Raw genomic sequence first — 57,204 nt, 5'->3', positions numbered from 1 at the left:
CTGTAGTGATAGTAGATACTGCTATCGAGTTGGTAGATACTACTATATAGAGTTAGAAGATACTAAAACAGTCAGTATATACCACTACAATCAGCCAATACTGCTACAGTCAGTACATACTACTACGGTGAGTAGCTACTGGAGTCAGTAGATACTACTATAGAGTGAGTAGATACTCGATTTAAAGCTTTCGTGACTGCAATGATTCATCTTCTTTGGTTCTTTCGGTAAAGTCACGTGACTTTACCGAAAGAACCAAAGAAGATGAGTAGATACTGTTGTAGAGTTAATAGTTACTACTATAGTCAGTGGATACTACTATAGAGTCAGCAGATACTACTATACAGTTAGTCGTTACTACTATAGAGTCGGTAGACACTACTGTAGGCCCAGTAAATACCACTACGGTCAGTAGTTACTGCTACAATCAGCAAATACTACTACACAGTCAGTGGCTACTACTGGCTCAGTAGATACTACTGTACAGTCAGTAGATACAACTACAGAGTCAATAGATACTACTTACTCTGTTGTATGTATGGTGTGTACGTATAGATACCTAGAGGAAGGGCCTTTGCTATTGATGCCCCCAGGGTCTGGAATGCTATTGCCAATAAACTGCAACTTGAATCACTACCTATGAGACCTTCACTCAAAACTGCTCTAGAGGAGTTGTACAACCCTAGCTGCCACTGCTATTCAGTGGCCTAAAATATGGCTCTAGATTTTGGTGTTATAATTTATTTACGTAGTTTATTGTTAAAAATTCGGACACAGTCCCTATGATCACTGTTACATTGCATTCATGGCTTTTATTTTGGTGATTTCGAAAAGTTTTTTTTGTTTTGGCCATGTTTTTGTTTATTGTAGTACGGAGTTAGACTGATGGCCTAAATCTTAGTTGTCTTGTGGTTGTTGTTGTTGTTATTTGACTTGCATCCCACTGGGATTTTTGCACACAGCGTTGGTGTACGGTGCTATTTCAGGAATATTTTGATATTTTTTTCCTGTATTTTCTGTTTGCACAGTCACATAATCACTTTAAGATGTTTTCTTGTTCATATTTTTTGTTTGTTGCGGTTGCACCCGATTCAAGAGCCGAATGGCTCACAGGGCTATACCAAATAAATGAACTATGAACTAACTATACCTACGCGGGGGTAAATATATATTTTTTTGGGGGGGGGGGGGGGGGTGATCCACAATTTTCGGAAACCTTTAGATCAACTTTACCCCACACTTTCTATGACTTTTTGGACTTTTGCAAGCCTCTTATAATTTTGTCGGTGGTGACATGGACAAATGGCCCACCGGGCTTTCACAATACCTTAGTATCTGTGTGTGTATTTGGAAGGTTTTTAAGAGTAGTTCTAAACTATGTTTTGACCCGGGGCAACGCCGGGTACTTACCGCTAGTTTCTAATAAAAATGTAACGGTCAAGGTGCTTCCCTGCAACGACCTGCTCCTGCCACTGCTGGCGGAAGGGTCTCCAGTAGAGGGAGGGGGGGGTTATAGAGATCCCTTCTCGCGGGGAACTTTGGCCTACTCCTCCGCTAACCGCGGTTGTGCTGATGCCGGGTGCGCAGAGGCGGCGCGTGGCGGTTTAAGACGTGCCCGTGCAGTTCCGTTGTTTCGACTGCCGCGTCGGGAAAACGAACCAGTTTACCCCTCGATACGAGCGGTGTGCTGATAATGAACCGTAGCATCGAATGTAAAGTAGAAGTGACGTTGAGCAAAACGACAATTAGTGCCCCACGTGGAGCTGATGTGTGTGTGTGTAGTCCCGTCGTCCTTCCCAGCACCTCCGAGGAGCACGGTTGGCAACGCATGGTGCGAAAGAAGCTGAACGTGCAAGGGTGCGCGGTGGGGAGGCGGTGGTGGTGGTGTTAGTGGTGTTGGTGGTGGTGTTGGTGGTGGTGTTGGTGGTGGTGTTGGTGGTGGTGGTGTTGGTGGTGGTGTTGGTGGTGGTGTTGGTGGTGGTGGTGGTGTTGGTGGTGGTGTTGGTGGTGTTGGTGGTGGTGTTGGTGGAGGTGGTGGTGGTGGTGGAGGTGGTGGTGGTGGAGGTGGTGGTGGTGTTGGTGGTGTTGGTGGTGGTGGTGGTGTGCGCGGTGTTGGTGGTGTTGGTGGTGGTGTTGGTGGTGGTGGTGTGGGTGGTGGTGTTGGTGGTGTTGGTGGTGGAGTTGGTGGTGGTGTTGGTGGTGGTGGTGTTGGTGGTGGTGTTGGTGGTGGTGGTGTTGGTGGTGGTGGTGTTGGTGGTGTTGTTGGTGGTGGTGTTTCGCATGAATTGCATCTGCCCTCAAAGCAGCTTTTTAATGAATGAAGCGCTGCTGCCTGCCTTGTGCAGCAGCATCTCCCCCCTCCAGCTAAGCTGCTCTTAATCCCTTTATCTGTGCCAAACAGCTGGCCACTGACTTCCCAAAGAGATAAATAAATAAGTACATAAATAAACTACGTTTAAATCAATAGCAAACTTACGGTTGTGTAATTTCAGCAGTCTGTGTATAAATATACATATCTGGCCGAATAGCATGGTAGATCGAGGATTCAGCGTACAATCAACAAACACGCTCAACACGTGACTCAATAACACTGCCCTGAAGATAAAATATACACATGATAAGCTACGTATCAGGCCATGGCACGTGTTCGTGTCATTGGTGTGTGCCGTTCCCCGACCATTCGGCCTTGAAGAAGGTTGGGGAGAAAAGTCTCAGCTCAGTTCCGTCATGAACCTGCTGGGTCTCTCACGATGGCGAGGCACCGTGAGGGGGTTGCCACTATAATGTAAGGGGCCAGAGGCTTCTTCTCCTTCGTAGGGCCGACGTTGGTGTAGATCAGGGGTCACTAAACTACGGCCTGCGGGCCGAATTCAGCCAGCGACGTCAGTCCGTCAGGCCCGCCGACGGTACTTGAATCTGGTTGATAAAACGTATTGGAACACGAGACGTTGTGATACAATTTAAATATTATGTTTAGAATACTGGGAGATCTTCACGCGTGCGGAGACCTCCTGACTGCTATGTTCCTCAAATGTACTGTTTTAAATTGTAAATTATTGTATCTAGATGTTCTTGTTTATTGTGACGTTTGCTTATTTCGCGCCATCCCAAGTGGTAGCTCCACCTACGCTCTGACGTTGCCGTGGTTTCCATGGCAACGTCATGGCAACACGTTACCATGGTTTCCATTGCAACACACACAAACACGCATCTTTCCCGCCCCCAGATTTTCCGGCTGTCAACAAAGGTTCCGACGCTCCAGAAATATTTATTTATTATGCGGCCCACGCTCGTCATTCTTTCAGTTATCCGGCCCAGTGTTAAAAAAGTTTGGTGACCCCTGGTGTAGATCAACAAACTATAATTTTATACCGAGGTGGTCGAGCCGGGTAATTGGGTCAGGGAGCAGCGGAGTGGTGAATCATCGCTGTGATGACAACGATGCCTCCTCCTCCTTCTCCGTGTTTGTGAATCGGGGCACTCAGTTCCACGTTCCGTGGTTATTCTGTTCTGGGTGGTGACCGCAGTCGCCGCACACTGCCGGAGAGGTTACTTGAGGCCCGAGTAATCGACTTTAAAAAGATGTAGTCGATTACAATTTTTTGGCGATTAATCACCTTCATGGACTCATCGTCCCAGCTCTAAATTGTAATATGCAATCCACTGCTGGATGAAGGCCTCTCCTAAGCCGCCGTCATTTCTCGTGATACTCCTGCGGTGTATAACAATTAACATCTTTGCATCTCCACAGTATTTTACTTTGAGCTTCAACTCGGCAGACTCCCATGTTCCCGGGGGGAGTGGAGGGAGCCAAAAACACATCACGCGTAGAAATCCGTGCATTCCTAACCCTGGAAGAAAACAAAATCTGATGAGCAGATAGGAAGGACCATGGTCCCCTGCACCTGTGAATGCGTTTAGAGTATTTAGAGAAACGTGCGTTTAGAGTATTTGGCTGCTATACAACGCCACATGATAAGCCACTTCATTGAGCAATCATTTTTTTGGCCAGGTCGCTTCTGAAAAAGAGCTATACAGCTCAGTGGGCCTTGCCTGGTAAAATAAAAATTGTAGTAAAATGTCATACTAAAGTACAGTATATGGAATCCTGCCATGGTGTCATGGTTAGCACACCGGACCTGCAATCTAGAGGTCATCGGTGGCCCAGTGTTGGGTTCCAAGTGGGATTACCGCTTTGCGACGATACTACGATAGATCGCGCGATATAAGATCCGCAATCGTCATCGTGGATACAATTAAAATGGTTTAGTTTTCGTTCGGGATTAAAACTTCATGGCAGGATTGAGAAAAGGCTGTATTTTCCGTACACTCTTACTTGCGAGCTCATGTAGCTGTGGCGAACGTTCTAAAGCAGCGTTTGCGTATTAATGTAGTTCACCCGTGTCATCCTGAAAGGGGTTCAAATCCGCGAGTCCCCGAATGGGAAAAAAAAACCCCTTTGGTAGAAAGCCCAATAACCTGAGAGAGAGAGAGCCCCATATGAACCGAGAGAAACCCGAGAAAACCGAGGCGCAGATATAGTTAACTGTCATGGAGGCAAGGGCTCGTCTCATTGAATTTGTGTGGCAGAGCAATAGGCGAATGTGACTTAACCACTTGGTGAATGCGCCCAGAGTTCAATGATAAATCGTCTTGGATAGGTGTGATTTAATCTTGATTTGAAGCTTTCGTGACTGCAGGAATCCATACTCTTTGGTTCTTTCACGTAGTGGGTACAAAATAAAATAAATGACGACGTTTCGGGCGCGACACAAGCGTCCGCCATCAGGTGAGAATGCTTTCTCACCTCATGGCGGACGCTTGTGAGAATGCTTTCTCAGAGAAAGCTTTCTCACCTCATGGCGGACGCTTGTGAGAATGCTTTCTCAGAGAATGCTTTCTCACCTGATGATGGACGCTTGTGTTGCGCCCGAAACGTCGTGATTTATTTTATTTTATACCTACCACGTGACTTTACGAAAAGAGCCGAAGAGTATCGGTGCGTATTCTTGGTTCTTTCGGTAAAGTCACCACCACGTAGAAGGGAAACAATAAAGTGATAAAAATATAAAACAATACAATTCTCACGACGTTTCGACCGCAACACAAACAATCATCATCAGGTGTAAAACCCACAGCAAGAAAATGTTCTTGTTGTTTTATATTTTTATTACTTTATTGTTTCCCTTCTACGTGGTGACTTTACCGAAAGTACCAAGAAGATTAATCCCTGCAGTCACGAAAGCTTTAATCGAAACACATTTACATTTACGCGATCTAACCCAAAAAACGCGCCAGTCACGTGGTCCCCCCGCTCGGATTAGTCCATTTTGTTCTCGGCGCGGGGGGGGTGGGATGGGATCCACGCCAGGGCCTCTACCGAGTCGCCTCTAGCGTGGTGGGGGGGGGGGGGTGGCGGTGGAGACGTTTGCCTCGTTTCTCCTTCACGACGTTTGAATTACAATAACAAATAATAATGTCTTACTGTCATTGTTATTAACGTCTCGCATCCGCCTCTGTCAGACCTCGGCGATGTCGACGGCGTCGGTGATGGGGTCCGGCTCTTCGTCGTCCGGCTCTTCGTCGTCCTGCTCTTCGGACAGAGCCTCGGGCTCATCTAGCGGGGCGGCCGGGAGAGGCTCGCCTCGAGGCGGCCGGCGCAAGCGGCCGGCGCAAGCGGCCATCCGTGACGGCCTCGTGAACTCGTACGAAGACAAGGTCAAAGACTTCTTGTGGTGGGTTGGGTTTGACGCGTGCGGGCGGCGTGGCGGTTTGTCGACTGTTCCTTCGCGTACGCGACAGAACCCCAATCTACTCGTGGATGAAGGCCTCCAAATTACGCGGTGTCGATACTCTTTGGTTCTGTTTACCTACGTGACTTTACCCAATAGAACCAAAGAGTATGGATCCTTGCAGTCACGAAAGCTTTAAATCTAGAATACGCAGTGTCGCTCCATGCGAATTGCTTGTCCATACTTCACCACGCTGGTCAGTGCGTGTTTGGGAAGTACTTGGGGGGGGGGTGGCTGGGCAGGACTGGTTCAAGTATCGCTTGCCACCGATGTAAGCCGTCGCCGGGATTCTATCCCAGGTACAGGGAGTAGCTACCCGTGGATTGAGTGGTTACGGCGCTCCGTGACCCCGTTTTTCCCCCCCCCCCCCGAGTTTGATTCCAGGCAACGGCCTAAACCTCAGTGCCGAGAGAGAGAGAGAGAGATGCCCCGAACCGGTTCTGGAACTTGGCTTCTGTACAAAGCCGCAAATGAAGTAGCAGCAGCAGCAGTGCGCTGGAGGATGATCGAACAAACATCGTCGCCTTTTGATTTAAATCTTTCGTGACTGCAGTAATTCATATTCTTAGTTCTTTCGGTAAAGTCACGTTGAAGGGAAACAACAAAATAATAAAAAATATATAAAACAATAAAAATTCTCACGACGTTTCGACCATAACACAAACGGTTGTCTTCAGGTGTGTTGGTTTGCATAAATGTATTTTTAAACGGTGCATTTATTTATTTATAAAAACGTTAGCGCCACGCGCAGCGATTTGGCAGTTTATTTAGGACTAGTCCATCTATATTCTGAAAAGAGGAGGGGGGAGACGAATTTTTTTTTATGTATGCTGTCTGAAAGCCACTGTAAGCGTGAACAATCAATTAAGACCTGAAATGGTTTATCAAATCTTTCCAATGATTGCTAAGATAGAATCCATCTTCTCGGTTGAAATTGTCTCTGTGCTTGTATATGTGGATAGCCTCATGAACGAATCTCTCATGGTAGCCAGATGGCTTACAAAGAACCTCTGTCTTGGAAAAGTCAATGGAATGTGAGCCTACTGAATTATAACAATGATCTGCCACGGCCGAGGTGTTGGTCCTACCGTGTTTAAGGTCTGCTTTGTGTTCACGAATGCGGTCCGAGACATGGCGTTTGGTTTCTCCAATGTAACTACTACCACAGAGGCAACTTAGTTTGTAGACACCAGGGTATTGTATGTCCGGAATCACATCTTTTACAGACGGAACCATATCACGGATTTTATGTAATGTGTTAAAACGGACCTGGATCTTGTGTTTATTCAAGATTTTGGAGATCTTTTTTGTGATCCCCGCAATGTAGGGTAAAGTGATGGTTTTGAAAGGCTCCTCAAGAGGGTCCTTCTTCATGGTTTGAGTGATAGGTTTGCGGATTGTATAGTCTTTGTAAGCCATCTGGCTACCATGAGAGATTCATTCATGAGGCTATCCACATATACAAGCACAGAGACAATTTCAACCGAGAAGATGGATTCTATCTTAGCAATCATTGGAAAGATTTGATAAACCATTTCAGGTCTTAATTGATTGTTCACGCTTACAGTGGCTTTCAGACAGCATACATACAAAAAAAATTCGTCTCCCCCCTCCTCTTTTCAGAATATAGATGGACTAGTCCTAAATAAACTGCCAAATCGCTGCGCGTGGCGCTAACGTTTTTTATAAATAAATAAATGCACCGTTTAAAAATACATTTATGCAAACCAACACACCTGAAGACGACCGTTTGTGTTATGGTCGAAACGTCGTGAGAATTTTTATTGTTTTATATATTTTTTATTATTTTGTTGTTTCCCTTCAACGTGACTTTACCGAAAGAACTAAGAATATCGTCGTCTTTGTCAACTCGCTTGGTGTTTTTCTTCTCACACAGCTTAAAGGTCGTGATCTAAGCGTGGCTTCTCCCACTCCAGCGCTGTCCTCCAGACAGTCTCGTCCCTTCACCTGATGAAGGCCGCTTGTGTTGTGGCCGAAACATCGTGATTTTTTGTTATTTTATTTTCACCTACGTGACTTCTCCCAAAAGAACCAAAGAGTATAAACATCGTCGTGGACGGGCAGGCGGCAGGGTGCGAGTGTGGGGAGGCACTCGGCCACCAGTTGATCATTGGCATGGCTTTTGGTCATTTAAAGACCCTTGTACGAATATCGGTGAGACACTTTACTTAAAAAAAGTATTTACGTCATTGGTTTAATGCAGTATTGATTGCGCTTAGTTTGTGTTTGTGTTCGGTGGGTGAATGCCAATAACGACGTTTATTGTTTACGTTTATCCGGGGATGCTTAATTGAGTTTCAAGGATGTTTTAGATGTTTATGCAAACGGTACTAACATCGCAATTGGACTCGTTCCGTCACTCCAGTCTACTTCTACAGTGAAATTATTCGACAAATTTTGCAGAAGTTATGCTAGCCATTGTCCCGCGTTTGCATTGTTTTTAAAAATAATTGTTGGCGCTTTACAGGGCAGACTGGACTTAGTTGTACTAAAAATGTATTATTTTTAACAGTTTTTTTTGGGTCCTATAATAACGACAACAAAGTATTCGTGTTTCCAAGGAACATTTTATCGGGGACATCTGAGCTCGGTAACGTTCTAATACACCATTACTATAATTGCCATAGCTGTGTAATTGCTTTAGTGGATGCTCTGTTAGTCCTAAAAGCTAAAGCTGATTGATGTCTCAGTGTGCTGAAGTTTCTCTTTAAAGCTTTCGTGACTGCAAGGATTCATCTTCTTTGGTTCTTTCGGTAAAGTCACCACCACGTAGAATGAGAATAAAGTAATAAAATAACACAATAAAATTCTCACGACGTTTCGGCCATTCTACGTGGTGGTGACCTTACCGAAAGAACCAAAGAAGATGAATCCTTGCAGTCACGAAAGCTTTAAATCGAAATTTAACCGCCTCTACGGGGAGGGATTTCACACAACCTTAAGCACCTGAAGACGGCCGCTTGCGTTGTGGCCGAAACGTCGCGATAATTTTATTGTGTTATTTTATTATTTTATTCTCATTCTACGTGGTGGTGACTTTACCGAAAGAACTAAAGAAGATGTGCTGAAGTTGCCACAGCTATCTGTCTGTCCTCGAGAAGTCGTTCTTAACCTTAACTGCAACCTTGCACCAAATTGGTTCTCAATTGTATTTTTATGACGTGAATAAAACATCGACTTGATAAAGCAAAGTAGTTGTATCATTAGACCTCCTTTGCCAGTACCAAAATATAATAATAGGGTTTTTTCCCCTTTTTTCTGGCAACAAAACTGAAACCTTTTTACAAGGATTCATGTTACTGCATTAACCACAATACCTGCAGTCAAAATGCAAACAAAACACATACTATGATAATATATGATGCATTGCCCTTGAAACTGATTGGTCCACGCCAAGGGACGGCTTTCTTTTGAGCCTCGACCCAATTGGTGTTCGACCAGATGACGCCACGAGGCTTGCAGCTCAAAGACAATGCACTGTCAAAAGTAATGAGGGCTCGGGGTGAGCATCTACATCATTAGACCTCCTTTGCCAGTAACAAAATATAATAATATGGGTTTTTCCCCTTTTTTCTGACAACAAAATTGAAACCTTTTTAACAAGGATTCATGTTACTGCATTAACCACAATACCTGCAGTCAAAATGCAATACAATAAACATACTATGTTTGCATTTTGACTGCAGGTATTGTGGTTAATTCAGACACATACTATGTTTGCATTTTGACTGCAGGTATTGTGGTTAATGCAGTAGACATGAATCCTCGTAAAAAAAGGTTTCAATTTTGTCGCCAGAAAAAAGGGGAAAAAACCCTATTATTATAAAGTAGTTGTAATTACGTGCCCGCGCTGACGTACGCGTTTCAACGATTTACCTTTAAAAACAATGTGGCCATGCCTCGCACCCCCAGAACGGTAATCTCGCACCCCCAGGAGGTGCCCGGGTTAAGAAGAACCACTGCCCTAGAGCATCTTCTGTGTGGAGTACTTTATTGGCAAATCGTAGCTATAGAATCCTTAATTGTCCGACTGCGTCAGCTGTCTTAGTCTGTTCGTAATGCTCTTCATCTGTTAAAGCCTAAGTGAGCGAAAAGACTGCGTAGTATATATGATGCTGTGTAAACATCAAATATTTTTTTCGTATAAAAGAAGGATCTTGCATGAGGATGTTTGACCAAATCCATGCTGTAGGTTTTTTTTGGGTTAGATCGCGTAAATGTGAATGTTTTTTTATTTAAAGCTTCCGTGACTGCAGGGATTCATATTCTTGGTTCTTTCGGTAACGTCACTGCCACGTAGAAGGGAAACAATAAAATAATAAAAATATAAAACGACACAATTCTCACGACGTTTCGACTGCAACGCAAGCAACCTGATGATCGCTTGTGTTGCAGTCTGATTGCTTGTGTTGCTAACCTGATGATTGCTTGTGCCGTTGCATTTTCAGCCCCATCTGTTTCGACACGATGGAAGAGGCGTACATCACCAAGTGTGGCCACAGCTTCTGGTACGTGCTTCTGCTTGGCGGAGAATTGCTTACGTTCACTTGTTGGGGGGGCCGCACGCTCGAGGTTGAATCGTACGCGGCAGGCGGCAACGATCGCTTCAGTGGCCGTGCATGCACGTTGATGAATAAAGGATGTCGTGCGGTGCACCGCGTGGCACTGGATAGTTGTTCTTGCGAGGAAAGACACGGCATCGCGCAATGTTACATTACATTTAGGCGCCTCATGCATACTTGGTACGCTGTGCATGGTCCGTGTGGGATGCGGTAGTGTAGTGGTTAGCGGTAGTGTAGTGGTTACCGGTAGTGTAGTGGTTAGCGGTGGTGTAGTGGTTAGCGGTGGTGTAGTGGTTAGCGGTAGCGTAGTGGTTAGCGGTGGTGTAGTGGTTAGCGGTAGTGTAGTGGTTAGCAGTAGTGTGGTGGTTAGCGGTAGTGTAGTGGTTAGCGGTAGTGTAGTGGTTAGCGGTAGCGTAGTGGTTAGCGGTAGTGTAGTGGTTAGCGGTAGCGTAGTGGTTAGCGGTAGTGTAGTGGTTAGCGGTAGTGTAGTGGTTAGCGGTAGTGTAGTGGTTAGCGGCAGCGTAGTGGTTAGCGGTAGTGTAGTGGTTAGCGGTGGTGTAGTGGTTAGCGGTAGTGTAGTGGTTAGCGGTAGCGTAGTGGTTAGCGGTGGTGTAGTGGTTAGCGGTAGTGTAGTGGTTAGCAGTAGTGTGGTGGTTAGCGGTAGCGTAGTGGTTAGCGGCAGTGTAGTGGTTAGCGGCAGTGTAGTGGTTAGCGGCAGTGTGGTGGTTAGCGGCAGTGTGGTGGTTAGCGGTAGTGTAGTGGTTAGCGTACTGTGCTACGGACCTTGCGACCAGAGTTTGATTCGCGCTCGTGGCTAACACCCGTGACGAATATCTGAACCGAGACCTGGGCCACCCACCCCATCGTGTACAACAGTACCGGCCTTCATAGGTCCTTGCTAACAACGCTTACCCCAACAGCCCTTGAAGGCTTAATCGGCGGTCTTTGAATTTGTATTCTTAAGACTGTTTCGAGGATAGAAATGGCTGGAGGGCTCAGGTTGCTAAGGTCGGGTCAGAGTTCCAAGCCAGCACTGCTGAGATATCCTGGGTTTGTAACTGGGCATCCATCCATGTTTTAACCTTGGTCTCCCATCTAGCTGGTTAATGGTCAAATCCTGATTGCCAGTGACAGCACTATATACATTCTTCATATTAAATTAGCTTTTTAACCAAATTCTGCTTAACACGTCGGCTTTCACGACCAATATGATCCATTATAGAGGTTTTTGAGGTAGAGCGCGTATAAATATATAAATGTTGTGTCGCTAAAACCCGCCACCACCCGACACAGCCAACTAGTAAGGGTTGTCACCTAAACAGAACGTGGCCAATTCGTCACTAGTACAGCACTAGTGTGTAGTGTATAGTGTAGTGTATAGTGTAGTGTATAGTGTAGTGTATAGTGTAGTGTGTAGTAGTGTATAGTGTAGTGTATAGTGTAGTGTGTAGTGTATAGTGTAGTGTGTAGTGTAGTGTATAATGTAGTGTATAGTGTAGTGTATAGTGTAGTGTATAGTAGTGTATAGTGTAGTGTATAGTAGTGTATAGTGTAGTGTATAGTGTAGTGGATAGTGTAGTGGGTAGTTTAGTGTGTAGTGTAGTGTATAGTGTAGTGTATAGTGTAGTGTATAGTGTAGTGTGTAGTGTAGTGTATAGTGTAGTGTATAGTAGTGTAGTGTATAGTGTAGTGTGTAGTGTATAGTGTAGTGTATAGTAGTGTATAGTGTAGTGTATAGTGTAGTGTATAGTGTAGTGTGTAGTGTATAGTGTAGTGTATAGTGTAGTGTATAGTGTAGTGTATTGTATAGTGTATAGTGTAGTGTATAGTGTAGTGTGTAGTAGTGTATAGTGTAGTGTATAGTGTAGTGTAGTGTATAGTAGTGTATAGTGTAGTGTATAGTAGTGTAGTGTATAGTGTAGTGTATAGTGTAGTGTATAGTGTAGTGTATAGTGTAGTGTGTAGTGTATAGTGTAGTGTATAGTAGTGTATAGTTTAGTGTATAGTGTAGTGTAGTGTGTAGTGTATAGTGTAGTGTATAGTGTAGTGTATAGTGTAGTGTATTGTATAGTATATAGTGTAGTGTATAGTGTAGTGTGTAGTAGTGTATAGTGTAGTGTGTAGTGTAGTGTATAGTGTAGTGTATAGTGTAGTGTATAGTGTAGTGTATAGTAGTGTATAGTGTAGTGTATAGTGTAGTGTATAGTGTAGTGTATAGTAGTGTATAGTGTAGTGTATAGTGTAGTGTATAGTGTAGTGTATAGTGTAGTGTATAGTGTAGTGTGTAGTAGTGTAGCGTGTAGTGTAGTGTATAGTGTAGTGTGTAGTGTAGTGTATAGTGTAGTGTATAGTGTAGTGTATAGTGTAGTGTGTAGTAGTGTATAGTGTAGTGTGTAGTGTATAGTGTAGTGTATAGTGTAGTGTATAGTGTAGTGTATAATGTAGTATACTAGTACAGCACACCGGTGTGTTGGATAGCCAAGCCACAACATTAACAATCTGAGTACGACGTTTCGCCAGTAATCACAACTAGCTTCATCAGGCGACAGACAGATTTGTGGAGAAGTCTTACTGTCTCGTTACCTTATATAGAGGCGTAGATGTGGTGACCACGCTTCTGCGCTCTTGCACAATGATGGGGGAGGGGGGATCACTGAGGCAACGTACATGATGCATGTGCATTATGCAGGCCCTTTGAACCAGTCCTTCCTGTCCATTGTGTTTATTACCAACGGTAATCCCTATTGGAGTACGCTGCCCTTTGTAGGCATGCATTTAACTAATGTATTATTTGATGATTCTCTTCCACGCAGCACTCAGGCGGTAGCTATCACAACGGTTAAAGTTATTTTGATTTCTTTCAATTTCGATAGATTCTCTAATTAGTCTTGGCCAGTAGTCGCTCGTTTTGCACAACACTTCAATATTATTGGCAGGCGTGTTCTGCTACTGCTGACAGTTGCATTTGGGAGAATTTAATATTCCTCTGATGTTCTTTTAGTCTTGTGCTGATCATTCGTCCTGTTTGCCTAACATAACATTTACCACACGTGCAGTTAATCCTGTACACACCTTCTTTGGATAGCTTCGGTAATACATCTCTTTCAATGCTCTTGCTATTGAAACTGCACCAAGTAATGAAAACGATTAAAATACCGCACATTGCGGGAGTAACTGATAAACTAGCCAGATGTTTGGAAAAACAAAACATCCGAGTCAGATTTGGCACGGTACATAAAATACAGAAATTTATTTCTGCTACAAAAGATGTATTTACCGAAGCTATCAACAGCTGGTGTGTACAAGATTAAGTGCACGTGTCGTAAATGTGCAAAGTGATGTTGCTTTGGTGTCCACTGCAAAATAGAGCGGCTCACAATTTTCAGTGTAATTAATGATTAATCAAGCCTTGCGAACACCGTTGTGAGTTTGTTTACGAAAATGCAGCGTTATCAGTGCATTATAAGATGAAGCCAAGCGTTCTGTTAATAAGGAACTACCCTGGGTGTTTTATTTCTATGTTTATAGCAAAAGTCTGAGTCCTAAAATGCCTTTGCTGAAATTGTGCCCGTTAACTCTTACTGATAAGCTTTCTTTTCAAAGTACTTCAAAGTTTACTTCTTGCTGAGCAGTAGTACACACACACACACTCATTTTATTTGGAATGGACCCCATTATTTAGATGGAGTGCATTTGCCACATATGACAACCCAGCAACATTTGCCTTGCAAGCCCTAACTGCTGATGAGACCTCAAACGTGTAAACTGGTCCATAGTTGGTTGAACATGCGTCTGGAAAGCCAGTGGGCATATAGAATATATACACGTGTGGAAACAGAATGTAGTTATGTGTGCATAGTTCTCTACATTTCAAGAGAAATGTATAGCGATGTATCATGATTCCTCGGCGCATTGTTATTTAATATTGAACTTTGCTTGGTTTGCAGGCAGGCACCTTTAAACACTTAGCATTCGCGTGATCGTAGTAACGTCCACTTTTAAAAATTGTAATTTTTACGTTAATGAATTGACAGCTGTGGCATTTTTGCAGGCTACATCATAGGCAATTGAATACGTAAGCCATACACATCGAAGCCAGATGCTTTTTTTTACTCCCATTTTTAAAAGAGCCCCAGTATTCGGTGACCTCAATGCCCGACGTATTTTTTTCCAGTTTTGTTGGGAGAAAGCAGATAGGGTTTGCAGGAAAACCACCTCCTATTAAAACTCACGAATTCACAGCCCTTTTCAATTCACTGCTGGATGGAGGCCTCGCCATGTGTTGTCGGTCGTGGGGGGTTTGTTTTACTGTACGTTGCCACTCCGGTCAGAGTGCTTATTGAAGTTAGTTCTCAGGTCCCCAGGACCGGTTTGGATATGACGTGCCACTGATGTTAGCCGTGGCCTAGAATCCAACTCGGGCTGCCGGGTTCACCGCATAGTTGCCTAACCACTGCTTCCCACGCTCCTTCCCCGTGTTGCCTGCCAACAATTGCGGTTGTGCTGGCTTCGAGTGGCGCGGCACGGTTTGCGTTTCGCACGTCCGATAATTGCCGGGAAACTTGTTTTTTTTGTTCAAGCCGAATAGAACGCACTGCAGCCCCTTTAATTTGGCTTTTGTGCCAGAGTCTCGCCCGGTCAGAGCTAACGCAATGCGGATGCTGAAGTAGTTTGTTATTGCGTTCCATTTTTTGCTCCGCCGTCTGATGAATGCACGACAATATTCGGTGATGGTTAAACTTTCCGAAAATGCTAATAACGATGATTGCCAATTTCCTCGCCGTTGCATTTTGTCTGTTTCAGTGGCAAATGCATCCGTCGGAGTCTGGAGGAGACGAATCGTTGCCCAAATTGCAGATACCTCATTGAGCATCCAACCCACATATTTCCCAACTTCCTCTGTGAGTTGTTTTCACTTATCTTCCTTCCACCTGCATTTTTGTTGCATATATTTGTTTCACCACAATGCAACACACGCCTTCAATTAACGATGCTCGCATTAAATTTTGATTTAAAGCTTTCGTGACTGCAGTTATTCATATTCTTAGCTCTTTCGGTAAAGTCACGTTGAAGGGAAACAATAAAATAATAAAATATATATTAAACAATAAAAATTCTCACGACGTTTCGACCATAACACAAACGGCCGTCATCAGGTGTGTCGGTTTGCATGACACACCTGATGACAACCGTTTGTGTTATGGTCGAAACGTCGTGAGAATTTTTATTGTTATATATATTTTATTATTTTATTGTTTCCTTTCAACGTGACTTTACCGAAAGAAAGATGCTCGCATCATTGAATATTTAACGGCTTTTTGTTCCACGCGCGTTTTGTCCGCAGTGAATGAGCTGATCCTGAAGCAGCGTCAGCGGCTTAAGGAGAAGAGAATTAAGATGGAACAACCGGTAAGTGTCCCATGTGCACGTCTTGCCTTGGCCGGAGATGTGCAGGGAAAAAACATAACCGGCACATTTTGTTGCATTAACTTTAAATTAAATTATCCCCAAGTTTTATTCTGTGCAATGGGCAGGATGTCCTTGGGACAACTAATCTGATCGGAACTCTCACAGAATAAGTGCAGCCCTTTGTCCTAGACCAGGGGTCACCAAACTTTTTTCACAGCGGGCCGGATAACTGATAGAATGACGATCGCGGGCCGCATAAACATTCCGTTCAATACTTGGGGGGCGGGAAAGATGCGTGTTTGTGTGTGTGTTGCCATGGAAACCATGGTAACGTGTTGCCATGGAAACCATGGTAACGTGTTGCCATGACGTTGCCATGGAAACCACGGTAACGTCAGAGCGTAGGCGGAGCTACCACTTGGGATGGCGCGAAATAAGCAAACGTTACAATAAACAAGAACATCTAGATACAATAATTTACAATTTAATATAGTACATTTAAGGCACATAGCAGTAAGGAGGTCTCCGCACGCGTGAAGATCTTCCAGTATTCTAAACATAATATTTAAATTGTATCCGTACGTTTTTTCAACCAGATTCAAGTACCGTCGGCGGGCCTGATGGACTGACGTCGCGGGCTGAATCCGGCCCGCGGGCCGTAGTTTGGTGACCCCTGTCCTAGACGGTTATTTTATTATTATTATTGCAACTTGCTTATCCGTGAAAGCTTGACCGAGTCACACATTTTTTTCCAGGAGGGTCCCAACAAGTCTTTTTGTTTGTAGTGGCGGGTCTCAGGGTCTGCTGCGTGTAATATTAATTTGTTTGTAGTCACGGGTCTCAGGGTCTGCTGCGTGTAATATTAATTTGTTTGTAGTCACGGGTCTCAGGGTTTGCTGCGTGTAATATTAATTTGTTTGTAGTCACGGGTCTCAGGGTTTGCTGCGTGTAATATGAATTTGTTTGTAGTGGCGAGTTTCAGGGTTGGCTGCGTGTAATATTAATTTGTTTGTAGTCACGGGTCTCAGGGTCTGCTGCGTGTAATATTAATTTGTTTGTAGTGGCGGGTCTCAGGGTTGGCTGCGTGTAATATTAATTTGTTTTTAGTCACACGGGTCTCAGGGTTGGCTGCGTGTAATATTAATTTGTTTGTAGTCACGGGTGTCAGGGTCTGCTGCGTGTAATATTAATTTGTTTGTAGTGGCGGGTCTCAGGGTTGGCTGCGTGTAATATTAATTTGTTTGTAGTCACGCGGGTCTCAGGGTTGGCTGCGTGTAATATTAATTTGTTTGTAGTCACCGGTCTCAGGGTTGGCTGCGTGTGATATTAATTTATTTGTAGTCACGGGTCTCAGGGTTTGCTGCGTGTAATATTCATTTGTTTGTAGTCACGGGTCCCATGGTTTGCTGCATGTAATATTCATTTGTTTGTAGTGGCGGGTCTCAGGGTCTGCTGCGTGTAATATTAATTTGTTTGTAGTCACGTGCCTCAGGGTTTGCTGCGTGTAATATTAATTTGTTTGTAGGCACGTGCCTCAGGGTCTGCTGTGTGTAATATTAATTTGTTTGTAGTCACGGGTCTCAGGGTTTGCTGCGTGTAATATTAATTTGTTTGTAGTGGCGGGTCTCAGGGTTTGCTGCGTGTAATATTAATTTGTTTGTAGTCACGGGTCTCAGGGTTGGCTGCGTGTAATATTAATTTGTTTGTAGTGGCGGGTCTCAGGGTTTGCTGCGTGTAATATTAATTTGTTTGTAGTCACGGGTCTCAGGGTTTGCTGCGTGTAATATTAATTTGTTTGTAGTCACGGGTCTCAGGGTCTGCTGCGTGTAATATTAATTTGTTTGTAGTGGCGGGTCTCAGGGTTGGCTGCGTGTAATATTAATTTGTTTGTAGTGGCGGGTCTCAGGGTTTGCTGCGTGTAATATTAATTTGTTTGTAGTCACGGGTCTCAGGGTTTGCTGCGTGTAATATTAATTTGTTTGTAGTCACGGATCTCAGGGTCTGCTGCGTGTAATATTAATTTGTTTGTAGTGGCGGGTCTCAGGGTTTGCTGCGTGTAATATTAATTTGTATGTAGTCACGCGGGTCTCAGGGTTGGCTGCGTGTAATATTAATTTGTTTGTAGTCACGGATCTCAGGGTTGGCTGCGTGTGATATTAATTTATTTGTAGTCACGGGTCTCAGGGTTTGCTGCGTGTAATATTCATTTGTTTGTAGTGGCGGGTCTCAGGGTCTGCTGCGTGTAATATTAATTTGTTTGTAGTCACGTGCCTCAGGGTTTGCTGCGTGTAATATTAATTTGTTTGTAGGCACGTGCCTCAGGGTCTGCTGTGTGTAATATTAATTTGTTTGTAGTCACGGGTCTCAGGGTTTGCTGCGTGTAATATTAATTTGTTTGTAGTGGCGGGTCTCAGGGTTTGCTGCGTGTAATATTAATTTGTTTGTAGTCACGGGTCTCAGGGTTTGCTGCGTGTAATATTAATTTGTTTGTAGTAGCGGGTCTCAGGGTCTGCTGCGTGTAATATTAATTTGTTTGTAGTCACGTGGGTCTCAGGGTCTGCTGCGTGTAATATTAATTTGTTTGTAGTCACGGGTCTCAGGGTCTGCTGCGTGTAATATTAATTTGTTTGTAGTGGCGGGTCTCAGGGTCTGCTGCGTGTAATATTAATTTGTTTGTGGTCACGCGGGTCTCAGGGTTGGCTGCGTGTAATATTAATTTGTTTGTAGTCACGGGTCTCAGGGTTGGCTGCGTGTGATATTAATTTATTTGTAGTCACGGGTCTCAGGGTTTGCTGCGTGTAATATTCATTTGTTTTTAGTGGCGGGTCTCAGGGTCTGCTGCGTGTAATATTAATTTATTTGTAGTCACGGGTCTCAGGGTTTGCTGCGTGTAATATTCATTTGTTTGTAGTGGCGGGTCTCAGGGTCTGCTGCGTGTAATATTAATTTGTTTGTAGTCACGTGCCTCAGGGTTTGCTGCGTGTAATATTAATTTGTTTGTAGGCACGTGCCTCAGGGTCTGCTGTGTGTAATATTAATTTGTTTGTAGTCACGGGTCTCAGGGTTTGCTGCGTGTAATATTAATTTGTTTGTAGTGGCGGGTCTCAGGGTTTGCTGCGTGTAATATTAATTTGTTTGTAGTCACGGGTCTCAGGGTTTGCTGCTTGTAATATTAATTTGTTTGTAGTAGCGGGTCTCAGGGTCTGCTGCGTGTAATATTAATTTGTTTGTAGTCACGTGGGTCTCAGGGTCTGCTGCGTGTAATATTAATTTGTTTGTAGTCACGGGTCTCAGGGTCTGCTGCGTGTAATATTAATTTGTTTGTAGTGGCGGGTCTCAGGGTCTGCTGCGTGTAATATTAATTTGTTTGTGGTCACGCGGGTCTCAGGGTTGGCTGCGTGTAATATTAATTTGTTTGTAGTCACGGGTCTCAGGGTTGGCTGCGTGTGATATTAATTTATTTGTAGTCACGGGTCTCAGGGTTTGCTGCGTGTAATATTCATTTGTTTGTAGTCACGGGTCTCAGGGTTTGATGCGTGTAATATTCATTTGTTTTTAGTGGCGGGTCTCAGGGTCTGCTGCGTGTAATATTAATTTGTTTGTAGTCACGTGCCTCAGGGTTTGCTGCGTGTAATATTAATTTGTTTGTAGTCACGTGCCTCAGGGTCTGCTGTGTGTAATATTAATTTGTTTGTAGTCACGGGTCTCAGGGTTTGCTGCGTGTAATATTAATTTGTTTGCAGTGGCGGGTTTCAGGGTTGGCTGTGTGTAATATTAATTTGTTTGTAGTCACGGGTCTCAGGGTCTGCTGCATGTAATATTAATTTGTTTGTAGTGGCGGGTTTCAGGGTTGGCTGTGTGTAATATTAATTGGTTTGTTGTGGCGGGTCTCAGGGTTTGCTCTGTGTAATATTCATTTGTTTGTAGTCACGCGAGTCTCAGGGTTGGCTGCGTGTAATATTAATTTGTTTGTAGTCATGCGGGTCTCAGGGTCTGCTGCGTGTAATATTAATTTGTTTGTAGTGGCGGGTTTCAGGGTTGGCTGTGTGTAATATTAATTTGTTTGTAGTCACGGGTCTCAGGGTCTGCTGCATGTAATATTAATTTGTTTGTAGTGGCGGGTTTCAGGGTTGGCTGTGTGTAATATTAATTGGTTTGTTGTGGCGGGTCTCAGGGTTTGCTCTGTGTAATATTCATTTGTTTGTAGTCACGCGAGTCTCAGGGTTGGCTGCGTGTAATATTAATTTGTTTGTAGTCATGCGGGTCTCAGGGTCTGCTGCGTGTAATATTAATTTGTTTGTAGTCGCCGGCTCAGGGTCTGCTGCGTGTAATATTAATTTGTTTGTAGTCACGGGTCTCAGGGTCTGCTGCGTGTAATATTAATTTGTTTGTAGTGGCGGGTCTCAGGGTTTGCTGCGTGTAATATTAATTTGTTTGTAGTCACGCGGGTCTCAGGGTTGGCTGCGTGTAATATTAATTTGTTTGTAGTCACGGGTCTCAGGGTTGGCTGCGTGTAATATTCATTTGTTTGTAGTCACGGGTCTCATGGTTTGCTGCGTGTAATATTCATTTGTTTGTAGTGGCGGGTCTCAGGGTTTGCTGCGTGTAATATTAATTTGTTTGTAGTCACGTGCCTCAGGGTTTGCTGCGTGTAATATTAATTTGATTGTAGGCACGTGCCTCAGGGTCTGCTGTGTGTAATATTAATTTGTTTGTAGTCACGGGTCTCAGGGTTTGCTGCGTGTAATATTAATTTGTTTGTAGTGGCGGGTCTCAGGGTTTGCTGCGTGTAATATTAATTTGTTTGTAGTCACGGGTCTCAGGGTTGGCTGCGTGTAATATTAATTTGTTTGTAGTGGCGGGTCTCAGGGTTTGCTGCGTGTAATATTAATTTGTTTGTAGTCACGGGTCTCAGGGTTTGCTGCGTGTAATATTAATTTGTTTGTAGTCACGGGTCTCAGGGTCTGCTGCGTGTAATATTAATTTGTTTGTAGTGGCGGGTCTCAGGGTTGGCTGCGTGTAATATTAATTTGTTTGTAGTCACGCGGGTCTCAGGGTTGGCTGCGTGTAATATTAATTTGTTTGTAGTCACGCGGGTCTCAGGGTCTGCTGCGTGTAATATTAATTTGTTTGCAGTCATGGGTCTCAGGGTCTGCTGCGTGTAATATTAATTTGTTTGTATTCACGCGGGTCTCAGGGTTTGCTGCGTGTAATATTAATTTGTTTGTAGTGGCGGGTCTCAGGGTCTGCTGCATGTAATATTAATTTGTTTGTAGTCACGCGGGTCTCAGGGTCTGCTGCATGTAATATGAATTTGTTTGTAGTCACGTGCCTCAGGGTTTGCTGCGTGTAATATTAATTTGTTTGTAGTCACGTGCCTCAGGGTCTGCTGTGTGTAATATTAATTTGTTTGTAGTCACGGGTCTCAGGGTTTGCTGCGTGTAATATTAATTTGTTTGCAGTGGCGGGTTTCAGGGTTGGCTGTGTGTAATATTAATTTGTTTGTAGTCACGGGTCTCAGGGTCTGCTGCATGTAATATTAATTTGTTTGTAGTGGCGGGTTTCAGGGTTGGCTGTGTGTAATATTAATTGGTTTGTTGTGGCGGGTCTCAGGGTTTGCTCTGTGTAATATTCATTTGTTTGTAGTCACGCGAGTCTCAGGGTTGGCTGCGTGTAATATTAATTTGTTTGTAGTCATGCGGGTCTCAGGGTCTGCTGCGTGTAATATTAATTTGTTTGTAGTCGCCGGCTCAGGGTCTGCTGCGTGTAATATTAATTTGTTTGTAGTCACGGGTCTCAGGGTCTGCTGCGTGTAATATTAATTTGTTTGTAGTGGCGGGTCTCAGGGTTTGCTGCGTGTAATATTAATTTGTTTGTAGTCACGCGGGTCTCAGGGTTGGCTGCGTGTAATATTAATTTGTTTGTAGTCACGGGTCTCAGGGTTGGCTGCGTGTAATATTCATTTGTTTGTAGTCACGGGTCTCATGGTTTGCTGCGTGTAATATTCATTTGTTTGTAGTGGCGGGTCTCAGGGTTTGCTGCGTGTAATATTAATTTGTTTGTAGTCACGTGCCTCAGGGTTTGCTGCGTGTAATATTAATTTGATTGTAGGCACGTGCCTCAGGGTCTGCTGTGTGTAATATTAATTTGTTTGTAGTCACGGGTCTCAGGGTTTGCTGCGTGTAATATTAATTTGTTTGTAGTGGCGGGTCTCAGGGTTTGCTGCGTGTAATATTAATTTGTTTGTAGTCACGGGTCTCAGGGTTGGCTGCGTGTAATATTAATTTGTTTGTAGTGGCGGGTCTCAGGGTTTGCTGCGTGTAATATTAATTTGTTTGTAGTCACGGGTCTCAGGGTTTGCTGCGTGTAATATTAATTTGTTTGTAGTCACGGGTCTCAGGGTCTGCTGCGTGTAATATTAATTTGTTTGTAGTGGCGGGTATCAGGGTTGGCTGCGTGTAATATTAATTTGTTTGTAGTCACGCGGGTCTCAGGGTTGGCTGCGTGTAATATTAATTTGTTTGTAGTCACGCGGGTCTCAGGGTCTGCTGCGTGTAATATTAATTTGTTTGCAGTCATGGGTCTCAGGGTCTGCTGCGTGTAATATTAATTTGTTTGTATTCACGCGGGTCTCAGGGTTTGCTGCGTGTAATATTAATTTGTTTGTAGTGGCGGGTCTCAGGGTCTGCTGCATGTAATATTAATTTGTTTGTAGTCACGCGGGTCTCAGGGTCTGCTGCATGTAATATGAATTTGTTTGTAGTCACGGGTCTCAGGGTTTGCTGCGTGTAATATTGATTTGTTTGTAGTCACGGGTCTCAGCGTCTGCTGCGTGTAATATTAATTTGTTTGTAGTCACGGGTCTCAGGGTCTGCTGCGTGTAATATTAATTTGTTTGTAGTCACGGGTCTCAGGGTTTGCTGCATGTAATATTAATTTGTTTGTAGTCACGGGTCTCAGGGTCTGCTGCGTGTAATATTAATTTGTTTGTAGTCACGTGGGTCTCAGGGTCTGCTGCGTGTAATATTAATTTGTTTGTAGTCACGGGTCTCAGGGTCTGCTGCGTGTAATATTAATTTGTTTGTAGTCACGCGGGTCTCAGGGTTTGCTGCGTGTAATATTAATTTGTTTGTAGTGGCGGGTCTCAGGGTCTGCTGCGTGTAATATTAATTTGTTTGTATTCACGCGGGTCTCAGGGTTTGCTGCGTGTAATATTAATTTGTTTGTAGTCACGGGTCTCAGGGTTTGCTGCGTGTAATATTAATTTGTTTGTGGTCACGCGGGTCTCAGGGTCTGCTGCGTGTAATATTAATTTGTTTGTAGTCACGGGTCTCAGGGTTTGCTGCGTGTAATATTGATTTGTTTGTAGTCACGGGTCTCAGGGTCTGCTGCGTGTAATATTAATTTGTTTGTAGTCACGGGTCTCAGGGTCTGCTGCGTGTAATATTAATTTGTTTGTAGTCACGGGTCTCAGGGTTTGCTGCGTGTAATATTAATTTGTTTGTAGTCACACGGGTCTCAGGGTTGGCTGCGTGTAATATTAATTTGTTTGTAGTCACACGGGTCTCAGGGTTGGCTGCGTGTAATATTAATTTGTTTGTAGTCACGGGTCTCAGGGTTTGCTGCGTGTAATATTAATTTGTTTGTATTGGCGGGTCTCAGGGTCTGCTGCGTGTAATATTAATTTGTTTGTAGTCACGCGGGTCTCAGGGTCTGCTGCGTGTAATATTAATTTGTTTGTAGTCACGCGGGTCTCAGGGTCTGCTGCGTGTAATATTAATTTGTTTGCAGTCACGGGTCCCAGGGTCTGCTGCGTGTAATATTAATTTGTTTGTAGTCACGGGTCTGAGGGTCTGCTGCGTGTAATATTTATTTGTTTGTAGTGGCGGGTCTCAGGGTTTGCTGCGTGTAATATTAATTTGTTTGTAGTCACGCGGGTCTCAGGGTCTGCTCGTGTATTATTGATTTGTTTGTAGTCACGGGTCTCAGGGTCTGCTGTGTGTAATATTAATTTGTTTGTATTCACGCGGGTCTCAGGGTTTGCTGCGTGTAATATTAATTTATTTGTAGTGGCGGGTCTCAGGGTCTGCTGCGTGTAATATTAATTTGTTTGTAGTCACGCGGGTCTCAGGGTCTGCTGCGTGTAATATTAATTTGTTTGTAGTCACGCGGGTCTCAGGGTCTGCTGCGTGTAATATTAATTTGTTTGCAGTCACGGGTCCCAGGGTCTGCTCCGTGTAATATTAATTTGTTTGTAGTCACGGGTCTGAGGGTCTGCTGCGTGTAATATTTATTTGTTTGTAGTGGCGGGTCTCAGGGTTTGCTGCGTGTAATATTAATTTGTTTGTAGTCATGCGCGTATCAGGGTCTGCTGCGTGTATTATTGATTTGTTTGTAGTCACGGGTCTCAGGGTCTGCTGTGTGTAATATTCATTTGTTTGTAATCACACGGGTCTCAGGGTCTGCTGCGTGTAATATTAATTTGTTTGTAGTGGCGGGTCTCAGGGTCTGCTGCGTGTAATATTAATTTGTTTGTAGTCACGCGGGTCTCAGGGTCTGCTGCGTGTAATATTAATTTGTTTGTAGTCACGCGGGTCTCAGGGTCTGCTGCGTGTAATATTAATTTGTTTGCAGTCACGGGTCCCAGGGTCTGCTCCGTGTAATATTAATTTGTTTGTAGTCACGGGTCTGAGGGTCTGCTGCGTGTAATATTTATTTGTTTGTAGTGGCGGGTCTCAGGGTTTGCTGCGTGTAATATTAATTTGTTTGTAGTCATGCGCGTATCAGGGTCTGCTGCGTGTATTATTGATTTGTTTGTAGTCACGGGTCTCAGGGTCTGCTGTGTGTAATATTCATTTGTTTGTAATCACACGGGTCTCAGGGTCTGCTGCGTGTAATATTAATTTGTTTGTATTCACGCGGGTCTCAGGGTTTGCTGCGTGTAATATTAATTTGTTTGTAGTGGCGGGTCTCAGGGTCTGCTGCATGTAATATTAATTTGTTTGTAGTCACGCGGGTCTCAGGGTCTGCTGCGTGTAATATTAATTTGTTTGTAGTCACGGGTCTCAGGGTCTGCTGCGTGTAATATTAATTTGTTTGTAGTCACGGGTCTCAGGGTCTGCTGCGTGTAATATTAATTTGTTTGTAGTCACGGGTCTCAGGGTTTGCTGCGTGTAATATTAATTTGTTTGTAGTCACGTGGGTCTCAGGGTCTGCTGCGTGTAATATTAATTTGTTTGTAATCACGGGTCTCAGGGTTGGCTGCGTGTAATATTAATTTGTTTTTAGTGGCGGGTCTCAGGGTTTGCTGTGTGTAATATTTATTTGTTTGTAGTCACGGGTATCAGGGTTTGCTGCGTGTAATATTAATTTGTTTGTAGTCGCCGGCTCAGGGTTTGCTGTGTGTAATATTAATTTGTTTGTAGTCACCGGTCTCAGGGTCTGCTGCGTGTAATATTAATTTGTTTGTAGTCACGGGTCTCAGAGTTTGCTGCGTGTAATATTAATTTGTTTGTAGTCACGGGTCTCAGGGTTGGCTGCGTGTAATATTAATTTGTTTGTAGTGGCGGGTCTCAGGATTTGCTGCGTGTAATATTAATTTGTTTGTAGTCACGCGGGTCTCAGGGTCTGCTGCGTGTAATATTAATTTGTTTGCAGTCATGGGTCTCAGGGTCTGCTGCGTGTAATATTAATTTGTTTGTAGTGGCGGGTCTCAGGGTTTGCTGCGTGTAATATTAATTTGTTTGTAGTCACGGGTCTCAGGGTTTGCTGCGTGTAATATTAATTTGTTTGTAGTCACGGTCTCAGGGTCTGCTGCGTGTAATATTAATTTGTTTGTAGTCGCCGGCTCAGGGTTTGCTGTGTGTAATATTAATTTGTTTGTAGTCACGGGTCTCAGGGTCTGCTGCGTGTAATATTAATTTGTTTGTAGTGGCGGGTCTCAGGGTTGGCTGCGTGTAATATTAATTTGTTTGTAGTCACAGGTCTCAGAGTTTGCTGCGTGTAATATTAATTTGTTTGTAGTCACACGGGTCTCAGGGTTGGCTGCGTGTAATATTAATTTGTTTGTAGTCACACGGGTCTCAGGGTTGGCTGCGTGTAATATTAATTTGTTTGTAGTCACGGGTCTCAGGGTTTGCTGCATGTAATATTAATTTGTTTGTATTGGCGGGTCTCAGGGTCTGCTGCGTGTAATATTAATTTGTTTGTAGTCACGCGGGTCTCAGGGACTGCTGCGTGTAATATTAATTTGTTTGTAGTCACGCGGGTCTCAGGGTCTGCTGCGTGTAATATTAATTTGTTTGCAGTCACGGGTCCCAGGGTCTGCTGCGTGTAATATTAATTTGTTTGTAGTCACGGGTCTGAGGGTCTGCTGCGTGTAATATTTATTTGTTTGTAGTGGCGGGTCTCAGGGTTTGCTGCGTGTAATATTAATTTGTCTGTAGTCACGCGGGTCTCAGGGTCTGCTGCGTCTATTATTAATTTGTTTGTAGTCACGGGTCTCAGGGTCTGCTCTGTGTAATATTAATTTGTTTGTAGTGGCGGGTCTCAGGGTCTGCTGCGTGTAATATTAATTTGTTTGTATTCACGCGGGTCTCAGGGTTTGCTGCGTGTAATATTAATTTGTTTGTAGTGGCGGGTCTCAGGGTCTGCTGCATGTAATATTAATTTGTTTGTAGTCACGCGGGTCTCAGGGTCTGCTGCATGTAATATGAATTTGTTTGTAGTCACGGGTCTCAGGGTTTGCTGCGTGTAATATTGATTTGTTTGTAGTCACGGGTCTCAGCGTCTGCTGCGTGTAATATTAATTTGTTTGTAGTCACGGGTCTCAGGGTCTGCTGCGTGTAATATTAATTTGTTTGTAGTCACGGGTCTCAGGGTTTGCTGCGTGTAATATTAATTTGTTTGTAGTCACGGGTCTCAGGGTCTGCTGCGTGTAATATTAATTTGTTTGTAGTCACGTGGGTCTCAGGGTCTGCTGCGTGTAATATTAATTTGTTTGTAGTCACGGATCTCAGGGTCTGCTGCGTGTAATATTAATTTGTTTGTAGTCACGCGGGTCTCAGGGTTTGCTGCGTGTAATATTAATTTGTTTGTAGTGGCGGGTCTCAGGGTCTGCTGCGTGTAATATTAATTTGTTTGTATTCACGCGGGTCTCAGGGTTTGCTGCGTGTAATATTAATTTGTTTGTAGTGGCGGGTCTCAGGGTCTGCTGCATGTAATATTAATTTGTTTGTAGTCACGCGGGTCTCAGGGTCTGCTGCGTGTAATATGAATTTGTTTGTAGTCACGGGTCTCAGGGTTTGCTGCGTGTAATATTGATTTGTTTGTAGTCACGGGTCTCAGCGTCTGCTGCGTGTAATATTAATTTGTTTGTAGTCACGGGTCTCAGGGTTTGCTGCGTGTAATATTAATTTGTTTGTAGTCACGGGTCTCAGGGTCTGCTGCGTGTAATATTAATTTGTTTGTAGTCACGTGGGTCTCAGGGTCTGCTGCGTGTAATATTAATTTGTTTGTAGTCACGGGTCTCAGGGTCTGCTGCGTGTAATATTAATTTGTTAGTAGTCACCCGGGTCTCAGGGTCTGCTGCGTGTAATATTAATTTGTTTGTAGTCACGTGGGCCTCAGGGTTTGCTGCGTGCAATATTAATTTGCGGGAAATGTTTCAACGTTTGGATGTTCGGCCAATGCCGGTTCCACTGTACGGTTTATTAGCGGTTGGAGGAAACTGGAGATCCTGGAGGAAGCCCGTGCAGAACACGGGGTGAACATATAAACGCCACGCAGAAAAGTGACCACTAACCGCCGCGCTCACTACTTCAGAACCGCTTGTTGTGTTTAGTTCGTTGTCCTTCCCCCGCACCTCCCGATTTTAGCACGGTTGGCTACGTACGGCGTGAAAGAAGTTCGACATGCACACCCATTAGATCCTCCCTCCTTTAACATCTTTGTGCTGTGTATCGACCACCGGTGCTCCTTAGATGGTGAGCCAGTGGACGGCTTCACAAGTCGCCTGGAGAATATCTGAATCCCACAGCGAATGATCGACGTGGCAAGCAGTGGTTCATATACTTTATACGAGAATTTGGCTTTTGTAAATTTCCACGTAAGCCACTTCATTGATCCTTCATTTGTGGCCAGATCGGTACTGAAAGAGAGGTATATAGCTCAGTGGACCTTGCCTGGTAAACCGAAAATATAACATTTTTGAAATAGTTCCTTTACGTGGTCCACGGTTGGAGTTTGCTGACCGAAGACGCGCTGTGCGCTAGGGCCTGTCGGTGTCGTCGCTAGCTGCACCTGCCTCGACGTGGACACGCGTGAACTCTGCTGAAAGAAGGTGACCGGCCGCGTCTCTTGATTCCCGTGTTGTGTGACCCTTCCACCCTTCCACCCTGCCACCCCCCCCCCCTCTTCCTCACAGAGCGGCCAGCAGTGGCACCCTATCCAGGAGTTGCTGGCGCTGGAACAAGATGGCCTGGAGCTCGCCGACGTGAACCGCATTCTGGAGCTGCTCACGGAGAAGAAGATGCGGCTGGAAGCGGTGAGTTGTTGGCCCCCTGGAGGAATGCTGGTGGCGTTTGCACAGGTTTGGCCACCGGCGGCAACGGGAACGCGGCACGGTGGCATTTGCGATGGTGTGGTGTCGGGGAGGAATGTGGTGCCGGAGAGGTCGGTTGTTGTCAGGCGGTGCGACATCGCTGCGATAATTCCGCAGCGATAGGGCGCCGGTATAGTTCCGTTCCGCAGAGGCGTTCGCATGTGCGGCCACAGCTTCTGCCACGAGCTTCCGCTCACGGGGCAATCGCTTGCCTTGCATCCGCACGCTGACGTAAGTTGCTCGCGACAAGTAGCGACGGTGCCCCATGCGCGCACGTGCAAACGCAGCGTGCGATTGCAAGGCACCCATATGGACGAAGGGTGATGGAATGTGTGGAATTCTCTCCCACCCTAGGGAGAGAATTCCCTCCCACCCGATGTGTACGAAGGGTGATGGAATGTGTGGAATTCTCTCCCACCCTAGGGAGATAATTCTCTCCCACCCTAGGGAGATAATTCTCTCCCACCCGATGTGTACGAAGGGTGATGGAATGTGTGGAATTCTCTCCCACCCTAGGGAGAGAATTCTCTCCCACCCAGTGTGGACGAAGGGTGATGGAATGTGTGGAATTCTCTCCCACCCTAGGGAGAGAATTCTCTCCCACCCGATGTGGACGAAGGGTGATGGAATGTGTGGAATTCTCTCCCACCCTAGGGAGAGAATTCTCTCCCACCCGGTGCGGACGAAGGGTGATGGAATGTGTGGAATTCTCTCCCACCCTAGGTAAGAACTGACCAATTCTCGGCAGTCATTTAAATACGTTGTGTTTTGTCTTAACGGTGCATTACGCGTGAATTTGTTAAGTGCTTTGCACAATCTTGATCCCGAAATTGCCTTTGAAATCGAATGTTGTTGTAGTTACGGAGCTGGGCCTATGCATGATTACATAAAGGCGGCAAGTTGGTACAATCCAATTAGGATTTATAAAGCGCCTGTGTGTGACCACATCTAAAGATGCTCTACAAGAGTGGTGGGCATGGATGGCTGGAAGATTCCGCAAATCACCATGATAGAAGGACCCTGTGTTGCAATCTTAATTGTTTAGTCCTACAATGGATAAATATATTTTTTTATCACATTGCGATAGAGTTGAGCAGCATCCAAAGGCACTGCCATCGTGCCTGCGAGTGTAATTCAGAGGTCTAATCTACGCCTAGAGACGCACCATTGTATTTATACACGTAGCGCGGTGTATTGGTTTACGCGCACTGCGCTATGAACCCAGCAACCTGTGTTTCGTTCCCAGTCGTGGCTAACATCGGCGGTGAGCTAATTCTGAACCGTGTCCGGGCTCCATCCCTTCAGCAACCCACACTGACGCAGCATGATGAAATATGGCCAAACAATCCCCGTGACCGGCACAGCGTGGGGAAGCCTTTATTCGTCAGTGTATTAACAAAGGACCCTGCATTATTTTACAACGTCTACGTCTTAAGTGAAGATGCAAAGTATTTTATTTGACCTTGTCATGCGCTTTGCTTTTTTTTTACTTTTCCAGGAGTCTACAGTGGCCCAACACCAGCTGCTGATTGAATTCCTGCAGCAGGTTCAGCGCGGCAAGCAGGTGGTGCGTTGTCTCATCTCACCACTCGCCGTTCCACAACATCACAAGCTCCGCCACACTGCGTGGCGTGTTTGGCGTTTCGCACAAACACAGAGTTAATGGAATGTGTATTTCCTCTGAAGCGTTTTTATTGCGATCCTGGTATAAAAGCTGATGAACTGATCGTGGTGGGTTCAATAATTAATTTTTGTACTGACAGCCTTGCAGCCCAAGCCTCTACTGTACACTCCTATCGTGTTCTTTGTTGTAACGTTTTCACCCGCACCCTACTGGACATCTGTGAAAAAGAGCTTAATACCTCATCGGATTCCTCCAGTGTAAACACATATTCTGATTCTGATATGCATATTTAGCAAGCTTAACGCCACTTAGCTTCTAAGATCTCGATAACATTCGATGCATTCAAAATGCTTTGGTCAAAGGCGGTGTTAATAATGGAGGTACGTTTTTTTATCTCCATATATATTTGTGCTGTACTACCAACAGTACTTTTTAAAAAATGTCTTTGCATTTATAGTTTCGAGACTGTCCCCCCCCCGCACCTTGTGGCCATGAGAGGTGTTCTCATTGACTACCACTCACGTTTGTAGTGGGTTCAATTGAGGCGCACACTCAACTTGGAGGCAACACTATCTATTAACGCATAACAACCAACGTGAACATTAAGTACAGGGTGGTGACCACCGTTCCTAATCTCGCTAACACTCGGGGCGAGTACTACACAGTGTGACCAGGGCAGGTGACGGGCTGCCTGGTCACGAACGACGATCGGAGACTCGAGGACCGCTGACGGCGTCTTCGTCCCGGGGTTGAACGGCCCAGCTCTCTGTTCACACCCCCCCCCACCCCCCCCCCGATTGTAACTGCCGTGGCTCCGCCCCAGGCCACGCCCCCAAGCTTCCCCCCTGGGGCCCCTAGCCCCACCCCCTTTGTCCGGTCACGTGTCCTTGTTGGTTTCACGCAGAGTGTCCACGGGCTGACACGACCTCCGTGACACCCGCCTACAGCACCCATACCGAGCCAACACGGTAGTGACGTCATGTGTCCCTACGCTCGTACGGTCCCTACACAGTAGTGACATCATATGTCCCTACGCTCGTACGGTCCCAACACAGTAGTGACATCATGTGTCCCTACGCTCGTACAGTCCCTACACAGTAGTGACATCATATGTCCCTACGCTCGTACGGTCCCTACACAGTAGTGACATCACATGTCCCTACGCTCGTACAGTCCCTACACAGTAGTGACATCACATGTCCCTACGCTCGTACAGTCCCTACACGGTAGTGACATCACATGTCCCTACGCTCGTACGGTCCCTACACGGTAGTGACATCACATGTCCCTACGCTCGTACAGTCCCTACACGGTAGTGACATCACAAGTCCCTACGCTCGTACAGTCCCTACACAGTAGTGACATCACATGTCCCTACGCTCGTACGGTCCCGACAGTAGTGACGTCGTATGTCACGACACATTTATATTGTCCTCTGGTAATCTTTCAGTCATTTGTTTCACAGGCCTGACTGAATAATATTCGCCTGCAAAGCCAGGTGGGCTGGTGGATGAAGTGATATTGGTTTGTGTAGGCACAGAATAGAGTCCTAATTTCATTTGCATTTACCCTGTTGTACGTATTCACTCACCGTATTGTTGATTGTTAAATAAACGCGTGATTGGCATCTGTTACAATATAACGACAACTGCAAAGCATTTATCATTGCGTCTTCTGCACAAATGCGATTGTGGTTACCGGTGCCGCACAAGCAAACCGTTTTCGTGTGATGCAGCCCAAGGCCGATTGTGGTTTTTTTTCTCTCTCCCTCCCTCCCCGCAGCAACTGGATCAGCTGTCGAAGGAGCTGAGCGTCCTGCAGGGCGATATGCGGCACGTCGAGGTGCGGGACTGTACCTCGGACGTGGGCACGGGGTCACGTGTTGCAAATAGGCCCTGAGCGCAAGCCGTCCCACGCTCCGATTTAAAGCTTTCGTGACTGCAAGGATTCATCTTCTTTGGTTCTTTCGGTAAAGTCACCGCCACCACGTAGAATGGGAACAAAATAATAATAAATTAATAGAATAAAATAACGCAATCAAATTCTCACGACGTTTTCGGCCACAGCACAAGCTGCCTTCATCAGGTGAAGGGACGAGACTGTCTGGAGGACAGCGCTGGAGTAGAAACACAACCAAGCTCAGACCGCGACCTTTAAGCTGTGTGAGAGTAATTAAGGTGCCTTGTGAAAGGAATTAGCATAACAATTGTCCTCCAGACAGTCTCGTCCTTTCACCTGATGAAGGCCGCTTGCGTTGTGGCCGAAACGTCGTGAGAATTTTATTGTCTTATTTTATTTTATCAATTTATTATTATTTTGTTCTCATTCTACGTGGTGGTGGTGACTTTACCGAAAGAACCAAAGAAGAAGTTTTCCACACTCGTGTGTAAATGAGCACGAGAGCCCCAGCCTCGCGATAACTAAAGCAAACTTTTTTTTATTTTACTAGGTAAGGCCTACTGAGCTGCATAGCTCTTTTTCGAAAAGCCACCTTGGCCACAAATGATAGCTCAACGAAGTGGGCTATCGTGTGAACACTTATAGCGGCGAAACGCGCGCTTCTAAAACGTGGAAGGAAAAACCGGAGGACCCGGAGGAAAGTCCGCACGGCCGCTGTTGTCCCGGGGAGGGGGACACGCAAACTCCAAATATACGAACGTCATAGGTCGGGATTGAACCCACAGCCTCCTTGTATACTAGGCGAGGTAGTCAACATCTCGCCACGGGTTGTATCTGCAACAACCGCCGATGGTGAACAGGCCTGCCCATGGCTGTGTAGGCGACATTGCAGCTAGGCTGCATCTTGAGTACTTCAAAATGAAACGTGAAAAATTGCAACCACTGCGTTTTTTTTGCAGTGGTTCACCACCAGCACGTGTAATGAAAGCTCAACACGTTTGTCAATGACGGTGGCCCTAGACGTGTGTGTGTGTATAAATAATAGGATACGTGTTGGCCACCCACCTCCTCATGTGTCGTGCTGGCCTTCGTAGGCGTTCGCTAACAACAGCGTTTCAGGCTATATGGGGGGATCCTTATTTAATAGGATAGTAGGGAGCGGCAGTGTAGCGGTTAGCGGGCTGTACTACGAACCCGGCGACCCGGATTCGATTCTCGCTCATGGCCGACACCAGTGACGATTATCTGAACCAGTCCTGGGCCTCCCCCTAGGTCGACTCAGCCTCCAAATGAGTACCTGGTGCGGTGCGTGAACATCGCCTCTGGGGAGACAAAGGCGGCTGGGTGTGGTGTTGGCCACGCACCCCCCTCGTGTGTCGTACCGACCTTCGTAGATGCTCGCTAACAGCACTTGTCTCAACAGTCTGTTATAGCCTGTACGGGGGATCTTTGTCTTTATATAATAGGATACATTTTGGGCAGGGGGCTTCTCTGCATTGGTCTCGACGATTAAGAAGGGTGGGCCGTTGTCAGAAGCATTGCTTATCATATATCATTCCTTTCAAGGCAGGGTTTTTGACAGATATTTAAGAGTTTTTGTTACATGCGCGTTATTCGTGCGTCGTGTTAAGTTAATTTGTTTTCATTGAACACATGGGTTTTTGAGGATGCGTGAGAATCTATTCAGCCGTGGTAAATGTGCGATGACCATTTTGTTAGTTTAGAATAGTACGTTTTGCTTTTTATTGCCTTTCTTTTCTCGTGCTGCTTTATTGATATTAATGTGCATGTCCGGTGTCCTGACTTGCGTCATAGCATCGTTAATGGATCATCTTCAGGGTGGTTCGAGTGCCTTCCCTGTTACAGGCGGACTAGAGCGCTTGCGTAAATTATTTTAACTTCGGTTGGAAGGCGTCGCGAACCGAGACGTTGCTTGTAAAGTGTTCCGATGGTGTCGGCGTGGCTTCTACGTCAAATCGTATGTCGGCAAGTTTTTTTTCTTCCCCATGATGCTTAGCCCCTCGATTCAATCCCCCCGCCACCGTAATGTGCACATCTAGGAGCTGATGCAGAAACAGCACGAAGCCGTGGTGCCCCAAGTGCCCCAGTTGCCAGAGACCCCATCGACCAGGTGAACAACAACCGTTGGCTTTGGTGAACCGTGGCCCTGGCATGTCTTAGAATTGGGAGCGCGCGATTGCTTTGGAAAGCCCCAAAAAGACGGTTTAAAATGGGGATCGATGTCTTTTGAAGTGTGGTTCTCGACAACGATAAGAAAACACGTCTTCCGGAAGATCCCTATGGAGTAGTACCGTCTTCCAGAAGGTGACTTATGAACGCACCCCTTTAAATTGCGCAAATACGTCCTGGGGGAAAGGTTATCCTGAACAACCGGTTTAACAAATAAATTAAAATCTTTTTGAAAGACGGCGCATTCTCCGGATGATAAGACGCGCCTGCTCCCGTTCCTTTCCTTTAAATGACATGGGAAAAAGTCCACCTCATAATCCGGATAATATGGCAATGGTCGCAAGAACCTGGGTGTACGAAACCCCGCGCTGGGAAACCACGCCGTTTTCTCGTGCAGTTAGTTGACGCGGGCGGACTTCTTCTGACGTTGCTGCAACGTTGCGCTTGCGTGCTTTTTTTTTTCCAGCGGTTGTCTGGTGGACTCGGATCACCCCTTCCCTGCATTCACGGACAGCGCTCGGGTGAGCCGGCATGCCAGCGTCTCCCACGTGCGAGATTTACCCGGCACCTGAGCTTCATTGTAACATCGTGATATGTAACGTACGGCTCTATCGGCTCGTTTTGTCATGTTTACGAGCGGTAAAGCCCCCCCCCCCCCCCCCAATACGTCGTGGACGTTTTTTGACCACGGCGCATGTCGAAGGCAAGGATTACATGTGTGAGAATAGGTGCACTGTTGTAGCGTAGTGGTTAGCGCCCTGCGCTGCAAACCCGGCCTACCCGAGTTGGATTCCCGCTCACGGCCAACACTCGGTCCCCTCCCCTAGGTCGACTCAGTCTCAGACTAGTACTTGTTTCAGTGCGTAACCATCGCCACTGGGGAGACAAAGGCGGCCGTGCATGGTACTGGCCACACCCCCCCCCCCCCCCGTGTGGGGTGGCCCTGCGCTGTGGCCTAGAACACCGGTTGTGCATGGCCGGTCTTCCCGCCCAGGAACTATTCTACTTGGCTTCTCTAAGATCTGACAAGGCCGGGAGTGTCGCCGGCCATTTTGTTCATCGGCTATTGGAACGTTAAATACCCAACGAGGACGACTTCCCCCCTCGCCGCCACCCCCGCCGCCGATGGCGAGCACGTCTCTCTCCTCTCTCTCTCTCCGTGCTGGCTTGCAGGCGAAGCGGTTGCCGTGCCACGGGACTGACTCAATGGCGGCAAGGAGGCGGAAACTGTCGGCGCATTTCGACGGCCTGGAGCGGTGCTACTCCGCCCGCCGCCTGTCGTCGCCCCCGGGTCGGTACATCCCCCCTGCGTGGCGGCCGGCCCCAACGCCGTTCCGCCCGTTGTTGCACCTGGGGAAAGGTGTTACGCCTTTCCGAGGTCCATTATGTATGTTGAACTTCTTGCGCGTTAATCGGAGGTGCTGGGGGGGAAGGACAACGAACAAGAAACGGTGCTGTGGAACAGCGAGTCCTCCTTTGACGCGGTGGATGCGTTCCTTTTAAAAAACGTAAATTGCCGTAATAGAACGCGATGATGAAGTTTGGTGGGATGCAATGTACGCACACACAGATGGCGGGACAAATCACTCGGGGTACGCCGCCACGCTATTGTGTTATTTCGCGTACTGCATTGTACCACCCAGCCACGCGGCTCAGGAAAGTCGCCCATTGTAGATCTCTCAGAAACCGCGTTATAGTGGTGCGCATTCCGCGTTTTAACGGGCGCGTTCCCCTTTTTAACGGTGCAACGTTACGCAAAAAAGTCTTCCCTGATGGAATAACTTGCATTTAAAGCAAAAACGCGTTAGTGTGAACACAGCGCATTAACGCGATGACTTTGCCGCGGTGGGTCTTAACCGCGCCTGGCGATATCATCCAGTCACCAGCAGAGGGCTCTGCTCTTGCTCCAGTCTGAAATGACTGCATTGACGCGGCCAGTGCCTGCTTATCAACGCAAGTTCGTAAGCCCTTCGGGGAACTGCAGTACCATGGTGTGAAATGACGCCGGGGAGGCTGAACGTTTTTCCGAGAAAGTTTGCCGTTTGTGGAGAATACTAAAAGTAAAGACGAGGATTCGTTTGACCGAGTGAAATAAAACAAATTTAGCCCCACAATCTCATGAGCCTTTTGGACCAGTTTCTGCCAGCAGCAGCAGCATTAGTTGAAGCAGGCGGACTCTGGATTTTGCCTTGACTTGCGCAGTCTTTTCAGCGCAGTTCTGTAATTGCAGATGTATATTTCACAGACTCTGTGTGCATGTATATTAAATTTATTTGTCACCGTACATAGCCAAACGTTCTAATCGGAGGTGGGTAATCACTGGGGTTAGGTGCAATGCAAAAATACGTCATGGGGCTCTTACGGCGTGGCCGGGAAGACCCAGGCATTCGCGTCTGCCGTGCCGGTGGCAGTGATCCACAGGCCTAAGACCCAACACGTCAATAAACTGGCAACGGACGGCACTATCGGAGTTGCGATAGAGTTAACACTTGTCTGGATTTGAGCAGGAGCTTGAGAAAGAGACGATTGTAGGGAATTCCAAAGTCGAGCAGTAGCGAGGAGAGAAACATACGTTTTGTGAGTTTACCACGTAGGCTTTCGCGACCAACATCGCAATTTCGATTTGAAGCTTTCGTGACTGCAAGGATTCATCTTCTTTGGTTCTTTCGGTAAAGTCACCACCACGTAGAATGAGAATAAAATAATAAAATAACGCAATTCATTGAAGCTCTGTCGTCCCGACAGTTCTGTACCTTTCACCTGAAGATGGCCGCTCGCGTTGTGGCCAAAACGTCGTGAGAATTTTATCATGTTATTTTATTATTTTATTCTCATTCTACGTGGTGGTGACTTTACCGAAAGAACCAAAGAAGACAATATCGCAATCTCACCCAAAAAATCTATATTGTGGAGAAGTTTTGTGACCTGCATCGTGGTGGTTGAACACAGTATGGGTGACACAAACCCGCCTGGTAGACCGAGCCCTCGGCGTGGGCGGGTGAATCAATGAGCGAAGTTCTGCGGCAGTGACAAGGAGGCGTCTGTGGAACACCGGTGAGCAAGTGGCGAGGGTGAATTCGCGGGGGTCTGAATCGTTGACAAACCCGACCGCTTTGCGTTCAACCCTGCCGGTGCGTGTCTCTGCGGTGCCGTCGGGGCTCAGATGAGGACAAGCGCGGAGAGCTGGAGGAGTTCCAGGACTGCCTGGCGAAGTTCACGCGCTACAGCTCCGTGCGCCCGCTCGCCACGCTCTCCTACACCAGCGACATCTACAATGGCTCCAGCATCGTGTCCAGGTGACCCGTCTCCTCGTGTCCCCCGTTTCATTTTGATCATGAGGAGGGGAAGAATTAATAAATTTTATAAAGTCTCCCCGCGTCCGTTTACCCTCGGAGAGAGAATAATTCGGAGGTGTGTGGGAAACCACAGAGAAGCAGGGAAGGCGGCCTGAATGCACGGCAACAATTGCCCCCAAGCGTTGTGGTCCTATATTTGGATCATCTCCATGAATGTGGTTCGTAATGATGTCCCTCTGTTTCTTCCACCCCCCCCCCGACCGATGTTTTTCTTCTCTATATTCAGGAATATCTTAACCTTGTAATCGGATAATAATAGTGGTTTTTCCCCTTTTTTCTGGCAACAAAACTGAAACCTTTTTTACAAGGATTCATGTCTACTGCATTAACCACAATACCTGCAGTCAAAATGCAAACAAAAAACATACTATGATAATATATGTGTCATTGTCCTTGAAACTGATTGGTCCACACCAAGGGACGGCTTTCTTTTGAGCCTCGACCCAATTAGTGCTCGACCAGATGACGCCAAAAGGCGTCACACAGCTCAAAGACAATGCCACTATCAAAGTAATGAGGGCTCGGGGTGAGCATCTACATCATAATCGGATGTTCAGGACTCTGAAGAGTGCCATTTTGCAATTTGATGTGTAACAAACATATGAACCTGTAATTAGGGCAAATTAGTACGTGTGTGTAATGATTCACCGATTTAATGTTGATTCTTGAGCTCGCGATGCATTCATTGAACTGCTTGCGTAGGAGCCAGTGGGTTTAGATGTGTGCGCCTTGTATGTAATACCGACCCCAGCCACTAGTAGCCGTTGCATTTGTCACATCGTGGAAAAAAAAAGCTGCTTTTGAATGGCAATGATTGGGATTATTAATCAAATCTGTATGGGGGCAGGAGGGATTAACCATTACACCCCCCCTGATATTCAAAGTTTGTCGAGAAATATTAACAACATAAATTTGTCATTAGTACGTAAATTGATGACATTCAGTGACACCGTGTAACGTCTTGGTAAATGCTGCATTGATTGCCCTTGAAATCGTCTCTGATGTCTGGAAAGACATTGGTTCAAAGAACTTAATTTAGTTTCTCTCAAACTGGCCTTTGAAGGGCAACTTTTATAGACTCGGTTGTAAGTGACGTAGCAATTCAGTTGCTTTGTCTGAGTTGGTGAATTGATGCTGCCACCCGCCGGCTTTGTAGTAGTCGCGGACGCGCACAGACAGAGGGGGGAGTTTTATTTTTATTTTCCAAAGAGTTAATTTAACTCAACTCGGGCCGCGCGCTTTGTTCCACGGTCGTGCCGCAAAAGCTGCGTTGACAAAGCGAGGCAAAGTGCGAGTTTGGGATGAAGCCTAATGCGCAAGACCTGGGCTACACAAGCACCATTGAGAGACGCTTGGACGCCTAATTCGGAAGCCCGAGAGTGACGTGAAGGGACACAATGGCTGGTCCCCAAGTGGCACCTGATAGCGGCGACGCGGCTTCGTGTTTGCCACGCTGCGTCATTGGCCGTGGGGTCTGGTTCGTGTTCAAGTCGGCGCGTTGACTCGTTCCCGACAGGGGAAATGTCAGAACTACTGTGGTTATGCTTCCCAGTTGTCTCTGGAAAGCTCTGCAGTGCAAAGAGGGAAACAAAATTACTTCTTGTAAATATGCGAATGCATTGTTGCATACCGCTAATTGTACGTATGTAATTTTGTGTGACTTCTTTTGCACCGTACGTAGAGAACCGTGATTGAAGTAATAGGTTTTACCCTTTTAACTGGCACAAAAACTGACACCTTTATTCAAGGCATCGTGTTTGCAATAACCACAACACAAGCAGTCAAAATCCAAACAAAAGAGACAACTCTGATAATAATATTGGCACTGTCCTTGAATTTGATTGGTCCACACCCGAGACGGCTTTTCTTAGAGCCCTTAGTCTCCACTGGTGTTGGACCAGAAGACGCCAAAAGGTGTACAACTCAAAAACAGCGCACTATCAGAGTATTGAGGGCTCGGGGTGAGCAATTACATTATGAGACCTCCTTTGCCAGTAACAAGATATAGGAATAGGTTTTACCCTTTTAACTGGCACAAAAACTGACACCTTTATTCAAGGCATCGTGTTTGCAATAACCACAACACAAGCAGTCAAAATGCAAACAAAAAAGACAACTCTGATAATAATAATAATATTGGCACTGTCCTTGAATTTGATTGGTCCACACCCGAGACGGCTTTTCTTAGAGCCTAGTCTCCACTGGTATTGGACCAGAAGACGCCAAAAGGCGTACTGAGACCTGCTAATCGAAGGTGAGCACATTTTACCTCCGAAGGCAAAAACGTGCTTCGGTTGGCGTTGCATAATCCGCGTGCGTGCACGATTTTTTTTACCCCATAACTGTTTAAGTATTAATAATAATAATGACGATGCCTTTTAATTCGACAGCATCGACTTCGATCGGGACTGCGATTACTTCGCCGTCGCCGGAGTGACCAAGAAGATCAAGGTGTTTGAGTACGGCACGCTGATCCGAGATGCGGTGGACATTCACTACCCCGTGATCGAGATGACCTGCGACTCCAAGATCAGGTGCGCTTCCACCACTCCGCAATCCACTGCCAAGTCCACCCACGCTGCCTACGCCTTTGCACCGGTCCGCAGGGGCCACTACTCCCTGCTCACGGTCGTCGTCGTCACCAGGGTAGTCCTCGTATGAGCAAAGCGTGCCGACGTAACGCAGTGGTGAGGGGGGAGAGTGGAGGCAACCTTTCCATTGCAAGCATACTGCTTCGGATGTTATAATAGTTTACATTTATACGTAAGGTGCCTTCCGCTAATGTCTCAGGGCACCTAAGCGCACACGGCCTTACCCCGGAGGGGTGTGCTTGTATGCAGATTAAACTGCTTCTGAAACGGTCCTGGCAAAAAGGCGCCCCGTCAACCCGCATTGACCGGCGTGGGGGAGGACTGGCAAGAGCAGCTGTATCAACCGATGTACATTTGTGAAAAAATAAACTTTATTATTAATTTATTTCCTTATATATTTTTTATTATCAAACATTGCTTCCCTGCCCGGTGCTGCTGCAGCTGCATCAGCTGGAGCAAGTACCACAAGGGCATCCTGGCCAGCAGTGACTACGAGGGCAGCGTGATCCTCTGGGATGGCTTCACGGGACAGAGGACAAAGGTTTTCCAGGTGTGGAGCGTCGTTCTCTTAAGCATTGTTCTGGTGTCGCCGAGATCCTGGGCGGTTGAAATCCAGGTTTTAACCACCCGTTGATAGTCTCAGCCTGGTCACCAGTGACTGTACGCACAAAAAAAAGCAGTCACGTTAAAGTCGGTCCTGAAACTAATTTTTGCTAAATTCCAGCCCTTAAGAAGTCAACGTCGGTTTGGCTCGCCGCGCGTCGAACATTACTCTCTCGATAGCAGAGCGGGATAGGGAAGTGTTGCCCCTTTTCTCTTTGTGTGGATTAGAGGTCACCTTTAAGGGATCCCAGAGGTGGCTCTGTAACATCCGCTTCCCTGGGCCGTTGCTGAACACGTAGGGTTGCGTCATTGCTCTGGGACGGATGTGATTGGACGCCTTGCCTCGTGACGTGATGCCATCATGATAAGAAGAAACATTTCCACGAAAAAAAAATATTGGTGGGGAAATTAAAAAAAATCGTGCGATGCCTTTTGCGAGACACCCAAGACAAACATACTCTTTGGTTCTATTCGGTAAAGTCACCACGTAGGTAAAAAAATAAAACGACAAAAATCACGACGTTTCGGCGAACAACACAAGCGGCCTTCATCAGGTGAAGGGACCGGGCTGTCTCGAGGACAGTGCTGGAGTGAAACACAGCCATGCTCAGACCGCGACCTTTAAGCTGTGTGCGAGGAAACAAGGCGCCTTGACAAAGGAATTAGCATAAAAAATTAGTATTTGATAGGCCGACTTAGCATAGAGGTGGTGTACGTGCGGGTGAACATGCCGGTTGGCGCGGGAGGGGGGTGGAGGGGGAGTTTACCTATTGATGGTGTGAAAAGGGAATTTAAGAGCTGCGAAAGTTTGGGGTACCACTACTTGAAAAATATACTGTAGCTTGAAAATTAGTTTAATGTTTGGTTCAATTTAGAACATCTTTCCAATGGTTGCTTAATTTGAAACCATCTTCTCGGTTGAATTTGTCATTAATTTCAATGTTCCGGGAAGGTAATCTATCGGTCAGTGCCCTTGCCACTGGTTCACTTTGCACAGAGTTTGTTTCAAGTCTCGCAGTTTGTAATGTTTATGGTATTAGTAATAGTCATACCGTTATTTGTTATCCAGGAAAAAACCTCACTTCTGCATTGAGATATTTTCATTATCTTTTTAAGGAGTGCTGAGCATGTGGAAGGAAACTTGAATGCCCAGAAAAGATAAAGCAGGGGATATCAATTGGAAGGTTTGGATGAATGGATTAATGACCTGAGTTCGATTCCCCAGCTCTGGCCATCATCGGTGATACATCTGAACCGGTTCTGGGTCAGCTTTTAATGAGTTTAAACATGAGTACCAGAGAGACAAAGGTGGCTGCGCGTGCTGCTAGCCACACCACGCCCTCGTGCACCGTTCCGGCCTTCGTAGATGCTCTCACATGGCGCTTGTCCCAACAGTCTGTGTGCCTTTGGAAGGGTGGGGGGGGGTGGGCGGGGCGGAAACTTTGTCTTTGTCCACATGCGGTGTTGATGTGCTCAGCAGTGCGATGATCGCATGGTGAAATTGTATTCTTTCGGAATGTCCGCTCCCTTAGGAACACGAGCAGCGATGTTGGAGCGTGGACTTCAACCTGATGGACCCCGAGATCCTAGCGTCTGGATCCGATGACACCAAAGGTAAAATGGCAAGGCCGCACTCTGTCGGCGTGACATCATCAGGGATTTAATTTTCGATTGAAGCTTTCGTACTGCAAGGATGAATCTTTTTTGGTTCTTTCGGTAAAGTCACCACGTAGAATGAGAATAAAATAATAAATTAATTAAGTAAAATAACACAATAAAATATCTCACAACGTTTCGGCCACAACACAAGCGGCCTTCTTCAGGTGAAAGGAACAGGCCTGTCGGGACGACAGAGCTGCAATGAACGCTGTTAAGATTCGTAGCGTCTTTTTAAGCTGGTTCAGAGAATTGAGGCACCTTGACAAAGGGGTTTACATATCAAACAGGAGAATTTAGCATTGAAATAGCTGAGTGATTAGCTTTGTGACTGGTCATTGAAATAGCTATGTCAAAGTCAAAGCCTACACATCCACAGAGGCACCTAGTACAAATCAAACAGGAGAATTTAGCATTGAAATAGCTGAGTGATTAGCTTGTGACTGGTCATAGAAATAGCTATGTTAAAGTCAAAGCTTACACATCCACAGAGGCACCTAGTACATATCAAACAGGAGAATTTAGCATTGGAATAGCTGAGTGATTAGCTTTGTGACTGGTCATAGAAATAGCTATGTTAAAGTCAAAGCCTACACATCCACAGAGGCACCTAGTACAAATCAAACAGGAGAATTTAGCATTGAAATAGCTGAGTGATTAGCTTGTGACTGGTCATAGAAATAGCTATGTTAAAGTCAAAGCTTACACATCCACAGAGGCACCTAGTACATATCAAACAGGAGAATTTAGCATTGGAATAGCTGAGTGATTAGCTTTGTGACTGGTCATAGAAATAGCTATGTTAAAGTCAAAGCCTACACATCCACAGAGGCACCTAGTACAAATCAAACAGGAGAATTTAGCATTGAAATAGCTGAGTGATTAGCTTGTGACTGGTCATAGAAATAGCTATGTTAAAGTCAAAGCTTACACATCCACAGAGGCACCTAGTACATATCAAACAGGAGAATTTAGCATTGGAATAGCTGAGTGATTAGCTTGTGACTGGTCATAGAAATAGCTATGTTAAAGTCAAAGCCTACACATCCACAGAGGCACCTAGTACAAATCAAACAGGAGAATTTAGCATTGAAATAGCTGAGTGATTAGCTTGTGACTGGTCATAGAAATAGCTATGTTAAAGTCAAAGCTTACACATCCACAGAGGCACCTAGTACATATCAAACAGGAGAATTTAGCATTGGAATAGCTGAGTGATTAGCTTGTGACTGGTCATAGAAATAGCTATGTTAAAGTCAAAGCCTACACATCCACAGAGGCACCTAGTACAACTCAAACAGGAGAATTTAGCATTGAAATAGCTGAGTGATTAGCTTGTGACTGGTCATAGAAATAGCTATGTTAAAGTCAAAGTTTACACATCCACAGAGGCACCTAGTACATATCAAACAGGAGAATTTAGCATTGAAATAGCTGAGTGATTAGCTTGTGACTGGTCATAGAAATAGCTATGTTAAAGTCAAAGCTTACACATCCACAGAGGCACCTAGTACAAATCAAACAGGAGAATGTAGCATTGAAATAACTGAGGGATTAGCTTGTGACTGGTCATAGAAATAGCTATGTTAAAGTCAAAGCTTACACATCCACAGAGGCACCTACTACAAATCAAACAGGAGAATTTATCATTGAAATAGCTGAGTGATTAGCTTGTGACTGGTCATAGAAATAGCTATGTTAAAGTCAAAGCTTACACATGCACAGAGGCACCTAGTACAAATCAAACAGGAGAATTTAGCATTGAAATAGCTGAGCGATTAGCTTGTGACTGGTAATAGAAATAGCTATGTTAAAGTCAAAGCTTACACATCCACAGAGGCACCTAGTACAAATCAAACAGGAGAATTTAGCATTGAAATAGCTGAGTGATTAGCTTGTGACTGGTCATAGAAATAGCTATGTTAAAGTCAAAGCTTACACATCCACAGAGGCACCTAGTACAAATCAAACAGGAGAATTTAGCATTGGAACAGCTGAGTGATTAGCTTTGTGACTGGTCATAGAAATAGCTATGTTAAAGTCAAAGCCTACACATCCACAGAGGCACCTCGTACAAATCAAACAGGAGAATTTAGCATTGAAATAGCTGAGTGATTGGCTTTGTGACTGGTCATAGAAATAGCTATTTTAAAGTCAAAGCTTACACATCCACAGAGGCACCTAGTACAAATCAAAGAGGAGAATTTAGCATTGAAATAGCTGAGTGATTAGCTTGTGACTGGTCATATAAATAGCTGTGTTAAAGTCAAAGCTTACACATCCACAGAGGCACCTAGTACAAATCAAACAGGAGAATTTAGCTTCGAAATAACTGAGGGATTAGCTTGTGACTGGTCACTGAAACAGCTATGTTAAAGTCAAAGCTTACACATCCACAGAGGCACCAGGGATGACCAGCGTTCCTTCTGGGCCCAAGGGCTCTTTAAAATTGATTATTTTTCTCACTTTGGTTTCCAGCTGTTCGGGCGGACTCGTTCCTTTTGAAGTCGGTTCCACAGTTTTGGGGTTCCTTCCCTACCCCCTATGGCTAGGCTGCTTAGCTTTTAAATTCCGCAAACCTGGACGATAATTGAGCCGGAGAGAGTTGCGGGCATCTGGAAGCTTCTTATCTCTTGCCTCAGCCTCTCTTTTCTTCCTGGCAAACTGCGTTTTATGTCGTGGTTGTGGTGGTGGTGGTGGCGGCGATAGGAGTGTGAAATGTCATGCCCCTAAATTGACCCCCCCACTTTCCCCAGGGTCTCGCAATTCGATTTGCGTCCCGTCAGTCGCACTCCGCGCCAACTTCCCCGCCACCCCTCGGTGCTTCGTCGCTGCCGGCCCGTAACTTCCTGCTCAGCGACGAAGGGCTCCATTGCCGCTCTCTCTCAGCTGCTCCTCCTCATCTCCATCTCGCCGGCGCCGTCTCTTCCTTCCGCTGCCTTCCTCCGCTCCTTTCACGCTCCTCCGTCGTCAACCCCGCGGTCGTTTTTTGCATGACGTGTGCCGCTCCCTTTCCCGCTCAATTCCTTTTTGCTTCAGCAGCAGCAGCACGTGACCCCCGTCTGTTCCTTATACAGTGGTCCCTCGTAAAAATAACCCGCAATAGACGAAATCCGCGAAGTAATCAGCTTTATTTTTTACAATTGTTATACATGTTTTAAGGCCGCGAAACCCCTAACCACACACTTTTATACACTTTTCTCAGACAGGCATTAGCATTTTCTCACATTTCTCTCTTATTTAAACACTCTCAAAGTTCAAACTTTCGCAGATTTAAAAAAATAAGTGCAATATTAGTAAATGAAACCAAAGATCAAAACCTGTTTTCAAGCCCAAAACATTTTTGTGAATCTGGCTAGCCGAACGCATTCTGTACTCCCTTAGCTAATCAGGACGCAGAACACAATGCGCGTTCATACTGTACGCAGGAAAAGAAAGCGTGCAAAATTACACTAAACAAAAATCCGCGAAACAGCGAGGCCACGCAAGGTGAACTGCGTTATAGTGAGGGACAACTGTACCTCCATCCCTTAACCTAAACCCATCCCCCCCCGCCCCCCGCCCAGTCAAGCTGTGGTCCACGCACATGGACGCTTCCGTCGCGTGCATCGAAGCGAACACCAACGTCTGCTGCGTCAAGTTCAGCCCCACGTCACGCTACCACCTAGCGTTGGCTTGCGCAGGTGGGCGCTCGAGTCCGCACCGTGCGTTTTACCTCGCTCGCCTGATGATCGTGCGCTCGTTTTGGGGGGAGAGGGGATTTGGCGAGCGGCGGGTACGGTGGGGGTACGGTGGGGGGTTACGGTGTGGGGGTACGGTGTGGGGGTATATTGGTGGGTACGGTGTGGGGTTACAGTGTGGGGGTACGGTGTGGGGGTACGGTGTGGGGGTATATTGGTGGGTACGGTGTGGGGGTACGGTGTGGGGGTATATTGGTGGGTACGGTGTGGGGTTACAGTGTGGGGGTACGGTGTGGGGGTACGGTGTGGGGGTATATTGGTGGGTACGGTGTGGGGTTACGGTGTGGGGGTACGGTGTGGGGGTATATTGGTGGGTACGGTGTGGGGTTACGGTGTGGGGGTACGGTGTGCAGGTATATTGGTGGGTACGGTGTGGGGTTACGGTGTGGGGGTACGGCTTGCGGGCCGTGGCGTTTCTGTGCCTGGTGTTGCTCAGTGTCGCCCCCCCAACAGCAACCGTTGGAAGATCTCTGCGCAAAAATGCACGCGTGTTAAGAATCTATTTACAATCCATGCACGCTGGGTCCTCTCGAACCATTGGGCTAATTGATTTAACGACGTGGAACAAGACGGAACATACGAGATAGACGATGCAAAAAAGAAAGAAGGGAAAACATTTTTAAATCAAATCGTTGTCCCGAATAGTCTCTGTTCGTTGAATTGTTGCGGCGGGGACGAGGAATGGCGGTGAATCGTTGTGTGACGAGTACTCGCTGCGGTTAAAAAATCATCGCCGTAGAGGTTATGCAGACAGATCTCGATGTGCACGGCTACACGCTTCAATTAAATGGGGAACGTAGCAGCGGCGGCGGCGGCGGTTGTGTTTTACAACAAGGTGGGCATTGTGAATCATCGGTGGAAGCATTATTTTTTGTTCGTATTCTCCTGTGGACAGGCTATTAACGCGTTACTCACTGAAGAGTGCCGAGCTGTCCTCGCTACCCTCCGTGACATTGCCGCGGGCGTAGTAAGCTTTTATACCCTCCCTTACATTTAATTGGCGAAAAATAAGACTTTGTGAATAAAGAACTAAGACTGTGAGAATGATAAGCAAATGACGGTAATGGACCTCCTTTTGGGGGCATTATTCCACTTCCTTTCCGGCTAACGTTTCACAAGAACCCTCGTTGGGTGTGATTTTTCCACCGCACGGTTGATTGGGCCAGCTTAATCTGAGCCGGGCGATTCGTCCGCCGTCTTTGAAAGGCGCGGGGAGAGGCGGGGGGCACAGGACTCGCGCGAGCGTGAAGTGACCCCTTCCGATTGTGCTCGGCAGACCACTGCGTCCACTATTACGACCTGCGCAACACCGAGCTGCCCGTCACGGTGTTCAAGGGCCACCGGAGAGCCGTCTCGTACGCCAAGTTCGTGAGCGGCGAGGAGATCGTCTCTGCGTGAGTAGCGCCCATTGAAAGGCGCGGCCGTTTAAAGTGGCAGGGGGCCAGATCAACTCGGAATGCCCACCCAATCACGCGCGGCTCGCCAGTTATGAAAGTTGTGCTTGAATAAAAAGTAATTTTTTTATTTAGAGCTTTCGTGACTGCAGCAATTCATATTCTTAGCTCTTTCGGCAAAGTCACCACGTTGAAGGGAAACAATAAAATAATAAAATATATATAAAACAATAAAAATTCTCACGACGTTTCGACCATAACACCATAACACACCTGATGATGACCGTTTGTGTTATGGTCGAAACGTCGTGAGAGTTTTTATTGTTTTATATATATTTTATTATTTTATTGTTTACCTTCAACGTGACTTTACAGAAAGAGCTAAGCATATAAAAAGTTATTTATTTCTGTGAAAGAAAAAATCTAAAATGGTTCGCTAAGAATTTTCTTTTCTCAAAATGTATTTACCTGCGGAGTCAAGAAACCGCGAAAGGCCGTCGAATTGAGCTTGTGCCGTGCCTTTTGCTGCTGCTGCGTGCGCCCTTGCGAGACTGGCCCTGTTTAATCGCCGGTGCCCGCGTCCGCTTACAAAATCGAGGGCCTCATTCGCTCACGTTGTTTCGTTCGGGGGCAGCTCGATAGACGGCCAGCTGAAGCTGTGGAGCGTGAACAAGCCCCGCTGCACGCGCTCCTTCAGAGGCCACGTCAACGAAAGGACCTTTGGGGGGCTGGCCACCAACGGGGACTATGTCGCTTGCGGTGAGCGCAGCCTCCGCACGCTGACCCTCACCCCCCCACCCACCCAACCCTTGCCTGCCCCCCCCACACCCCCTGCTTATCGCGTGCACAGATACACACACACACACGCGCGCGCGATCATGTTTCAATCGTGACAATCCCCCGATTTACCTCTGTCTTTATTTTTTGTTTTGTTTTTGGGCCGAGCGGTGGTGGCGCTCGCCGTGGGGTTTGTCGCCTTTGAAGCCGGGCGAGGGCCCCCCTCCAGGGGGGCGACCCCCCTAGGGGGGGGGGCCGTCGTGTCAACGGCGGCGTTTCCCGTGGTCCGCTTCGCGTGTTGGAGTCATCGTCGGGGAAAGCAGCGGTTGGGTCACTTTGCGCGCGGTCGAAATGTACCGAATTTTAAAAAAAATCGCCCACAAAATTGCCAATTTGAACGCTTGCGATGACGAACGGCCGCCTGCTGGAAAGCGTCGGCTAATTGATGCGCGCGGATGATTTCCCGGGACACGCGTTTGGCTCGCGTCTCGTCGGTTGCGCGTGGCGTGCGCGTGGTGGAGGCGGGCGGCGGCGGCGGCGGGGTGGATGATGGCATCGCTCGTTTTTGAACCGGTGATGCTTCGCCGGTCTCTCACGTGTCCCCCCCCCCCCCCCCCCCTTCTGACCGTGCCGCCGGTCGCTCCGCTCTCTCTCTCTCTCCGCCCTCTCCGTACGCAGGGAGTGAGGACAACTCGCTGTACGTCTACTACAAGGGCCTCTCCGAGGTGTCGCTCACGTTCAAGTTCGACGTGGCGAAGGGCGCGCTGGGGAAGGAGAGTGAAGGGGACGGGAGAGAGTTTGTGAGCGCCGTGTGCTGGCGGCTGCTGCCGGACGGGGTGAGCGCACGCCCTGCAGCCTGGCCCGCGGGCCCGGGCCGGTCGCCCGCCGCCCTTCACGCTTGCTCACTCGCTCGCTCCCTCACACGCGGATGCTCGCCCGTCTGATTCGCTCGCTCCCTCGGAGTTACTCAGCCGCAAAATTCCCCTCGGCCCCACCGGGGGTCACCCGCCCCCGCAAGACGTACGTACGTATGCACGCTGAGCTTCTTTTGTACCGTACGTGGCCAACCGTGCTAATTGAAGGTGCGGAATCCACTCGCCGAAGGTTACTCGCCCACAAAATCCACTCGACCAAAGAGGGCCTTTTTTTAAGAGCAAGCGTGGAACCCTCACGGCTTCCTATATTCAGATTCCTCAAGCAACCCGGTGTTGTCCCGGGCGCGTGCACAACGGCATCCACACTCTTTGGTTCTATTCGGTAAAGTCACCACGTAGGTAAAAAATAAAACAACAAAAATCACGACGTTTCGGCCACAACACAAGAATATGAATAAGGCCACTTGTGTTGTGGCCGAAACGTCGTGAGAATTTTATTGTGTTATTTTATTTTATTATTTTATTCTCATTGTACGTGGTGGTGACTTTAACCGAAAGAACCAAAGAAGATGAATCCTTGCAGTCACGAAAGCTTCAAAGGACGACGCTCACCTCAACAGTCGGGGAATATTTAGGAGGCGAATCTCGGTCCCGCCGAGGAGGACGGAGCGGGTGGTGGTAGCGGGGGTCCGGGGTGGACAGAAGACTTCTCGCGTCATTGAACGTTTAATGTGCCAAGGGCGGCGTTGAGCCACCTGCTGGTGTTGCGAGTCTCCATGCTGCCCGCTGCGTATTGTTGGCTTGCTTCCCGGCGCGATTTCGGTGCCCGACGCGTCTGTCCCCGTGGGGTTAAGATTCAACGGTGGTTTACGTTGCTACTGCTGCCGCTGCTGCTGCTCTGCGCTGTAAATGAGCGGCTCACCGGTTACGTTGGATCTCCCGGCGTGACAGCTTGAAATGACGTGGCAGCAGCTATCTGGAATTTCAACCACCGCCTCCTCTGTCCACGCACACGACGGCGCGAATGGCTGCGCTGCGGTCGATGTACGATCGGCACGGTGGGCGTGGTGGGGGAAAGTGTGTCGGTGTTCCCAGCTCTTCGAAAGACATCTGGCCAGTGTGGAGGAGTAGGCCCAAATATTGCATCCTCTAGAGGGGACTGCCCGCACATTGCTAGTTGCGGCCCCTTGTCAGCAGTGGCACGGCTGGCTACGTGCGGAGCGAAATAAGTTAAACGTGCACACGCGTGCTAGCAATTGCGAAACTGCACCTTCACCTTTAAACGTTATTCGTACGGAAAATAAAAAAGGTATACCGTTGGTTTGCATCGCTGTCGTGTGGCAGGATCAGTGTGGAAAAGTTCGAATTCGTGACGTTGCTATCGCTTTGCTTAAAGTGATTCTCGCCCTTGCAGGACTCCAATGTACTTGTAGCAGCCAACAATCAAGGAACCATCAAGGTAAGGGTACCGTGGCACTGACTGCAATTGCTTTTTTGAAGGGAAGGCGATGCGCCATGCACTATCTGTAAGATTGGTTGTGTTGGCGTGGTAGAATCGTTACTCGGTATAACCTTCGTGGGGAACTTTGTTCATTGCCTGTTGCTGATGATGAGATGTGCAGTGACCCGCTGATTTTATTTTTGTTTGCTCAATTGCGATCGCTCGTCCAGGTGTGTGTGTGTATGGTGGGGGAATGTTGGTGCGGTGATGTGTGCATTGTGCTGTGAGCCCATTGAGAGAGGTTCACTTCCCTGCCACGGCTCACGTCACAGACGAGTCGATGTATCAAACGTTAGCGGGCATCCTTCTAGGTCAAGCTACGCCTTAAATAAGTATGTCGTGTGGTGCGTGAACACCAGCATCGGGGAGACGAAATCATTCCGATCTTCGTAGTGGTCATATCTGCCTTTGATTTTTTGTCTTGTTGGCTTTAATCGGTGCTTATTCTTAGCTCTTTCGGTAAAGTCACCTTCAACGTGACTTTACCGAAAGAGCTAAGAATATGAATTACTGCAGTCACGAAAGCTTTAAATCAAAATTTAATAGGTGCTTGTTAACACTTGCTGCTACAATAACTAAAGGGTGGGATTTTCTTGTGTGTGTAAGTGTGGTTACTTGGGTAGCGGTGGTGTAGCTGTGCTCTGAATAACCGCAGGAGCCCCGGTTCGATTTCCGGCCACGGCCAACATCGGGGACGAGTGATATTGAACCGATTCAAGGAACCTCCCCTTGAGCTCGCCCGAGCTGAAATCACTGACTGCTGCGGTGTGTAAAACATCGGCACTGGGGAAGACAAAAGCAGGCCAGGGGTGTACCCCGGGGCCACATCGCCACCACCGCCACGGTGTGGCGGTCTCAATAGGCGCTCGCCAGTCGCGCTTCGCTTGTCCGTTGCTTGTACCCATCATCATCGTCATCATCGTCGTCATCGCCGTCTTTCACCACCAACCTCACTCTCTTTGTCCTCAGGTGCTGGAGCTTGTGTGAGGGGCCGCCCGCTGCAACGGCACTTTGCGCGGGGACCGACCCGCGGTACCGTACGACGCACAACCCCGCCGTGGTTCTTTGGTTCTTTCGGTAAAGTCACCACCACGTAGAATGAGAATAAAATAATAAAATAAAATAACACAATTAAATTCTCACGACGTTTCGGCCACAACACAAGCGGCCTTCATCAGGTGAAGGGACGAGACTGTCTGGAGGATAGCGCTGGAGTGAACATAGCCACGCTCACCTGATGAAGGCCGCTTGTGTTGTGGCCGAAACGTCGTGAGAATTTTATTGTGTTATTTTATTTGATAAATTCTATTATTTTATTCTCATTCTACGTGGTGGTGACTTTAACCGAAATAACCAAAGAAGAGAATCAGATTCGTTCATCAGGATGATTATTTATACACGGGAGGAATCCAATCGTTAATTTTTTTGTTTTATATATATTTACAATTGTTAACAAATACGTAGAGTTTGATGAGACAAGTTGCCACTTACACGTGCCCGCGGCTTAATTTGTGTTTTCGATTCTATTTTGCCTTCTGAAAAAGAAATCTGCCCAACGAACCCCCCCAACAGGGAGTCCGTGCACCCCGGGTTAGGAGGCACTGCTGTGCACTGTAATTCCTGGTTTTACTCTATCATTCCGTACGATTGGCGCTGTGTCCGCATAAGTACATTAGACACACGCACGCACACACACCAATACGTGCGCTGTTTGAAATTGAAAATGTAATCGAGGCTTAAAGGTCCCTTCACCTGATGAAGGCTGCTTGTGGTGTTGTGGCCGAAACGTCGTGATTTTTGTTGTTTTATTTTTTGACCTACGTAACTTTACCGAATAGAACCAAAGAGTATGGATCCTTGCAGTCACGAAAGCTTCAAATCTAGAATTCCTTGACCCGTATCGGTCAAAAATAACTTCCGTCACTGAAATACGACGCGACTCAAGATGCGTTAAACACGCCTTTCCCAAACTTCGCAATGTTTTCAAAATCAAATAGTTTGGTGGTGGTGCTGGTGCTGGTGGAGGAGCCCACGTTGGCCTTTGGGCGCGTGCGCTTTCTCGGAGGCGCGTATTGAAGCAGACTCCTCGCAACAAAGTGAACTTGGTTCTGTCTCTCACTGTTCAAATAAACCTACCATTAAAATTATAGACTGATCATTTCTTTGTCAGTGGGCAAACCTACAAAATCAGCAGGGCATCAAATACTTTTTTCCTCACTGTATACACACACACATATACACACACATATATACACGGCTGGTTGGGTGGGTGAGTGGGGTGTTTGTTTTTGACATCATCCGAGCAAGTGCTTTGGCGCGCGGCAGTCACACACACAAAAGACAAAAGATCCCCCGTGTAGCCTTAACAGACTGTAGGGGCAAGTGCTGTTAGCGAGCAGCACCAATGAAGACCGGCACGGCACACGAAGGGGTGGGTGGCCAGCACCACGCCCGACCGCCTTTGTCTTTCTCTCCGGGCGGCGCACGATTCTGCTCGCAGCTCCTCACTCACTCTCAGAACTCATCAATTGTATTCGCGCGGCTCTTAGCTTCTCGCAACTCTTATCGCTCATCGAAATCCTTGACTCTGCAAAGCGACTCAAAATATCAGGGTAAATGTAGAATGAAACTTTCAGCGACGCTGTCGGTCAGCACCTAGCAACACATCACCCCTCTCCTCTGCAAGACTAAGTTGCATGATCCTTTGTCCTTGCTTATATGTGAAACGACTTCGTGATATATAAAAAAATCACGACTTCGTGATATTTTAAATATTTTTTTATTCACAGTCTGTTCAAGGCTACACGGGGGATCTTTGTCTTTGTGTTGGGTGCTAACAGCACTTGCCCCAACATTCTGTTCAAGGCTACACGGGAGATCTTTGTCTTTGTGTTAGGTGCTCGCTAACAGCACTTGCCCCAACAGTCTGTGTGTGTGTACACTGTGTGTGTGTACACTCTGTGTGTGTACACTGTGTGTGTGTGTATACTGTGTGTGTGTCCACTCTGTGTACACTGTGTGTGTATACACTGTGTCTGTGTGTACACTGTGTGTGTGTACACTGTGTGTGTGTCCACTCTGTGTGTGTCCACTCTGTGTGTGTGTACACTGTGTGTGTGTGTACACTGTGTGTGTACACTGTGTGTGTGTACACTCTGTGTGTGTGTCCACTCTGTGTGTGTGTGTACACTGTGTGTACACTGTGTGTGTGTACACTGTGTGTGTGTACACTGTGTGTGTGTACACTGTGTGTGTGTACACTGTGTGTGTGTACACTGTGTGTGTGTAGTGGGGGGCACAGGTGGTGCATTGGCCAGTCATCTCAGTCAGTCGACCCATGGCATCTTTTCATCAATTTATTATTTTCAATTTATTATTTTTACTTGTTACGAATTTTATTAAAATGTTAATTTATTATTTCTATCTTTAATTCTGTTTATTTTTTGTTTTCTACCTACGTGACTTTACCGAAAGAACCAGGAATATGGTAGCGCATTCTCAAATTTGTTGCAGAGGTTTAAGGTTCAAACCTGACAGGCACACCTGCGCACCCCAGTAACATTCACCACAATATGCGCAGTCTGCTTAACAGCGGATGTCAAACATAGTATTGTGTCACTCAAAACGCACAGGTCATATTGCGTGTTGGTGTCACGGTCAAAATTGTGGTAATTCCAGTAACATTATCCAGAATCTCCACAAGGGAGATGACGCGTCAATGATCGCCTCCTTACCGACAGACTCATGCCCACGTGCAGGCCGGTGTAGGGCCACCTTGTGCCACACAGGGGCAGCTGCCACTTAGGGGCACCCTTCGATTGTTTGAGATGAGATTCGATACGAAACACCGAGTAGGCAAGCGACTTATGAGTGCAAATATGTTGCTTATAACGTAGTGAATCCATAATAGAAGTTTTTGGGTTTCATCGCATAAATATATAAATGTTGTGTCGTTAAAACCCGCCACCACCCGACACAGCCAACTAGTAAGGGTTGTCACGTAAACAGAACGTGCCAATTCGTCACTAGCACAGCACGAGTGTATAGTGTAGTGTATAGTGTAGTGTATAGTGTAGTGTATATAGTAGTGTATAGTGTAGTATATAGTAGTGTATAGTGTAGTGTATATAGTAGTGTACTAGCACAGCACTAGCGTGTAGTGTATAGTGTAGTGTATAGTAGTGTGTAGTGTAGTGTATAGTTTATGGTACTAGCACAGCACTAGTGTGTAGTGTATAGTGTAGTGTATAGTGTAGTGTACTAGCACAGCACTAGTGTGTAGTGTATAGTGTAGTGTACTAGCACAGCACTAGTGTGTAGTGTAGTGTATAGTGTAGTGTATAGTAGTGCATAGTGTAGTGTAGAGTAGTTTAGTGTATAGTGTAGTGTACTAGCATAGCACTAGTGTGTAGTGTAGTGTTCTAGCACAGCACTAGTGTGTAGTGTAGTGTATAGTGCAGTGTATAGTATATTGTACTAGCACAGCACTAGTTTGCAGTGTAGTGTATTGTGTAGTGTATAGTGTAGTGTACTAGCACAGCACTAGTGTGTAGTGTAGTGTATAGTGTAGTGTACTCGCACAGCACTAGTGTGTAGTGTAGTGTATTGTGTAGTGTATAGTGTAGTGTACTAGCACAGCACTAGTGTAGTGTATAGCGTAGTGTATAGGGTAGTGTAGAGTAGTGTAGTGTATAGTGTAGTGTACTAGCACAGCACTAGTGTGTAGTGTAGTGTATAGTGTAATGTATAGTTTAGTGTATAGTGTAGTGTACTAACAGCACTAGTGTGTAGTGTATAGTGTAGTGTACTAGCACAGCACTAGTCTGTAGTGTAGAGTAGTGTAGTGTATAGTGCAGTGTATAGTGTAGTGTATAGTGTAGAGTATAGTGTAGTGTACTAGCACAGCATGTGTAGTGTAGAGTAGTGTATAGTATAGTGTACTAGCACAGCACGAGTGTGTAGTGTGGTGTATAGTGTAGTGTATAGTGTAGTGTATAGTAGTGTAGTGTATAATAGTGTATAGTGTAGGGTAGTGTAGTGTATAGTGCAGTGTACTAGCACAGCACTAGTGTGTAGTGTATAGTGTAGTATATAGTGTAGTGTACTAGCACAGCACTAGTGTAGTGTATAGTGTAGTGTAGAGTAGTTTAGTGTATAGTGTAGTGTACTACCACAGCACTAGTGTGTAGTGTAGTGTATAGTAGTTTATAGTGTAGTGTAATAGCACAGCACTAGTGTGTAGTGTAGTGTATAGTATAGTGTAGAGTAGTTTAGTGTATAGTGTAGTGTACTAGCACAGCACTAGTGTGTAGTGTAGTGTATAGTGTAGTGTACTAGCACAGCACTAGTGTGTAGTGTAGTGTATAGTGTACTAGCACAGCACTGGTGTGTAGTGTAGTGTGTAGTGTATAGTGTAGTGTACTAGCACAGCACTAGTGTGTAGTGTAGAGTAGTGTAATGTATAGTGTAGTGTACTAGCACAGCACTAGCGTGTAGTGTAGTGTATAGTGTAGTGTACTAGCACAGCACTCGTGTGTAGTGTAGTGTATAGTGTGGTGTATAGTGTACTAGCACAGCACTAGTGTGTAGTGTAGTGTATAGTGTAGAGTAGTATAGTGTAGTGTATAGTGTAGTGTATAGTGTAGTGTACTAGCACAGCACTAGTGTGTAGTGTAGTGTATAGTGTACTAGCACAGCACTGGTGTGTAGTGTAGTGTGTAGTGTATAGTGTAGTGTACTAGCACAGCACTAGTGTGTAGTGTAGAGTAGTGTAATGTATAGTGTAGTGTACTAGCACAGCACTAGCGTGTAGTGTAGTGTATAGTGTAGTGTACTAGCACAGCACTCGTGTGTAGTGTATAGTGTGGTGTATAGTGTACTAGCACAGCACTAGTGTGTAGTGTAGTGTATAGTGTAGAGTAGTATAGTGTAGTGTATAGTGTAGTGTATAGTGTAGTAGTGTGTAGTGTAGTGTATTTCATACAGCTGCGGGGACATGCCCCTTGCACTGCACATAATTTTTATAATCATGTAATGACTGGCTCCGACACGGTAAAGACTTGAAGTTTGTTTATTAATAAATATTCGGCACAGACTTGTTCCTCTATCACTCTCTCTCTCTGCGGATGTCCACCCACGCTCACCCCGCTCACCAACACGCCGCCGGCTGACGGCGCGCTGGGGAGCGGCTGAGCGGCTGGAGGTCTCGCCGCCACGTGGCCGGCGGAGATGGCGGGGCAGCAGCAGCGATGGGGAGCTCCTCTCGATCTTCAACACCGACCCCTAACGTTGCTGTGCCCCCGGCTTATATTCGCTCCGCGGAGGCTAAGCCCCGCCTCTGGCCACGCCCCTCTTGGAACCTTCGGGAACGTTTCAGAGGCTTCCCTGGTGGATCCTTTCACCCAGATGTAATACCCACTATAGATAAACACAGCCTGTATAAGGTAATTCAGTTCGATCCTCCACACATTTCGAACCGCTTTTAATGAACGCACGCCCAGTGTCAATTGTGGCATTCGGCAAAGGTAACTTTAAACCTAATGTCAAAATAATTAACGTCCACAAACAAACGATAACCATCAAACGAGGAAGGACACCAGTTCAATCCCTGGTT

At 46.4% G+C, this 57,204-nt stretch overlaps 1 protein-coding gene across 1 annotated transcript; it reads left to right on the top strand.

Moving 5' to 3' along the window:
• The first annotated feature begins 5,526 nt into the window (after nucleotides 1-5,526).
• On the top strand, nucleotides 5,527-48,765 carry LOC142908960 (E3 ubiquitin-protein ligase COP1-like). Its single transcript, XM_076059643.1, has 18 exons — nucleotides 5,527-5,735; nucleotides 10,262-10,321; nucleotides 15,179-15,276; nucleotides 15,720-15,784; nucleotides 28,209-28,328; nucleotides 29,884-29,952; nucleotides 31,792-31,851; nucleotides 33,969-34,039; nucleotides 34,565-34,619; nucleotides 35,272-35,389; nucleotides 37,262-37,394; nucleotides 39,845-39,988; nucleotides 40,487-40,595; nucleotides 42,181-42,262; nucleotides 45,871-45,987; nucleotides 47,321-47,438; nucleotides 48,073-48,197; nucleotides 48,737-48,765. Exons 1-18 carry the CDS (start codon nucleotides 5,533-5,535, stop codon nucleotides 48,763-48,765), a joined length of 1,776 nt encoding a protein of 591 aa, XP_075915758.1. The 5' UTR covers nucleotides 5,527-5,532.
• Nucleotides 48,766-57,204: the final 8,439 nt, after the last annotated feature.

This window comes from Petromyzon marinus, unplaced genomic scaffold (genome assembly GCF_048934315.1).
Source record: "Petromyzon marinus isolate PM22_M1 ecotype Great Lakes invasive population unplaced genomic scaffold, UKy_Petmar_22M1.pri1.0 PM_G_Scaffold_11, whole genome shotgun sequence".
Lineage (NCBI taxonomy): Eukaryota > Metazoa > Chordata > Hyperoartia > Petromyzontiformes > Petromyzontidae > Petromyzon > Petromyzon marinus.
This window is presented reverse-complemented; position numbering and strand designations above follow the sequence as displayed.

Coding starts and splice junctions, on each gene's coding strand:
- LOC142908960 (XM_076059643.1), top strand. CDS start 5,533: ATGTCGACGGCGTCGGTGATGGGGTCCGGCTCTTCGTCGTCCGGCTCT. Junction 15,277..15,719: donor CATATTTCCCAACTTCCTCT/GTGAGTTGTTTT, acceptor TTTTGTCCGCAG/TGAATGAGCTGATCCTGAAG. Junction 15,785..28,208: donor GAATTAAGATGGAACAACCG/GTAAGTGTCCCA, acceptor TCTTCCTCACAG/AGCGGCCAGCAGTGGCACCC.